The sequence below is a fragment of the Gossypium raimondii genome, chromosome 6 (genome assembly GCF_025698545.1).
Source record: "Gossypium raimondii isolate GPD5lz chromosome 6, ASM2569854v1, whole genome shotgun sequence".
Lineage (NCBI taxonomy): Eukaryota > Viridiplantae > Streptophyta > Magnoliopsida > Malvales > Malvaceae > Gossypium > Gossypium raimondii.
The window spans coordinates 54,554,901-54,625,800 of NC_068570.1; the positions used below are offsets into that span (position 1 = coordinate 54,554,901).

Here is a 70,900-nt window from a genome sequence, read left to right on the forward strand (position 1 = left end):
TTTAATTTTAATATTTGTAAAAAAACTAGGCTGTTAATAGTGGATATTTTAATTTAATTTATTTATTTTTCTTTTTTTTGGTATTTATTGGGTCGGGCAAAATGTGTTATTATAGCTGCCCCTCTCTGCTCATTGTCGTAAAATAGGAATGAAGCAAAGACTTTAAAAATTACCAATTTTACCCAGTTGTACTGGACCTTGGTACTCATTTTCTTCACGTAGCCTCATTCCATCCTACTACATCTTCAGAGTCATAGGAATTGATGCCTCGATCCACTCATTGCGACGTCAAGGAGATAGGATTATTGGCTTTAATCTGCTCCACTGCAACCTTAGGGAGATAAGATTTGCCATCTTCAGTCTACCCCACTGCCACTCAGGGAGATAAGGCTAGTGGCTTAAATCTACTTCCCTACTACCTTGGAAAGATAAGATTCGCCGTCTTCGATCTGCTCCACTACTACTTAGGGAGATAAGATCTCTAATCTTCAACCTATTCCACTACTGTCCAGGGAGATAGGACTTATAATCTTCAACCTATTCCACTGCTATCCAGGAAGATAGGACTGGTATCTTCGATCTGCTTCGCCGTCAGTACAGGAATGCAAGGTCTGTTATTTTCAACCTACTCCACTGCTGCTCAGGGAGACAAGGCTGGGGACTTCGACCTGCTCCAGTACTACTTAGGGAGATAAGATCTGTAATTTTCAACCTACTCCACTGCAGCTCAGGGAGACAAGGTTGGGGTCTTCGATCTACTTCGCTGCCAATACAGGAAGACAAGATCTGCTATTTTCAACCTACTCCACTGCTGCTCAAGGAGACAAAGCTGGGGACTTCAATCTGCTCCACTACTGCTTTGGGAGATAAGATATGTAATTTTCAACCTACTCCACTGCTGCTCAGGGAGATAGGATTCATAATCTTCAGTCTATTCCACTGCTGTCCAGGGAGATAGGACTCACAATTTTCAACCTATTCCACTGCTGTCCATGGAGATAGGATTCACAATCTTAGACCTATTCCATTGCTGTCCAAGGAGATAGGATTCACAATCTTTAACCTATTCCACTGCTGTCCAGGGAGATAGGATTCACAATCTTCAACCTATTTCACTACTGTCTAAAGAGATAGGATTTATAACTTCACCGATCTGTTCTCTAAGAAACATGACCTGTATAATTCATTTTATGAACCTAATTATGCCTAGTGATTAGGATGTCATGATCAAAATAAATCAAATTCTCCTAACTAGACGTGTATGAATGGTGTTTGCATGAATGTAGAATGCTATTTTTTTTAGGATGATCCTTCTTTATCACTTAGGTTATCATTGCTCGAAATTTATTAAGGCTTTATCACTAACGTGCTACAACGCCTTCTTGCTCGGCTGGGGTTTTCAAAGAAACACTTAGTCAGATTGCCCCCACTGTAAACCTCAAAGTTCAATCCACTGAGACGCAAAATTTGTACCATCATTCTCCCACTGTAACCCAAGGGTAGAAATATATGGCTTTTCCTCAATCATCTCCTATCACAATTCAAGGATACAGGATCTAAATCTCTCTGGTCCCTTACACCATTCCCAGGGTGTCGTACCAAAGGCTCATGCACAAATGGAAGCTTTCTTCTTCGAGGAAACCTCTTCCTATTGCCTGGTGATCATTGCTTGCTTGTTTATTTAAGTTTTTTCATCAACACGACATCTTGTCATTTTGTTCAATCAATATTTTTGACAGCAAAATCTAAAGAGAAAGTCCTAATTTAGACTCTTCCTTTTCAGATTTTCAACCTTTAAACTTGGTGCGTTCTAAACAATAGTCCTGTTTCAGACTCCTGTATTATTTAGAAACTTCTAGAGTAATATGCAAAACTTCCATTGTGAAAGTTTTATTAGTCCATTAATCATTATTCCAATGCAACATGCTTGCAAAAAAGGTCATAACAATAGATAAGAATAAAGTTGGTTCTGAGCATAACTCGAAAGGAATAAATTATCAAAAATAGCAAAAAAATTGATTGGGAATGTGTATATTGGAAAAGAATGAAGTATTCCAAGAACAACAAAATCAAAATAAATAGTATGAAAATTGAGTGCCCTAAATATCGCAGCTTGAACTTCTCTATACAAACTTTCTTAAGACCATTCTGAGTTTGACATGTGTTTAGGAGATCTATAGTGCTTTGTCGATGCCCCAAGATGTCGCTTACCCTTTCATGTTGATTGAAAATCAAATTTTCAATTTTCGACAATAAAACAGAAAACAATCAATTTTGCGGCTTGACTTTCTAAATTCCCCAGCGGAGTCGCCAAGCTGTCGAAACCATCTTTTATTTTGAAAAAAATCTGAAAGGATCGACTTTGAAAATAAAAATGGGAGTCGTCACCGATCTTTTATTGGGGTGTGATTGGATCACCTTGAAAACGATTTTAGGTCTACGAATTTTGAGAAAATAGGTTCGAGAGTCGGTTACGCACGAGGAAGGGTTAGCACCTTCGCAACGCCAAAAAATTGGTACCGAATTGATTGCTTAATGTTTTAGTATTGAAAATTTGAAAAGATTTTAAAATACAATCCTTTGAAGAGAAAACTTGAATAATCGAATTGGATGATAAGACATACCCATTTCAAAGAAATAAATTGTCACACTCAGTGAGTTAGGGTGCAACAGTCCAATCTCCGAAATTAAGTTTGTCTTTTTAAAATTTAAAATTCATGTATTTTTAGAAGGATATTTGATTATTTGGGTCAAATGAGAAATCAGAATCCAGTAAGTTAGGGTTTAATTTCTCGAAATTCCTAAACACCAAATATTGTCTTTATTTTAAAATCCTTAACTCGAGATAACAAAATGTCATATCCAGTGAGTTAGGATTCAACATTTTGAAATCCCGAAAAAATTCATTTAGAATTTGTATGGTTTTATTGCAAAAGAAATACTTGGCTATCTAAATTCATCAAAAAAAATTAAAGCCCAGTAAGTTAGGGCACAATCCTCTTGAGAATTGCAAATACCGAGTATTTTGACAATTTACGAAATAAGATGATTTTAATGAAACACGATTTCTTTTAAAAATGTAGTGTGATTAAGCGGCAACGAACCATGCAAAATTCGAATATAACATGCACACCAATGAGTAATGAACAATAAATAAACATAACCTAGTATAACAATAATTTCAATCATACATTATGCAAATATCAACATCAACATTTAAAAATTATTAATCTAAAGAAAAATAAAATGTAACTCATAAAAACAAAAATGAGAGAAAAGAAATTTGGAATTAAAAAAATATGTACACAAAATTTTAAATTTACAAAAAATAAAAAAATTAGTAATTAATGTGAAGATTTGAAATAATTTAATAATAGAACTAAAAATGAATAAAATGTTTAGATAAATTTTAAAGAAAGAATTATGAGAAGAAAATAAAATGAATAAATCTTGAAATTAATATATATATATTTTAATCTAGATAAGTCAAACCTAATGTAAATAATAATGTACATATAATAATAATAAATATAATAATAATAATAATAATAATAATAATAATAATAATAATAATAAACCAATTAATTTAATAGTAAAAAAAACTATAGATTAATTTAGAACTAAAACAAAATCTCAGGGACGAATTTGAAACAAATGTGTAAACGACCAAATTAAGAATTGTTTAACATCAGAGGGACTATTGCAGCAATTAAACGCACAAATCCTCTCTGGCGTACAAATCAATCCTTCCTAAGCGGCGTCGTTCTATTATGTATTCAATTGGAACCAAAACCAAATATAATGTATAAATTAAAATAATGATAAAAATTGAATTAAAACTATATAAAATACAGAAGGTCCTTTTGCGCAAATGGACCATTGAGACAAAACGCGCAGATCCTTCCCTCGGATTGGGTCATTACGCGGGTCTGAGCTCATTACGACATTGTTTTGAGGTCACCTCAATTAGCCTCAAACAACACTGTTTCTCAATGTATATAAATGCCACATTAAACCCTAATTAGTAACTTTTATCATTTTTAAAACAAAAATTAAAAAAAAAGGAACCCTAGGCCCTTTTCCTTCTGCCGCAAAACTATTTCACCCCCTCTCAGACTTCGATTTCGACGAAGCGAGTGAGGTCCGGCGTCCAGGTAAGCTTTCTAACCCCTTCTCTATTACTGCGTTTGAATAAAAAAGAGACGAAATAAAAAAATAAAGAAAAGCAAAGAGTTTATTCACCTTTCGAATTTTTTCGTTTTCTCTGATTTTTTTTTGTTTTTTTTGTATTCAATATCCGTGTGTAATCCTTTTACAGTTTCTTAGACGGCCTTTTATAGCCGAAAACTAAAAATAAAAAATCAAGAAAATTTACAGAATCCTCTTTTTTTTTCTATCATTTTCTGTTATTTTCTTTGTTATTGCTTGTTGCTTGTTTATTGCGCAGGTGCGACCAGCCTGGAGGGAACGCGCATGGATCTGGTGTGCGAGGAGTTGAAGGCGCGTGCATGTGCTTGGATGCTAGAGCTGCTGACTGCTGCGGCGCCAGAAGGATCTAGAAACCCTAGGGGTTTTTGGAAAAATTTGGGCCATTTGGGCCATTATAGCTGGGTCAAATTGGGTTAATTTTGGGTAGTTTAGGTTAGAATGACTTGGGTTATGTATTTGGTATTTGTAATTCGGGTTTTGGCTGATTGGGCTGTGAGTCTGTAAATGGACATTTATTTAATTGAATTTTTGGTTTAATTTTAATATTTGTAAAAAACTAAGCTGTTAATAGTGGATATTTTAATTTAATTTATTTGTTTTTCTTTTTTTTTTGGTATTTATTGAGCCGGGCAAAATGGGTTATTACAATATTAATCATCTAAAATAAATGTGAGTTAAGTTGAAGTTTTAAGCTCAATTCACGAGGAATAAGCAACCAATTAATATGAGTAAACAAGAAAAAAAAATACTTTCAAGAGTTAATTAGATTTTTTTTAAAATTTTAGGAATATTTTAGAATTGAAAGAGGATGTGTATTGAAATTAATCCAAAAAAAACGAGAATAACTTGGAGCAAACCCCAATCTAGCAATCTAGTGTGTGGTAATAGATGGAGCAAACTATTGAGTGGCGAAGAAGCATCCATAAATAGTAACCTCAAAGATAAATCAAGACTCAGGAATTGCAATCAATCGACATCTGCCACGTGTATACATGATCCAACTTCATTGTGTGGCCTTCAACGAATGAGAAAATTTTAAGACCAAAAATGAAAATTCCTTGATTTTGGTACACAAAAAAATCATAAGCTTATCCCCTATAAATGTTGCTCCCCCACCCACAGTGACTTAAGCTCCTCAAAGCCCACACTCTCAAATTCAGTTAACAATTTCACAGTTGTTTTCTTCAGTCTCTCTCTCAGCCATGGCTGCAGCCATCTCCACCGTCGCTGCCGCTGCCGCCGCCAACCGAGCTCTGGGAGTGTCAGTCCCAACCTCAGCTTTCATGGGGAAGAAAGTGAGCTCAAGATTCAACAGCACCAGGCAGGTTCCTTCGGGAAGTTTTAAGGTGATGGCGGCGGAGAAAGAGATAGACGAAGAGACACAGACCGAAAAGGACCGATGGAAAGGGTTGGCTTACGATATTTCGGACGACCAACAAGACATTACTCGAGGGAAAGGGATGGTGGATTCCTTGTTCCAAGCTCCCATGAATGATGGAACTCACTATGCCGTCATGAGTTCCTATGAATACCTCAGCCAAGGTCTTAAAACGTAAGTACTCTCCCACTCTCCTATACCGGAGCGTTATCGATTACCATCTACCTCTTATATGATGATTATATATAATTTTAGGTACAATTTGGACAACAACATGGATGGTTTCTACATTGCTCCTGCATTCATGGACAAGCTTGTTGTTCACATCACCAAGAACTTCATGTCCCTCCCTAACATTAAGGTTCCTCTAATCTTGGGTATTTGGGGAGGCAAAGGTCAAGGAAAATCTTTCCAATGTGAGCTTGTGTTTGCCAAGATGGGTATCAAGTGAGTTCCTGATTTTCTTATGTTACTCTTTTTTTTTTTTGAAGTATTCTTATTTTCTCGGTATTTAAATTTAGATACGAGTAATGTTTCTTCAAATACATGAAAAGAATTACCTATATTAAATTAAATTTATTGAATTATTTTGATAATTATGTTGAGTTTGGATAAAAATTTTGTTGATTTAATAAGGAAGTCATAAATATTGTTCCTTTAAGAAAAACAAATATTTTTATTTTAATATAGTTATAAATATATTAAAGTAATTATATTTTTTAATATTGTTTACAAATGAATCTATATTATATATTAAGTTTTTAATTGAGATGTCACGAATTAATCAAATATCAACTCGAGTAATAACTAAAATATTACTACTTTACAGAATGAATTATATTATTTTGAGGATGTATGTATCATTTTATATCTTTTATATAAAAATAGAAAAATATGGATTTAAATTTAAAATATTATAGTTTTCAATAAATTTTCTTAGGTCTAATTTTGCTATTAAACCTTATGCAAGTTATGGATGTAGTACATGTTCTTTAATTTGGTCATTTTAGTTTTTCTACTTTTAGAATTTGAAAATTTTAGTCATAACCAAATGATAACTATTAAATTTATTAAGTTAAATTCTGTTATTTTTAAATTTTGATGTGTCAAACATATTATCACGTAATGTTATGTTTATTATTTTCACATATTACTCACAAAAAATTAGTTAATAGATTTAATGGTTGTTGTCTGCATTAAATCTAAAATTTTAAATTTAAAAAATATAGTCACTAAGAATAATCTAATTGGTGAATTGGACTAAATTTTAGGCATAATACAGGACTAATTACATAATTTAACCAAATAGATTTAACTATTGTTGTTGGGTTAAGATTAAAATTTTAAAACTTGAAAAGTATAAGGGACTAAAATTGATCAAATTAAATTACATGTATTAAATCCATAATTTATACAAAATACAAAGTCTAATAACAAAATTTGTCCATTTTTCTTATCATTTCATCTAAAAACTCGTTTATCCTTTATATCAATTTATTTTAAATAAAATTATTACATAATATTGTTTTTATTCAACAATTATGCTGTGATAACTGATAAATTATTAACAATGAATAACTTCCAGCCCCATCATGATGAGTGCCGGAGAACTGGAAAGTGGAAACGCCGGTGAACCAGCCAAGTTGATCAGGCAAAGGTACCGCGAAGCTGCCGACATAATCAAAAAGGGCAAAATGTGCGCCCTCTTCATTAACGATCTCGATGCTGGTGCCGGTCGTATGGGAGGAACCACCCAATACACCGTCAACAACCAGATGGTTAATGCTACCCTCATGAACATCGCCGATAACCCCACCAACGTCCAGCTCCCCGGTATGTACAACAAGGAAGAGAACCCCCGTGTCCCCATTATCGTCACTGGTAACGATTTCTCCACACTGTATGCTCCTCTCATCCGTGACGGTCGTATGGAGAAATTTTACTGGGCACCAACTAGGGACGACCGTGTCGGTGTTTGCAAAGGTATTTTCAGGACCGACGGCATCCCAGATGAAGACATTGTTAAGCTCGTCGACACCTTCCCCGGCCAATCCATCGGTAACTCTCATTAATTTTTTTTTCACTAGGTTTAATTATTCTTACAGTTCCTATACGCTTCACAATTTGAAATTTAGTCCTCCACTACTTACTTGAAAATATGTTATTACGTGGGTTCATTGTTTTCAGTGGCGGAACTACGTTAGAGCCAGAGGAGATCCTGGCCACCAAAATTTTGAATTTTTTTTTATTAAATCCTTCAAAAATTTTAAAAATTTTAATCAAGTTTTTCTTAAAGTTTTGAAAGTTTTAAATAAACCCCAAAACTCAATGACACGTTCTGTCACTGTTTCAAGTACGGATCATTCGATTGATATATTACGATTAACAATTGTTTTTCTTTTTGGATTGATAAATTGTAGATTTCTTCGGTGCCTTGAGGGCTCGGGTTTACGATGACGAAGTGAGGAAATGGATCAGTGATGTCGGAGTTGCAGGCGTAGGGAAGAAGTTAGTGAACTCAAGGGACGGACCTCCAACATTTGAGCAACCGAAAATGACCATTGAAAAGCTATTGGAATATGGAAACATGCTTGTTGCTGAGCAAGAGAATGTTAAGAGAGTCCAATTGGCTGACAAATACTTGAGTGAAGCTGCCCTTGGTGAAGCTAATGAAGATTCTATCAACAGAGGAACTTTCTATGGTTAGATAGATTACCCCCTTTCATCTTTTCTCTTAACTCAAATTCGGGTTTTGTAAAATCGACCCGAACTCGAATTTCTTTTTACAATTTGACCCTAGTGACAAAGAATGTTGTGTTTGTTGGCAGGCAAAGCAGCACAACAAGTTGGGGTTCCAGTTCCCGAAGGATGCACTGATCCAAATGCTGATAACTTTGATCCAACGGCTAGAAGTGATGATGGAACTTGCACTTACCAATTTTAACCTTGTATTATAGTAGTATTGGGTTGAAAAAGAAAACCCTTTTTCTATTTTATGTCATGATGTGAGATTGTTCCAAAACTATCGTTTGCCTTTTGTTGTTCCAATTATATGATTTTGCTCTTTTTTTCCCCAGTTATTTTATCTTCAAATTTCACCTTTCCGGATTTAATTAAAGTTCTATTAAATCTTTCTTTCCTAAAAAAAATGCATGATATATGTTATATTAAAATATATTTATTTTTGTTTTAACTTAAATAAAGTGGTGGTTAAAGTTCTTATCAAACACTTGTTTAGCACTAGTTCGAACGGTTTGTGTTACTCTTTTCCCGTACCCCTATTGTATCACCAAAAATACTTATTATCTTCTACTTAAAAGTAGTTTAATCTACTAAACAAGTTTTTGTTAACCACACCATTATTATTCAATGCATGTTTAATGATTTAGATAATTGGATTTTTATGATTAAACAAATGAAAAGAGAATCAAAAGTGCTTAGATATCTTATGATTTCGATAAAGCTTTTACGATTTATTAAGATCCTCTTCTTAGTTGTATCAAAGTTTGCTATTAAACTATTAGTATGATTATGTTTTAGTACTCAACTTTAAAAAGTTACAAAATAATTACTGAATCATTCGAAAATTTTTATGTAAGTCACTAGACTATTAAAATCGTTGTTGTATAGCCTTCTCAATTTACAACACCTATTCTCTTCTATAGTTCAGTTTTTTAATGAAACAACTTTGAATGTCACGAATTTGCGAATTGAAATCCAAGCAACTTTTTTCTCTGATCTTTAATACTAACTGTCAGATCTACCTCAATCTAAGGTATATTCTTCTACTTATTGATGGGTACTGATCCACCATATCGATCGTTGAATCGTTGCTTAAACTCATTAGTCAAACTTTTTTTATTAAAAAAAAAGGTAATAACCCAATAACTTAAGTTAAAAACTTTCAAATAATTCATTATTATTTTGTAACTTTTTTTTAAAATTGAGTCAACAAAACGTAAAATTCCTAATAATAATAGAATGGCATTGGATGTAATTTAACTTAAAAAAAAGTATTTTTTTTAAATGGTAAAACCGAAACCTCAGATGGAGATGAACAAGCAAAAGCCCAAAAAAGAAATCTATGGGCTCTACTGAAGAAAACCGTAAACCTAGCTCAAATCCATTATAAATACATGAAAGTTTCCATTAATAAAATTCTCAATCGAAAAACCCTAATCGCCTCCCTCAAAAAACCCCTTATCTTCCCTTCTCAAGAATCCAAAAAAACAACAAATCTCTGCAATTTCAAAAGCCTTCCTTCTGTTAAAATTCCCCTTAGATTTCGTTTACGAAAGCTAATTTTCCGAGGATCCAAACAAAGGGCGGTGATTAAAAGGAGAGAGGCTTGAGTGGGATCATTAAAAAAAGAAAAAAATATCGAAGATGCCGCCTTCCTTCCAAGGCTTTGGTGTCCCGCTTTTTTTTCTCTCTTTTTTTCTGCCCATTTCAAATCTGGGTTTTTACCCCACAATGACTTGAAAATCCTAAATTTACACTTGATATGAGCCCTAATTTGTTTTCTTTTTGTAATTTTTTTATAAGATATTTGCATTTGTTGTATTTTTAGGAAATAAAGCAATTATTTATAAGGCTTTGTTTCTTCAACAACAGTGCAGAAATTAAAGGTTTAATTTTTTTTTTATATTTCTTTTTTGAAAAGAAAAGAAAGAAGAAAAATTAAGCAGCGGCCAGACAACCGTAGGGATGGTATCCACAGATGAAGGGTTTTTAATCCTTTTTTGTCTACTGATTCCATCTCACATCTCTGTTTTTAATTGTTTGTTTCATATTTTATATTGATTATGTTTTTATACAAATTTTACAAAAGAAAATTCGTATAATCTTACATCCTCTTATTAATGTGAGATTTAAAAAAAAATAATTTTGCATTTATTTTTATTCATTTTATTCAAACGATAATGAAATAATAATAATTAATGAATCAAAATTCAGAAGAAAAATTAACATCTTTGTCTATTATGTTACATTTTCCATTAGGTTTTGTCCAAAATGTCACTTTTATAATAATTTTATTGTTCATTTTATTATCATTTACGTCAATTTCACCTTTATTTGTTCCTTCAAAAATAAAAAAATTACAGTAAAAAGAATTTATAATTAATATATATTAAATTTGATATAAACTAAAATTTTTAACTATTTAATTTATATAAAAATTTAATTGTTTGATAAATATATAATATTTAGATTAATATGTTAAAAATATTAGATTGGTTTGAATATTTATTTTGCATGGTGATTATAATTATATCAATAAGTTTGATGCTTAAATTGTTAAAAATATAGTATTTTAATTTTACATTCATATGAATAAGATCCTGAAAAAGAAAGAACTTACTCTTTAGTAAATAAATATATATTTCTTATTTCTTTTATTTGTCACTTTGATGAAAGAAAAGCTTTAAGTACATTTGGTCTACTATAATAGAATAGAATGTAATTGAATAAGGTTCTAATGGAATAGAATTGTAATTAGTAATTCAATTATTTGGTTGAATCTAATGAAATAGAGCTGTAATGGTATTATTGTATTTGGTTGAATAGAATTGTGTTGTAATAGCATAAGGAAAAAAATTAAAATAACTAGAATACTCTTAATGTAATCTTTTAAGTAAATGATTATTATTAGTGTTACTAAATTTTAATAAGATTATTATTAAAATAATTTAATAAAAATAATAAATAATTTAAGCATATTTAAACATAATTTAATAAAATAATATATAATTTAATAAAATTCTTAATATAATTATTATATGAATTTATTAAAATTATAATATATAATACTATAAAATAGTATATAATCTATATTATATATAATCTACTTTATTATTTTTAAACTACAATGGCTATTTTACCAAACTAGTCCAAAAAAATATTATATTTACAAAAATAACTCAGGTTTAAAAACAATCACCAAAATAACCTAAAAGGAACAGTAAAATTTGGTTGTGGCCTGTCAATGGCCGGAACCCACTCGTATTTTGCACCCATTATTGCCTAATAATTGTGTCAGACTTAAAAAAAGTAATTTTTTGGATTTTGGCCTGTCAATGGCTGGAACTTATGTATTTTTTTAAATTATATAATACTGATATACCAAAAAAGGAAAAAAAGAAAAACGAAAAAAAAATTATTTTTTGGGTGCTGGCCAGTCCATGGCCGGCACCTAGTACAATTTTAAATTTTTTTTTCTTTTTTTTGTGTCAGAGTCAGATATCAGTATACGAAAAAAATAAAAAAAATTGGGTGTTGGCCTGTTAATGGCCGACACCCAGTACAATTTAAAAAAAATTCTTTTTTTTTGTGTTAGAGTCAGATATCAGTATACGAAAAAAATAGAAAAAAAAATTTGGATGTTGGTCCATCAATGGCAAGACTCACCAAGACAATTTAAAAAATTTTTTTTTTTGTCTCGAGTCGATATCAAGATATCTGAAAAAATAAAATAAAAATTTTTTGGGTGTTGGCCTTTCAATGGCCGGCACCCAATACAATTTTTTTAAAAAAAATTCTTTTTTTTATGTTAGAATCAAATATCGATATCTGAAAAAATAAAAAATTTGGGTCTTTGGCAATCAATTGCGGCACCAGACAATTTAAAAAATTCTTTTTGGGGTCGAATCGATATCGATATACAAAAAAATTTGGGTGCTTAGAAGTACAAATTAAAAAAATTTCTTTTTTTTTTGTGTCAGAATCAGATATCAGTATACGAAAAAAATAAATTGTACTGGGTGCTGGCCATTGACAAGCCAGCACCCAAAATTTTTTTTTTCGTTTTTCTTTTTTTCCCTTTTTCGTATATCAGTATTATACAGTTTAAAAAAAATACATGGGTTCCGGCCATTGACAGGCCAAAACCAAAAAAATTAATTTTTTTAAGTCTGACATAATTATTAGGCAATCATGGGTGCAAAATACGAGTGGGTTCCGGCCATTGACAGGCCACAACCAAATTTTACTGTTCCTTTTAGGTTATTTTGGTGATTGTTTTTAAACATGTGTTATTTTTATAAATATAGTAATTTTAATATAGTATTTAATGTGCTAAAATATCATTAGTGAAACAAATAATTTAATTATTCTACAATAAAAAAATAAAATATTAGAAGTAATAAATAACTTGAGAATTATATTTTACATCCAAACATAATATTCATATATTAACAAAAAGTTAAATGATTTTTTTAGCTTATATGTCATAATCCATATGTTATAAAATTTTACAACACTAGATTACCTTCATGTCAAAGCATTTTAACTTTGAGATCCAACACTACCATACATTCATGGTTTTCTTCATTGCAAAAGCCAATTAAGTTCACATACAATAGCATTGACTGGATGAGGTTTCAACTGTCCACCATGTATATATGGTTCTTTTCATACATCTAGCTCATCTTTACAAAAATTGTACGGTAGGATACCTAAAGTTAATTAGAAAATGGTGGCATCACCACCACCGCCATCAAGAGTAGTTAGATTTATCGTAGTGCCCCCTAGTGCTTCTGCTAGTGACACCCTTTTGTTGACAATAAGATCATTTCCATCTCTTTTGTAAAGATTATAGGGTTTCTCATCAATTACAAATACAAGGTCTGCTAGAAGCTGATTTGGCTGCTTATTTCCTTTATCTGGGAAAGTAATTTTTGTTCCTTTCTTCCACCCTGGCTTCACATCAATGGTTAATATTTTCGATTCCTGTGCTTGCCGCCTGTAAGGATCCAAAATATTGTCCCATCAGCAAGATCAAAAATATAAAGCTACCAATAATGATGCCATTATCACAACAGTGTAATTAAGGTGAGAATATCTCAGTTGAGTTCATAGTTTTCAGCATGAAAATAATATGCAAGCATAGAAAACACAATATCAAATATGGTGTTAGTTACCTGAGAAATGTTTTTGTGGTTGAAACTGACAACTGAAAATACAAGAAGTTTAGAACTTTGCTCTCCATTTTCAGCACCTATCATGCAATTAGAATCAGGAACCTTGCAGCCATGTTACTCGGATATGGATATATTTTCGGCAGAGGTATCTCATATATATGGAGGGTAATATATATTCCCATATTCATGTTTGAATGAGATGTCAGACACAAATGCTTTAAGAAATATGAAAAAGTTCAAGCAGCATAGAATGTAACAACTATACAGCATGTAAGGAACCGTTTTTAGAATTTTAAGGAATTCCTCGTAAAATGACTCAACCTAAACCATAGACCAGAGCGACTTTTATTTTTAATTACATGAATGAATAAAAGTGTTATTGAGACTAAGAAATGTGTTGAGAGTTAGGCATAATTTACAAGGAGGCCTTATAGAGTTAGACAATCAAGCACATCTTATCCAGCGTTCAAGAAGTGGAGATGCAACCATATTGACTTACCTCAACTAACCAGTCAACCAAAATTCCCCAACAACGAATCAGCATTCGGTGGAGAGGAGAGGGAATAGAAATGCTCATTAAGCAAACAATCAATTTTAAAAAAAGAAGAACATGATCAAAAAGTACAGAAGAGAAACGTTAAAAAGAAGGAAAAATCAAATAAGGAAAAAATGCCATTACCTGAAATATGGGAACAAAAGGAGAGAAAGTTACAGATCTGTGGGAGAAGATGAAAGAGAATATCTGAAATATGGTAAGAGAGTTTGAGGGCAGAAATTATGTAAAGAGTTTGACGGCAGATGAAAGACGGCAAAAATTGGAAAATGGGAAAAAAAGAGCCGAACGGAATAGCTATCCAGGTATGTGAGCAATGAATGGGCCAACCAAACGTTGGTTTGCTGGTGGGCCCACCGAATTGGGGGGAATGCATTCCTATTCCTCCAACCAAACATGTTGTTAGATGCTTAATGCTTCTCTCTAATTTTAATTTATTTATTGAATGAATTTATATTTCGGTTGTTTAATTTTAGAAGTTTATAAATTGTGAATTATTTAAAAAAATTTATTTAAGTCAGTGAATTATTTTAAAGTTTTTATTTGAGTCATTAAGTTATTTTAAAGTTTTATTGGAGTCATTGAGTTGTTGAGTTTTTTTAAAGTTTGATTAATATGATAAATCTATCAATAAGTAGAAGGATATGTATAAAATTTAAGTCAATATACAGTAGTGATTTAAACAATTAAATGATTTAAATGGAAATTTTGAATAGTGTAATATCATTTTATAATTTGTTAAAATTGAACAACTAAAACATAAATTTATTATCAATTTAATGACCTTTAGTGTAATTTACCTTATTTATTTGACAAAGTCGGGTTTTTACCTAAATAATATTAAAATATATATACTAAAATGATATGTTCTAAAAATTATGTACCAAAATGGTATATTTAAAAGGGTGGAGGGTGGTGCATAGGCAGCACCGCCCTGATATTCTGACATAATTTAGTTAAAAAATAATAACAATATTTTAGTAGTGGTGCCTATCTGATAGGTGACACCCTTATCTGATAGGCGGTATACCTAACATTTTTCCCCATTTGGCTCAATTTTAAAGTATCAGTTTAAAAATATATATCTTTTACCTCCATAAAAAAACAAAAATTTTATATTAAAATAAAAAAAATGACAATAAAAAATATAACAAAAACATAACGTAAACGATACATAATAAATACAAATATTATTATTATTATTTTAAAATGATAATAAGTAAAATGTATTGGTTTAAAATATAATAAGGTTTTTTATACCTAAATAATATTAAAAATATATATACTGAAATGACATGTTCCAAAAATTATGTACCAAAATGGTACATTCAAAGGGGTAGAGGGTGGTGTATAGGCGGCACCGCCTTGATATTCTGACATAATTTAGTTAAAAAATAATAATATTTTAGTAGTGGTGCCTATCTGATAGGCAATACCAGTGACCCCTATCTAATAGGCGGCACTTGTGGTGCCTATCTGATAGGCTGTACACTTAGTATTTTCCCCATCCGGCTCAAGTTTAAAGTATCAGTTTAAAAAATATATATTTTACCTCCATAAAAAATAAAAAAAATATATATTAAAATAATAAAAATAACATGCCAATAAAAAAAATATAACAAAAACATAACATAAACGATACATAATAAATACGAGTATTTTTATTATTATTTTAAAATGATAATAAGTAAAATATATTGGTTTAAAATATAATATATATAATAACATGCCAACTTAATTATTGTCAAAAATATACTTTTTTTTTGCATAGAAGGATTCAAAAGAAACTTCATTTATAATATTTATAAAAACATAAAATAAAATTTAAAAACATAAACTCTTATTCTTAATTATAAAATCTAAAAAATTAGAACATATAAACTAATTCCTAATTTATCTCATAAATTCCAAATTCTATATCAATGGTCTCATCTTTTACCTACATAAAAAATAAAAAAATAAAATCAAAATAATCAAAATAACATGCCAAATAAATTACATACAAAATAAATCTAATCAACCTAAAACACACATAACAAATAAATTACATAAAAAAATAAAACATTTTTTGTACATAACATAAATAATCTTTTTTACTTCAATCAACATTAAAAATAAATTTAGTCAGATGGGGAGTGGGGGGGAAATGCTAGGTGTGCCGCCTATCAGGTAGGCACCACCAGTGCCGCGTATCAGATAAGCACCACACCCCCGTATTTTTAACTAAATTATGTCATAATATCATGGTGGTGCATACCATTTTAGTATATAATTTTTAGAACATACCATTTTAGTATATATATTTAATATTATTTAGGTAAAAAATCCAACAAAGCAGGTATGAAATTAATTTACTAAAAGAAAATACATTCATGTAAAATAAAATGCCACAAGCTTTCAATCTTTGTGTATTAAAGAATTAAAAAACCAAATTAGTAAAAAGAGCTTTTCAATCTCTTTTAAAATCGAAATTAAACATACCTTTCAAGAAAATTAAAATAATTTAATCTCGATAAATTTAAATGTAAGTAAATAAAGACAAATAATTTAATCTGAAATAAATTTAAATTTAAGTAAATAAAGACAAATAAATAACGACAGTGACATTTTCCATCCAAAAATCCTCCGTGGCAAAAGAGAAAAAACAAAAGAAGAAAAGATAAAAGCTTTATTTTCACATGTTAAATTATTATGACATAATTACATAAAATACCATTAAAGTTAGGAGTTTTTAATTTTGTGCCTTTGATTTTTTTTGGCTATTTTACCTATCCAATCCAAAAAAATTTAATATTTATAAAAATAACCCTAGTTCAAAAACATTCATCAAAATGACCTGAAATGAACAGTAGATTTGAGTTTTAAGAACCCAATGGCTGACACTACCTAGTGTAAATGGCTGAGAAATTTTTTTATTAAGAGAGCCATCAAAATGAGAGTGTTTTTTATTATATCATCAAATGAGTTATTTGTAGTGGATTGTAGATGGGAGTTTTTCGTAGTGTACAACCGAATTTCGGGGTTAAAATATATATTGTCACGTTTTAACGGAGTTGAATTATATACTGTCATAACCACCCCAAATGTTATGCCATTAAGAGTTGAATGACTTTCTGCGCCATAGATGGCTAACCGAGATGTCCAACACAGATGGACATTATCTATGGTGTAATAGTGTTTATTCCACAACTTATAAGTGGGGTACTAATGCAACGTAGACCTAATTCAAGTAGAAGACAACTAATCGTGAAGAAACTTCTATTCAAAATAATAGTATTATTTCTTTAGAATGTTTGTATTTTTTTATATCTATAAATTTAATGTAGTTGTTTAGAATCTAAGGTTTCATTTTATATTTTCGTGTATTAATTTCTTAGAATGTTTGTATTTTTTATATCTATAAATTTAATGTAGTTGTTTAGGATTTAAGGTTTCATTTTATATTTTCGTGTATTAATTTCTTTAAATGTTTGTATTTTTTGTATTTGTAAATTTAATTTAATTAAGTATTATATGTAGTTTGAATTTAAAATTTGTGTGTATTAATTTTACCATCCGTTTGTAGTGTTGGGTTTTAAATTTAATTTAGTACGTATTATTTTTGTTTGAATTTTATATTTTTGTATTAATATTGTAGGATGTTTGTATTTTATTGTGTCGTAAATTTAATTTGTCGTGTACTATTACTTATTCAATTATATATTTTTTATTAAATATTTTGAAGTCATTTATTCAAACAAATAATTATTTTAGAGAAATTAAATTAATATTAAAAACAGAATAATTACAAAATAAAACAAATATTTACATATAAAAATTAAAATTACCGTGATCTCAGTCAGCACCAAAATAAAGTAAATATCTACTGGCCAGCACCAATTTTTTTTTATTAAATGTACTTGGTGCCAGCTATTACATGGTTAGCACCTAAATATATATATAAAATACACTGGTGTCGGCCATCAATACTCCAAAAAAATGCATTGGGAGCCGAAATTGTAAATTTTTTTAAATACACTGGTGCTGGTCATTAGTGTCCCAAAGTAAAAAAAGTGTCTTGGTAAGCGAAAATTGTACCTGGTGCCGGCCATCTACTGGCCGCACCAAATTTTTTTAATGTGTTTGGTGCCAGCCATTACGTGGCTAGAACCAAATTTTTTTAAATACTAGTATTTTTGTATACCAATATAATACGATTTAAAAAAAATACCCTGGTGCCGGCCATTGGGTTCCCAAACTCAAAAAAACAATTTTTTTAAAGCCTAACACAATCATCAAGCAATCATGGGGCCAAAACACTCGGCAGTGCTAGCCATTGGATTCCCAAAACTCAAATCTACTGTTTATTTTAGGTCATTTTGGTGAATATTTTTGAACCAGAGTCATTTTTATAAATATTAAAATTTTTTGGGTTAGATGGGTAAAATGACCGATTTTTTTTCATTTACATTCTTTAACGTTATAATTTTTTAGCTATTTTACTCATCTAACCCAAAAAATTTAATATTTATAAAAATGATCCTGGTTCAAAAACATTCACCAAAATGACTTAAAATAAACAATAAATTTGGGTTTTGAGAATTTAATGGCCGGCACTACCTAGTGTTTTGGCCCCATGATTGCTAGATGATTATGTCAGGCTTTAAATTTTTTTTTTGAGTTTGGGAACCCAATAGTCGGCACTAGGGTATTTTTTTTAAAAATCGTATTATACTGGTATACAAAATACCAATATTTAAAAAAACATTTTGGTTCTGGCCACGTAATGGCCTATACCAGACACATTAAATTTTTTTCTTTTTTGGTGTTGGCCAGTAAATAGGCGGCACCAAGTACAATTTTTACTACCCAAGACACTTTTTTTTTTTTTACTTTGGGATACTGATGGTCGGCACTAGTGTATTTAAAAAAAAATATTTGGATGTTGGCCATGTAATGGCCGACACCAAGTACAATTTCGGCTCAATGCATTTTTTTTTGGAATATTGATGGCTGGCACCAGTCTATTTAAAAAAAAATTTGGTGCTGGCAGAGATCAAGACAATTTTAATTTTTATCTGTAAATATTTACTTTATTTTGTAATTATTCTATTTTTAATATTAAATTAATTTCTCTAAAATAATTATTTGCTTGAATAAATGACAATTTACAGACACAATAAAATACAAACCTTCTACAATATTAATACAAAAAATATAAAATTCAAACAAAATAGTACGCACTAAATTAAATTTAAACAACCAACAAACTACAAACAGATGAGCAAAATTAATATATGGAAATTTGAAATTCAAACTACATATAATACTGATTAAATTAAATTTACAGATACAAAAAATACAAACATTCTAAAAAATTAACACATGAAAATATAAAAATGAAACATTAAATCCTAAACAACTATATTAAATTTACAGATATAAAAAAATACAAACATTCTAAAGATATAATACAATTATTTTGAATAGTAGTTTCTTCACAATTAGTTGTCTTCTGCTTGAATCAGGTCTACGTTGCATCAATACCCCACTTATAAGTTGCGAAATAAACGCTATTGCACCATAGATAATGTCCATCTGCATTGGACATCTCGATTAGCCATCTATGGCGCAGACAGTCATCCAACTCTTAATGGCATAACCTTTCGGGTGGATATGACAGTATATAATTCAACTCCGTTAAAACGTGACAATATATAATTTAATCTCGAAATTCGGTTGTACACTACGAAAAACTCCCATCTACAATCCACTACAAATAACTCATTTGATGATATACTAAAAAACACTCTAATTTTGATGGCTCTCTCAAAAAAAGATTCTAATCCATTTACACTATTAGAACCCAAACCACCCACTATATATAGGGTTTGGTGCCGACCATCTGTGTTCCAAAATAAAAAAAAAGAAATTTTTTAATGTGATAAAGTTGGTGTCGGTCATCGCTATCCCAAAACCAAAGAAAAAAAATTTTTTGGGACCCAAAAAAAGTGGTGCCGGTCATCAGTGTCCTAAAATAAAATAAAAATTTGTATTGGGAGGCAAAAAATGTACTTGCCCAATTTTTTTTAAATACACTGGAGCCGACCATTATTTTTATAAAAGAAATTCATTGGGAGCCGAAAATTGTACTATAATGGCCAACACTAAAATTTTTCTTTTTCTTTTTAAATACACTGGTGCCGGCCATCAGTGTTCCAAAAAAATACACTGGGAGTCGAAATTGTACTTAGTGCCGGTAATTACATGGCCAACACCCAAATTTTTTTTTTAAAATACACTGGTGCCAGCCATCAATATCCAAAGTAAAAAAAAGTGTATTGGGAAGCGAAAATTAGACCTATTGCCAGCCATCTTCTGGCCAACACGAATTTTATGTGTCTGGTGTCGGCCATTACGTGGTCAGAACCAATTTTTTTTAAAGTCTGACACAATCATCAGACAATCATGGGGCCAAAGCACTAGGTAGTGCTAATTATTGGGTTTCTAAAACCTAAATCTACTGTTCATTTCAGGTCATTTTAGTGAATATTTTTGAACTAGGTAAAATAGCAGAAACTCTGCTCGTACAAGCAAATTTTTTAATATCAGGATTTGATCCAGGCTCTTGTCCCCCGAATTGATTGCTAGGGAAAGCTAGAATCTCAAATCTTGTGATAGAGTTTTTTCAACAAATCTTACAAAAACATGATGACATTATTAAGGAACAAAATATCAAGGTAAGAATGCTTAATGTAATATTCCCCAAGCTTTTACCTTTACTGTGTAGTCGTATAGTGTTTTATCTCCGTAGCTGCTCTTGCATGAATGCCTGAAGATGAGTTAAAGGCAAACCCAAAAGCAGTAAGCGATGGCAAGGAGAACCCATGTTGGAAAAAGGCTGATTTTGAAGACCCAAGCGAGGGTTTGATGGAAGGAATTGAAAAAGACATGGAAGGCTATGATGAAGAAAAAATTGGGTTCTTTTTTGCTTGGGAAAAATCAAGAAGAGGAGACAGAATAGTTGCAGAGAAAGGCATGGAAGCCATAGTTTCGTTTTTTGTCTCCTTTGTGTCTGTCTAATTGTCTAAAATGATGGAGGTGGAGGTGATGGCATTGCTAGGTCGAAACCCGGTTGGAAGAGAGGTGGGGTGGTTGTGGAAGTGGCAGAAGCAGCAATGGTGGAGAAACAGATTTTTTTTTTTTTTTTTTGTGTTATAGCAGTAACGGGAAGAGAAGGAGGGGGATGAAGAAAGAATATGAAACAAAATGAAAAGAAAAAATTGAAGTCATAGATGTAACATAGGCTTACATCATTGATCGGTGTTTAATTAGCGGTTAACTCACGTTAAAATTGGGTTGATTTCTAAAAAAAATCAATAGCACAAAACCAAAAATCTATAAAGCAATAGGTTTATCTCTCTGAATATTATCAGTCTGTAAAGAAGAAATATCAGTATCAAAAATACGCAAAAGAAACGTGGGAGAGACCTCGAGATAAGGTCACTCTTACGAGCTCGTGAGCCGTCTTAACCATTCGTTTAGTCCACCAAAAGGAGTCAAACAGTCTTGAAGAACAAGCCTAAATTCAGATAAGTCATGCCGTGAAGAGTTATACGCGTCTATAACATCCCCACAATCCGATTCGAAAATTACCTTTCCAAAATTTAGTGTTTTCAACCAAGAGAGAGTCATTCGTATGGCCATCAATTCAGCCATTTGTACCTCCCAAACAGTAAGGGCCGTTCCTAAACAACCTCGGATAAAAGACCCAGTATGATCTCGAACAATAGCTGCAAAAGAACCGCTCGATGTAGAAGAAACGACGGTGTCAACGTTGCACTTTACCCAACCATCAGCCGGCTTCTCCCAAGTGACTCGACTATTGCTCCCTCCCGACGGAACGCACTGCACCCTGGAGAAAACAGTCGGAGCATCTTGCCACTCCTTCAAAAACCTGTCAGCCTGGTCGACAATCACAGATACTGGCGCATCTGTTTGCTTCCAAACGAACAGGTTTCTATGAAACCATAGACACCAGGCTAGCGTCAGAATTCTGCACTAAATTAGTAGAACCTGAAAAGTAGACAGCTGAATTTTGAAATCTGAAAAAGTAGAGAGATTAATTTCCTAGAAATAAAAGTATAGGGGTTAAATTATAAATTTACAAAAGTAGAGTGACTTATGGAAAAATTTATCCTTTATCCGATTTATAATCGACAGCCACGTGGTAATTCCTCCTTTCTAGTTTTCTGACAGCGGGAAACTATGGGTTTAATTACCTCCAACTGCCGGTGAACCAATCTCTAATCCACCGGCTCAACCGGTTTATTGGTCAATAACTATGGGTTTAAGCCTTTTATTTTGTAATGGCGGTTTTTTTTTATTTCTTTTAAGCTTTGCAGGGTTTTTGTAAAAAAACTCCTTCGTTTCAAATTACAACAACTTAACCAAAAGAAAAATCTGATATTTGTTTAAGCTGAATTTTCATTAAAAATATTGCATTTTCAATTGTTTTCTTTGTGTATATGCGTGTGTGTATATATATTGGGATTTAAGAACTGAAGATCCTTTCAATTCAAAAGGTGAGTTCTTGAACCTTTTTACTTGAATTATAAGGTATCTTCCTTTTTATGGTTTACTATTTGGAGTTTTTTAAATTTCCCGTTGAATTACGCCAAATTGTGAGTAAATTTGGGCTTTACGTGATTAAATTTCGAATCGAATTATAATTTGGATCGAGATCTGAGCTTCTTTTTTCGCTTCGAAAATGTTAATCGTGCCAAAGTTGGAATTTCGGTTGAACTTTTAGTTTTATGGGATTTTTTTAGTTTCCACTAATTATTTTAAAAAAAACAAAGAGAATAAGAATTTAACCATTTTTTTGCTTTGTTTAATTGTATAATTTCTTGTTTAAGTTCAAGATTTTCAATCAATTCTAATTTAAATTTCACAGTGGAAATTTTAATTTTAACAGAAATTTGAATTTGATCAAAGCTAAGCAACTGTATTCTTCTCTTAATATACCGTTTTGGGATCCGTAAATTTGATATGTTCATTTTAAAAAAATTCTGGCCGTTGAATTTCCTTGTTTTTTTCAGTGATCAAGCAAAATTAATTTGGGTTATATACACAGATATAATATATATATATTAAGGTTTGTTGTGGTTATCTTTGTTATTATTCTGATATATGAGCTACTCTATTTTTGGATTGGTTTATGTGCAGAGAATTTGAGTCTGGAATATTTTCTTTTTGTTGATGGATTGAATTACCTTAACATGCCTGTGATATGGTGTTTAAGAAGAGGTTAGATTATGGATTCAATGCCTTCAATGTCCACGATGTACCCCGAGCCGCTCGATCGATGCGGGTATGTTTCATTTTTTGTAATTGTCCTTTAAGGTTCTGTTTGATCCTGTTGATGTGCTAACTCGATCTATAAAATACAATCCATTTGGGTATGTTTTGTTCTATTGTTCCTCGTCTTTTAAGGTTGCATGTTGAACTTGTGCTAGTTTTGATCTCCAACTTGATGATAAAACTATGGTCCTCGATTGATTTGAGTATGTTTCGATTTTTTTACATTGTCTTTTAAGGTTGGCTGTTGATCTTGTACTAGTTTTTGATCATGTTGATGTTCTAATTTGATGTATAAAACTATGGTCATTGTTGATTACAGAGGAGGAGTCAAAGTAAGTGGACAGTTCAGGAAAGTCAGTTTTGCGCATTTGAAATGTTAGCTTCTCTAGCTGGGAAGCTACTGCAGGAGAGTGAAAGTTCTGCTTCGAGCAATGCTTCAGAAGGACATGAATGTGATTCTATAGGTAAAAATTGTTTTAAACAGGAAATCCAGTACGATGATAAGCCTTTGAAACCCAAATGTTTTGAGCAAGGAAGGTGTGAAGCAAGCGTTGCTGCCTCAGAGTTGACTACTGAAAATGGTGATGATTCGAAGGACTTTAGATGTGCTGAAAATAATGCCATCTTGGAATGCACTTTGACAAAGACGGATCCTGCTTGCTCAGAGGAAATCAATGGCGATTTAAACTATGGGAGTTTTCCGGGTAATGTAGATGACCATTCCCCTTATTTTGGGGAGTCTTATAATGGTAAAACTGAGAATGCATTTAAACAAGAGCGAGATCCTACGGGTTTGGAGACTCAGGCTCTAAATATTGCTAATAATGGCCCCTCAAAGGATCCCGTTAAGTTTGATAGAGTTGTCAAATTGCTATCATGTCGGGACCCTGTTCCTAGTGTTCCATTTACAAGACGTAGGAATGATATTAAGTTAGGCAGTAGAGATGATGAAGAAAACTTTTCTAGGTTTAAGAGACTTAGCAAGAGGTTTAAGGCTTCTAGACCTCCAACATGTACCGGAGACCGAAGAATAAGGAAGTTGCTGACATCCAAATACTGGAAAGTTGCTACAAAGTTGAAGGATTTTGAACATTCTAGATTTGGTGAGTGGTTCCAATAGTTTTAGCATTCATAGCATGTCACCCTTTATGTGTCTGCTTCTAACCAAAGTCCTTGTGCATCTTATTTTGAAGTACCAAGTTATTTCTTGCTGATTTTTGTTTTTCATATATTTCAAGGAGGAAAAAGGCCTCTGTATCGCAAGTGGAAGACATACTACAACTACCACAGATATCAATATGACACGCTTTATAAACAGAGGAAGATCTTTGACCGTAAAAGCATTACTAGTTCTCCTGAGAAGGATATGAATGGTGATAAGTGTAGCACAGCTGCAATGTCAGATAGAGGTGCTTCGCCATTGCAATTGTCTGTAATGCACTTAATAGTTTACAGATTTCTGGATTGGGATGTAACTAGTCTTTCAAAACTATTTTATTCTGCTTTGTAGCCTGTGGGATATCATCCGTGTTTACAGGTCATCACTCATCAAGCATCCTACCAGCTCAAGGATTCTTGTGGTGCAGATGGTTTTTGATAGACTGTTGCATGTTACTTGCATATATTTTTTGCTCTGATTTTGGGGAATGTCTTATTTGGATTTGTTCTCTGGTACAGTGAAATTTAGCATCAAGTCCTTTAGGATTCCAGAACTTTACATCGAGGTGCCCGAAACTGCAACTGTTGGTTCACTGAAGGTATATAAATGCTGTGTTTTTATTGTGCATCGGTTAATATAATTATTTAATTAGTCCATATATTCTAACTTTTACCATTGATGTTATGTAAATGTGAATAGAGGACCGTAATGGAGGCAGTGACAGCCTTAATTGGGGGTGGAATACGTGTCGGGCTACTCCTTCAAGGGAAAAAGGTGAGAGATGACAGCAGAACTCTATCACAGGCTGGTATTTCCTGTGATGATAATCTGGATGCTCTCGGTTTCACTTTGGAGCCTGGTCCTGCAAAAGCTCCTCCAACCATGTGCTCTGAAGAACCACCTCTTTTATTATCATATGACGCCGCCCCACAAAATTTAACAAGGTGATTTTTTTATGGTTTATGATAGGTTGTTTTATTACTGGTTGTTGATTCATATCACTTTATTTCATGTATCTATATTGTGAGTTAGTTGTACTGTTGATTAATTACTGCTTGGTTTCCAGCTCTCTGGCCACTCCAGCTGTAAATACTGGCATTCCGAATTGCACATCCAACCTACATTTACTGACCAATTCAGAAAATCCTGCGACTGACCATGAACCCATTTCCTCCAAAACTGACATGCCAACTGATCAAAGTCTGTTGGAGCCAAGGGCTCTGGTTCCGGTTCCAGTTCCAGTTCCAGCAACAAATGTTGAGGCACTAACTGCTGTCGCAGTCAACCAGAGTTTCCAAAAATCTGAGCTTGCACAGCGTCGAATCTGGAGGCCATTTTCCATATCAGAAGTCGAAGCATTGGTACAGGCAGTTGAGGAGATTGGTACTGGAAGGTATAATATATTATGCTGCCACTGTTTCTGTTCACATTTCTAGTGAGCACTACTATTTCTTTTCATGGGTTTGTGGAGGAGGGTAAAAGTAGTTGTAGGATTGGCTCTTTGAAGAGGATGCAGTTATAAATATTCAAGATTAATATCGTTTTCTCTCTTATGTAGGTGGCGTGATGTTAAATTGCGAGCTTTTGAGAGTGCTGACCATCGGACTTATGTGAATTTGAAGGTAACATTACTCATCTTTTTCTTCTCGTTCTTGTTCAATGAAGAGATATGGGCAATGAATGGGACTTCCCATGTACGATAACCATTAGAGCAGATTTCTGAGGCCTGGGTGTACCATTGAGAAAGAAACCTATCAACTCCAGGACAATTACTGAATTTTTATTTATCCATCGTGCTTAGATGCCTATGCAAAAGCTAGTAAAATTTTGTTGTGAATTAGCTGAAGCCACACTGGTCTCCCAAGACCGATAAGCCTCGTTAACCAATGCTTTCATTATTTATTTTCATTGCAAGCTCTATTTTGGTAACTGATCTTTGAGCTTATATATGCATTTGGGGTACGGATTAAGCAACATGTTTTGTACAACCAGGAGTATCTTATCGGTAATACCTGTATCAACTGTTTCTAATTACGGATCACTACCATCTTCAGGATAAATGGAAAACACTGGTTCACACAGCGAAGATTTCCCCACAACAACGGCGAGGAGATCCAGTACCTCAGGAACTCCTGGACAGAGTTTTGGTTGCCCATGCTTACTGGGCTCAGCATCAAGCTAAAAAGCAGCAAAGTAAGCATCACCATCATCGTCATGGAACTCCGAGCATCACAGACACCACTGAAGCTGACAGAAAGGGTGTTGCACGTGTCCCAATCGGTACAATGTAAGGAAAACAAAAGGCACACATACCCACACTGACATGAAACATTGTACAAATTATTCACATTTTATGTAATGTTGCACTCTCACTTGATTTATTGGCCTGGTCTTTTCTTGGTGGGGGAGCCATTGGCACTTTCTGCAAATAAAATGATGAGATGAAATAAGATGGGTCAACTAACCACATTTTTCAGTACTTTTTGGTTATTCATTCTTTTGATTTAAATTTGTAATTCATATCCAATGAAGTTAGGGGAATCAAAGACAAGATATTTATGATTAATTAATGTAAAGGATTAGGTTAGTGTGTTAATTAGGAATTTTCTTTTTTGATTTGCACTAGTGCTAAATGATGAGGATGGCAAGAAGGCTAATACACAGATATTATTGATTTAATTTCAAAGTGGGGTATAAAATTATAGAATGTTAATCTGTGTTCAGTGTGATATTTAAAATAAATATAGTATGTTTTATATTTTTTAAAGAGTTAATTCACTATTTGGTCCTTAAACTACATTTCTCTTTTCACTTTGATTTTTTTTTGGTTCCACTTTGGTTGAATCCCATTATTTTAGTTCCACTTTTGCCACAAAATAAAAAAATTTGCCAACAAAATGTGATATGTCACATCGTTATTGGATGCCGGTAAATTTTCAAAATAAAATGGATAAAAATAATAGTTATGGTATTAAAATCAAATCATAAAATGAAAATCCGGTGATAGTCATATATATATATATATATATATATATATATATATATATATATATATATTACTGTAAAATAATTAAATAGAACAAGTTATAAAACATTCAAGAAAACAGAAAAATAAGTCATAAATTTGATTAACCAAATTTTTATTACAATAATACTTATTTAAAATAATACTTATTAGCAGTAGAACAATAGTCAAATAATAAAAATAATAAAAATAAGAATATACAGATTTTACTTGAAAAATTCTATTTTAAGCAAAGTCGATTAGAAGAATAATAGTTTTATACCGATTCAATTTGTAATGGCCTCTCACTCTATAGATCTTATTTTGCCGAGTATTTATTTCTTAAACAAGTGAAAAGATTCAAATCACATAATTTCTAACAATGAACGACATAATAAAATAAGATAGTAAAGGTATAATGTGTCTCGTGGTCTATGATTTTCATTTTAATAATAATATTATTATATATTTTGTCCATTTAAAAATAATTATTTGTAATATTAATATAAATTTTTTACATCTAAACTTTATAATACTTGCTAAAATGAATAATGCTTTTTTTGGATTAACAGGAGAATTTTAGAAATATCTAAAATAAGCTTACATGTCTGACATATTTTAGACCCAAAAGAATGTCAGAAAAAACTCTTTTCCTTTTTAGAGATGACTTAATTAAAAGAAAAAAAAAATACCAATCTTATGAATCAAATACTATATTTAGGAATGAATGGACGGCTAAGATTCAACCAACATCATCACCCTATTTAAAAATTAATTTTCTTATTGTCCAGTGAGTCTGTTCTTTTTCTTTATAACTCCAACAAAGGTTTACCTTTGTCTCCCCTTTTCTCTCTTTTTCTCTGTAAGATTCTCAGCTCAGGTACTTTACTTCTATTGATCTTTTCTCTGTTCTTTTAAAAGTAAAACTAGCTTGATGGTTTTTTTTTTTTTTAAGGTTGTCTTGTAAAAGATTTTGATGTGTTTTTAAGGTTGTCTGACTTTTAAACCCTTAAAGAATCTTTTGTTTTTGGGTATATGTGTGTGTGTGTGCTCCCAGTTTGATTCTTATATTTGTTCTTGAAATGATCACTTTCTATCTAGGTTTTGGCTTATATTCATTGTTGTTTAAGTTCCCTTATTCATTACTGTTCAAATATCTCATTCTTTTTTATAAAAAAATGTTTTATATTGTAAAAACATGTTATTTGCTGTTCTCGTTGATAATATAATGCCCAGAATTTTCATTTTTTATTTAGAATCCAGTTCTTTCTATGTTTGATGTTGTGTTATTTTGATTTTTATAGGTATTTTTGAGAAGGAACATAGTAGTTTATTGTTGGAACTTGTGTTGGTTTTTTGGACAAGGAACAGTTCCTAGAGGGGAGGCGTTGGATTTGAGGTTGGAATTTTCTAGGTTTTATTTTGGGTTGTCAGTTTTTGAACTTGAAAGTGAAGAGCTTTGATAGTTCTGAAATTCGGGTTTCGGTTTTTTATTGCTTTGTGAAGCGTATCATCATGGATCCGTCGTTGCAGGGGCTTTACAGTTCTGTTGATAGATTCAGAGTAAATGATGATACTTTGTTAGCGATATCGAGCCAGAACTTTAATAACGGGTTTAAGAATGAAACTTTTGCTGGTATTCCTCCTTTGCAACCTGCTACGATTCCGATAAATTTGCGGCCTTCTGCAAGTGTGAACGAGCCCGAGGATTATGACTTTAGTGACTTAGTTCTTAAGTACATAAGTGAGATGTTAATGGAAGAAGATATGGAAGATAAGACCTGCATGTTTAAAGAGTCTTCAGCAGCCCTTCAAGCTGCCGAGAAATCATTTTATGAGGTTCTCGGAGAACAGTATCCACCTTCTCTGGAACCCGAATTGAAATATCAAAACCATGAAAGCTCGAATGAACTTCATGGTCATAGTTGTTGCAGTTGTAGTAGTGCTGACGGTAACTTACTCAATCTTCCGTCCAACTATGATTTAGGCATGCAAATGTCTTTAAACTACAGTTCTCAGGCCAATTCATCCCATAGTTCCGGGAACAGTGCTGGTAGTCTCGTAGATGGCTTTACAGATTCTCCGGTGAGTACTCCCCGGCTTCCTGAAATATTTGGTGATAGTGAGTCAGTCATTCAATTCAGAAAAGGGTTTGAGGAAGCAAGTAGGTTCCTTCCGAATCGTGGAAACTTGTTTGTCGATGTAGAGAGTGACGGACTGTTTCTCAAAGAGGTGAAGGAAGAGGCTAAAAGTGTGGTAGAGAAGGTGGAAAATGAGTTATTGCAGGACGGATCGAGGGGAAAGAAGAAGCCTTATCCCGAGGATGTGAATTTATACAACGGCAGGAGTAACAAGCAGTCGTTGGTTTATACTGAATCCACTGTAAGCCCGGAAATGTTTGATACAGTGTTACTGAATTGTCAAAGCGTAGCCGACCTTCAAAAAGTTTTGCAACACGAAACAAACAAGAATGTGCAACAGAACGGACAGTCAAAAGGACCTACAGGTGGGAAGGCACGTGCGAAGAAAGGTAAACGGAATGTGGTGGATTTGAGGACTCTGTTGACTCTTTGTGCACAAGCTGTTGCGACCGATGATCGGAGGAGTGCAAATGAGCTGCTGAAGCAAATCAGGCAGCATTCTTCGCCTATGGGTGATGGGATGCAACGGTTGGCCCACTATTTTGTCGATGGTCTAGAGGCACGCTTAGCTGGCTCCGGGACCCAGAGTTACAATCCTGTTGTCACGAGACCGACATCAGCTGCTAACATTTTGAAAGCTTACCATCTGTTTCTTGCTGCATGCCCTTTTAGGAAGCTCTCGAATTTCTTCTCAGATACGACGATAATGAATCTTGCGGAAAATGCAGCTAGGCTTCATATTATTGACTTCGGTATTCTATATGGCTTCCAATGGCCTTGTCTTATACGGCGTCTCTCATCTAGACCGGGGGGACCGCCTAAACTAAAGATCACAGGGATCGATCTTCCGCAACCTGGTTTCCGGCCAGCAGAAAGGGTTGAGGAGACAGGGCGTCGTCTTGCGAACTATGCTGAGACTTTCAAAGTTCCGTTCGAGTTCGATGCAATTGCACAAAAATGGGACACCATTCAGATCGAGGACATAAAGATTGAAAGTGGTGAAGTGCTTATTGTAAACTGCATTTACAGGCTTCGGAATCTGCTCGATGAGACTGTGGTTGTGGAGAGTCCGAGGAATAAAGTTCTGAACTTGATGAGGAAATTGCATCCCGATGTTTTCATACTAGGGATCGTGAACGGCGCCTACAGTGCTCCATTCTTTATTACGAGATTCAGGGAGGCTCTCTTCCACTATTCCACTTTATTCGATATGCTCGAGACTAATGTGCCCCGTGAAATTCCGGAACGGATGCTAATCGAGAGAGAGATATTTGGGTGGGAGGCAATGAATGTCATTGCATGCGAAGGTGCTGAAAGAATCGAGAGGCCCGAGACATACAAGCAATGGCAGGTTCGGAATACAAGGGCCGGGTTCAGACAGTTGCCACTGGATAAGGAGATGATGAAGACGGCAAAGGAGAGAGTCAATACAAACTACCACAAGGACTTTGTAATCGACGAGGATAACCATTGGTTGCTTCAAGGGTGGAAGGGACGGATTGTTTATGCACACTCGTGTTGGGTGCCTGTCTCATAACCGCATACTTTTGAACTACTCAAGGAAAGGCAAAGTCTTGCAAAATCAGCTGCAGCCTTTTTGATGGTTACGATCCAGTGATGGATTTCACATAGACGGAGATAAGGTGATCTATCCGCTTCACTCCATCCCTTACACACACGCATACACAAAAACTCAAATTCCTGAAAACGAAACTTGATATTGACGACCGTTTGTCGTATTTTCCAACCAGGTTAGGTTACGTAAGATCATTGCTGGTGCTTATTCTCATGCTGTTAGAGACTGAAATGCAACATGTACCATATCATTTCGGCGGTTACCTTATGGCTGGAGGTCATTGCATTGATGCGCATAACACGTAAAATGTATCCGGGAATAACGGCAGCAACGGTAACGCAAATTCTTAACGAAACAGATACGTAATTATATTAAAACCTAGCTGTTTAAGGGAATGGTAATGATATTTAAGTATGTTGTATGCACAAAAATAGTGATTATTCTGTTTGCTTCAAAGTTGTAAATTTTATTGTCAAGTTACTCGGACTTTGATGGTAAGTTTCTGGTATATGTCTTTGATATGAGTAATTTTTTTAAAAAAGAATTATGTATTTGGAAGATTTTTAAAAATTATTATAATTTTGTATCATATATGTTGAATATAGGGATGACAAAACTCGAACCGTCTAATAGATTTTGAATTGGTTCACTTTGAATGGAGTGGCTGATTTTGTTTGAAAAGTAGAGGCGAGGAGGGGTGGGATGATTTTTTTTTTTTTTTTTGGATAGTGAGTACGAAATTGTTTTTATATATATAAAAACAGAATTTTTATTATAAATATGATAAATCTTCTTAACAAGTAAACTTATATAACTAGATATTTCAAAAAAAACGAAAACTTGTTATTTTTAAATATCATAAATATTATAGATAAAAAAATGATAAAAACAATAATACAAAAAATAACCAAATTATATTAATTAGGTCAAAAGTTTCTTTGAATTGCATTAGACTTACAGGTTGGATCAATAACCGGTCAAAATATTAATCTGAAAAGGAGTATTAGATTGGTTGACTCGAAAATCGATATGAAGTTGAATCGAATTTAAAAAAATATTTTATAATTTTAATAATTTATTTAAATAAGTAGGACGAATATCCGATTTTTAAAAACATTAGATGTATATGGTGGTATATGTTTTTTCCATTATATAGCTAGTGGTATTGATGCTGTGATATTATCTCAATCATTTGTCAGATTTAGTCATAGTCAAATGCAACAAAGTATTACTTCGTTAATGATTTTATATTATAAAATTTTCTATCTTTTAGACTTAAGATGCATTCAAATCTAAATACCAACACCCAAGCTTTCATTGAGAAAATTATGACATTCTAGAAACCTTTAAATATTTGGAAAAGAAATCTCTAAAATTTTTGTATCAGACATATGCGTTCAAATCTGAGTGCATTTGACTGGTTGAAGTTCACACACATGGTTTTACGTAGAATTTAGTAATTAAGTCAATTGGAGTGGTTGCTTTCTACTAAGCAATTATTTAAGTTGAATGAATTTATGTATAATATTTATATAAAAGATAAAAATAATGACAAAAACATCCTTCAAATAATACAATTTACTTTTATAAAAATGGTGTATTTTTGTCTTTCCTTGACCGAGTTGGTACTCGGATGAGTTCCAATCTCATCTTGTGCGTTTTCCATATAAAAGATACAAAAGTACTTTATAAAATGGAGGTATTTTTATTTTTTCTTAGTTGAATTGGTATTCATTTAACTCGTGCCAATCATTTTAATAAGTTTTATAATAAATATATAGATATAAATCTAATTGAATTGTTTAATTAAATTTGTGAATTTAATGTTAAATTAAGTAAACAAAAACATGAAATTGGGTACAGTGTTTATGACTAAATGTATTGTAATTGATGAATGAGTAAATGGTAAACTGATGTGACGTCAAATGTATGATGTAAATGTCATGTATCAAATTGTTTGAAACAGTCTTAAGGCTCTTTGGGTCACACTGTTCAGTGTGTTTCACACTTTTCTATGCTCAACTGCACCTGATTTGCTATTTGGATTAATTTTTTAAGTTTGGATTTGATTTAAAATATAAAACTTTAAGATTTATATTTAGTATAATAACATATTTATTAGATTTATTTGTTAAAATAATATTTAGTATTTTTTATGGTTAACTATAAAAATAATTAAACAAATAATTTAAAGTGGTTACAAAACAAAAAAATATTTATAAAAATATTGTGATAGATATTATTTTATTAAATAAAATTAAAATTTCACATGTTTTCAATAATTTTATAAAAGTAAAAAATTTTAAACTTTCTATTATATTTATTTTTATAGTAATTTTTCATTTTCACCTTACCGTTATAGTTGCAATTGAATCTAAGCACATGTCTTACTGTTGATTTTGATCTCACTACTACAGTATTCAATCTCACCGTTATAATAATTACTCACTGTCACTATTGTTTTTCACATCACCAGAATCAAACTCACCGTCTATCTAAAGGATTAGAAAAATTAATAATGGTTAGAATTATGGTATAATTAATTCAAATTTTTCAAAAAAACTCTAAAAATTCAAGGCTTCAAGTTGGTTTAAGAAAAACATGAATTATTTTCAAGTAACATGTGAAATATATTCGAAAGCTAACTGAATTATTAAAAAAAAGTATTTAAGGGTGAGTTTGGATGGGCAGTTTGTTTACCTGCGGTTAGTTTAAAAACAACGGTCGTGGTGATATTAGATACTGTAGCGTGAGATAAAAAGTAGGCTAAACGCACCGCATCGCACCTAATCGCCCATCCAAACCCACCCTAAGTCACTGGCTTTTTTTTTTTTTTAAATCTGCCTAGTGAGCTCTAATTGGCAATTTGACTATCAGTATGGTAGATTAGTACTCATCGACAAGTAGAAGATCATTTCTTAGATTTAAGTTGATCTGGCAATCAGTGCCGAAGATCGAAGAAGAAAATTGTGTGAAATTTAGTTCGTAAATCCGTGACATTCAAAATTGTTTCATTAAAAAAAACTGAACTGTAGAAGAAAAGGTGAATGAGAGCTTTCGATTGGTGTAGGCGATACGAACAAAAAATGCCATAAAACAACGGTTTTAATAGCCCAATGACTTAAATGAAAATTTTCGAATATTTCAATTACCTTTTTGTAATAATTTAAAGTTGGATGATCAAAATGTAATTTTTTATCTATAAATAGAGCTAAGCTCTCAACAAAATTTTCAGACTTTTGGAAGGTCCAGGGGCCTTTAATTTTTAGGAAATCATAAATTAATTAATGGTAAAATTATACTTTGCCTCCTAAATTTTATTTATTTATTTTTGGCTTCCTAAAACAATTTTCTGGCTTTACCTCTGATGAGTTTCTTCTTAAGTAATATAATTTAAAATCGTTATTAAAATCTTAATTTAACTATTAAATGATACGTCTCATTGTAATAGGCCCAATTTGCCCGGTCCGCTATTAAAATAAATAATAAAAAAACAAATAAAATAATAGTCCAAATTACAAAAAAAATTCACCAAACCCAATTTGCCTAGACCCTAGCCCAAACCCAAACCTGATTCTAAGCCCAGCAAACCAACTCAGCCCAAATGGCCCAACACCAGAATGCACAGCAGCAAACTCTAGCAGCATTCAGCCTCCAGCGCCGCAGCCACGCCTCTAAGTCACTCCACGCCAGCCTATGCCTTCATACGCGTCGAGCCACGTCACGCGTACCCGTCCCTGCAGCAAATAACAAGACAACAGCAAAAGAAGAAGAAAAAAAGCAAAAAAAACGATAACAACAAAAAAAAAGGAAAAAGAGGGTTTATTTTTTATTTTTCGGGCTATAAGAGCCTTATTTTCTCATGTACTCAATGGGGAGATGGTATCAAAAAAAAAGAAATCAATACAAAAAAGGTTTTCTTTTTTCCTATTTTCGGTTCTGTTCCTTTTCGATTGCTTTTTCTCTTTTTCTGTTTGCTAGTAATCACATATATAAGCATATATATAAAATAAAAAGGGAGGAGAGTTCAAAACTTTACCTGGATCGGTGAGTCGCCGAATCCCTCCTCCGTTCAAGCCAAGATTGAATAGGTGAGGGGGGTTTTCGACACTGAAGCGGCGCCAGGAGTTTAGTTTTCTTTTAGGTTTTTTTTTTCTTAAAAAATGACTGAGAGCTTTAAGTTTATTTTAGCTTATATAGTGTGAAAGAAACAACGCCGTTTAGTGTCCTTGGACCCACGCGGTGACTCGACCCGGGTAGGATCCGCGCATTCTGGTCATTGGACTATTTGTGCAATCAGTCCTCTTTTGTCTTGTATTGTTCTAATTCGATTTTCTGCAGTTTTTCGATTTATACCGTATGATTTAATCTGGTTTCAATTCGGTTCATAGTTAAACGGTGACGTTTCCATTATCTGAATTTGAATGTTTGAACCATTGCGTTTAATTGTGGTTTTAGTCCTCATGTTTTCGATTGATTGCAAATTTAGTCTTCCAAGTGCTGTAATTTCGATTCAATTATTGTTTTTTGTTTAAATTTTATCTTTATTTCTCATTAATCATAATGTTTTGTTAAATTTCATAAATATTATTGGCTCTTATAGAGAATATATTAAAGAAAATTTCATTCAAATTTAGTTTTTTTTATATATATAACATAATGTAAAATTAGCTTAGTATTTTTAATATGTTTATTTTAATAAGTTTTAAATATTAGGATTAACATTGTTTTCAAAATTTTTATCATAATTTTAAGGTACAACATATTGTTATTTAAAATTATTATTAACATATTTTGAGTTTATTAACATTGTTTTAAAATTTATCCTTTTATTTTAAAACTCTATATCATTATATGTTTCATCATCTATATATGTAAAAATGTTTTATAGCAATTTGACAGACTTTGAACATATTTTAGTAATTCATTTTGTGTTATAACTTAATTTTCTTTTAATATAATGTTTTTAAATGCTACTATATGTGCTATTAAATTATTTCAATATATATATATATATTATTGTTTTGATGTTTAATATCATCATGATTATAAATTTTCTAAGTACTTTTATATGTATATATGTATTTTAAGTCGATTTCATTTATATAATCTATTTCTTTCAAAACCTATTTGGGTAATTACTTATTTCTTTTAAATCATACATGCATTGAGACCCTTTCATAGTTAATTTATGTGTATTATTTAAGGTGGATTAATAAATATATTTTAAGTTCATTTCAAATGCTATTATCTGAAGTCATTATTATTTTATTTCAAATCTATTTTTAATTCGTGAATAAATCCTTTTAGAACTTGTGTGCATAGATTTTGTTAGGTGAAATTCTCTCTTATTATCTTGGATATACTTTAGAATTTGATGTTCGATTGTCAATGTTAGCATTAGTATGATATTATTAAAACTATTCTTGCTATTCTTTATTTGTATTTATTTATCGCTTATTTGCTACTTCTAGGTCTAAGTTTGAATTATCATTTATCTTTTGCATCACATATTTCTTTTAAAATTTCTCTTTTCATTCTATTTCATATTAAAAAGGCCTAGTGTTTATAATTCTCAAGAGAATTGTGCCCTAACTTACTGGGTTCCAATTTTTCTCGAGGAATTTAAATAGCCATGTGATTATTTTATCTAAACCATATCATTTTAACTAAGCATTTAGAATTTCAAAATGTCGGATCCTAACTTACCGAATGTGACATTCTGTTATCCTGATTTTAAAATAAAGGCAATGCTTGACGTTTAAGAACTTCGAGAAATCGAAACCTAACTTACTGGATTTTGATTTCTCGTTTGACTTAAATGACCGAACAACCTTCTCAAAATGCATGAATTTTAAATTTAAAAACTAAAAAGATATACTTAATTTTGACGATTGAATTGTTGCACCCTAACTCACTGAGTGTGACAATTTATTTCTTCAAAATAAGTACATCTCATTATTCAACTTGGTTTATTCAAAACTTCAAAGGATCTTATTTCAAAATCTTTTTAATTTTTCAACCTTAAGACATTAAACAATCAATTTGGTACCAATTTTGGGAGTTACGAGGGTGCTAACCCTTCCTCGTACGTAACCGACTCCCGAACTTATTTTCTCAAATTTCGCAGACCAAAAATCATTTTTAATGGTGAACCGGTCACACCCCAATAAAAGATCGGTGGCGACTCCCATTTTATTTTCAAAGTCGATCCCCGTTTTTCAAAATTATTAAAAATGGTTTCGACACTCATCTTACGTGAAATAATTTAAAATGAAAAATTTAAAAATAGATGTTGTAAAAGTCTTGGTTTTAAAGTTTTCGAAGCTTAAAAAAAAAACGGGTTTTTTACCCAAATATATTAAAAAAATTAAATACCTAAATAGGTTCTCAGCTAGATTAATTACCGAAATAGTACGTTTACTTTAATCGCGCCTATCTGACAGGTGCGAATCAATTTTTTATATTAAAAAATATTTTTTGTTTAAATAAAATATTAATTTTTTATTTTTATTAAAAATATTTAAATATATATACAGGTAAAAATACGGTCAACGGGTTAAAATACGGGTAAAAAACGAGTCGCGCCTGTCAGATAGGCGCAACTAATCGAGCCTGACAGGTAGGCGCGAATGGTCTGTTGCATGCCCCCTCCCCCGCTGCTAGCAGCTGTTGCTGCACCATGCTGTTGTTGTCCTTTCAATGCTGTTGTTGTCCCTTCAATGTTGCTGCTGTCCCTTCAATGGGAAAAAGTTGCAAATGGGGGACCTTATAAGCATGGTCCCCCAAACCCCATCCACTGGAAGAGAGAAAGAAAAGAGAGAAAGGAGAAGAAGAGAAGAAGAAGAAGAAAAAGAAGAAAGAAAGAAAAAAGGTAATGTATTATTTTAGTAAATAATTTTGTTTATAATTTAAAGAGTTTAATTAAAAAATGATTGTAGAAATATTGAAGAATATAAATCAATTGTTAACATACCAATACTTAACAACTTAAAAAATTAAAAATTGATAATAATACATTAATAGTATCAATTAAAAGCGTTTCCTAAAACTCATAATTAAGATTCTTATTTTGAGCAATGAGAGTAGAGTTTTGGCTGTGTGAAAAAATATGGGATATGGATATTTTATATAATGTAATTTTATTTGATTTTATTTATTTATTTAAAATTTTTATTGATTTATTAAAATGTTGATTAAATTTGTTGTTATATAATTTTATTGGTTGTTTGAAATAAACTACTGGGTATGTATCTATTTCTATTTTTATTTTTTAATTAGTATGTTTTATGTTTAGATAGTTTATATTAATTTTAATTATATTATTATTGTAATCTAACATAAATTTTTTATTGTAGGTAAATTATGGGAAATTATTAGACATTTATCATGTTTTGTTTCGAAATTTGAAATAATTTTTGTATTTTTAAAACAAATTAAATGAATTCATTTTTTAATTCTGATTTGCAACAAATAGGTTCTTTGATTAATAATAATAATCACATATCAAGTACTATTAAAAAGATGATAATAAAATTTTTATTTGATACTCATGTTATTTGCTGAATTAAATTATATTGTATTAACTATTTTGTTAATTTAATAATGTCAGGGTCCGTACCGCGTATTGAGGGGCCATGTTAATAGTGTAGGGTTTCTGCTAGATGAACACCTAATACCATACTTAGAGTTAGCCGGGTTCAGACCAGCGGCATTGATCCGGACTTTTGATCTACGATACGACTTGATTTTTGCTTTAGTCGAGCGATGGCGTCCGGAGACCCACACATTTCATTTGTCGTGCGGGGAGTGTACCGTCACTCTAGAGGATGTTGCACTTTAGCTCGAGCTTCCCATCGACAGGAATGCGGTCACAGGCGTAAGCTCAACCTCTAGGTCGGCGTAAGCTCAATCTCTAGGTCGGCTACCTTTTGCTATGAATTACTTGGACGCTCGCCAAGTGAGGGGAAATTTACCAGTTTGAGATTTTCATGGCTAAAGGCCAATTTTGAGCATTTGCCGAGTACTGCCAATGAATGGGAGGTGATGCAGGCCGTTCGAGCTTACATTATGCACCTTATAGGGGGTGTACTCATGCTGGATTCAAACGGCAGTACAACCCACTTGATGTACTTACCCCTATTATCCAATTTGCATAACACCGTTCATACAGTTGGGGGTCCGCAATTTTAGCCATGCTGTATCGCGAACTTTATCGGACGACAGATCCTTCTACGATGGACATAGGCGGATGCCTCATACTGCTGCAGTCGTGGGCACTTTACTGGATGCCATTCTTGGCATCCATTAGTCACCAATCATATATATTTTCACTCATTAATAGGTGATGAATTTTTACTCGTTATAAGAACTAGTTGACTTTTTTTCAGATTATATTGTTCTAACAATTTGTTTTCGTAGATGGAGTACTAATCCGAGTACCGGGAGGTCATACACGGTTCCAGTATACCGTCTGATGATTGTGAATCATGCAGGAGAGGGGGTAAGTTTTTCCAATATAAACTTAATTTTATTATTTTATCTCACTCAACTCATGTTAATATAACAATGTTATTAACTGTGCAGTTCATTTGGATGCCGTATTCTGTTCCAGAAATTATGGCGGTTATTCCCTCATCTGCCCACGTCCATTCAAACCTATGGTGCATTAATGCACCCGTTATCAATTTTCAGGTAGAGGAGTGGTATCATGGCGATCGAGTACTCCGGTAGTTCGGTTGCATACAGTATATCTCGACACTGCCAGTACGATTGGGGAGATCCATGAGATGAGTAGGAGGGGGAGGTATGGAAATGATTGAGGAGAAGTGCATGAAGAATATATTACTGTGTGGAACAATCGATTGGGGAGGGTACCTCAGATGGATCGTGCTTTGGATCTGTAGCCCTCGTTAGAGTACATACAGTGGTACTGTGAGATAGGGAAACCATTTTTGTTTGGTGGGCGGTCCATGGTAGTCCCTCCACATACGACACGAATTAGGCAACCCCTTCCAGATCCGCATCATGCACTAGAGCCAGAGCTGGAGCCGGAGGCAGAGACGGAACTACATTCTAGGGATAGTTTTTATCATCCAGATTTGGGGGGCGATGATTATTTCCCGGGCTCGTCAGGCCACGGATATCATTCAGAGCTTGATATCTTCAGCCCACTACCACCTCAGTACTCCAGTCATCCTAGCTCGTATCCACCTCAGTACTCCACTCCTTCTGGCTCGTATCCACCTCAGTACTCCACTCCTTCCGGCCGTATCCACCGCCGTACTCCGTTCCTCCCGGCTTCATCGATGACATTTGAGACATATGATTTTTCATCTATGTTTTGCACACCCCTACATACGGATGACGAGAACGTTAATCACTGTAATCGCCCGTAACGTGAACGTCGAGCTCCACAAAAATATACCCCTAGAACCACACCGTTAAACCATCAATTTTAGGGGAAAAATTGATTGACTATCAATATAAATAACTTCATATTTATGTAATGAATATAGTTGATTGACTATCAACATACAATATCGGATGGGGAAAAAATTAAGCAGCAGTGGACCCCACCATTCGCGCCTCTGAGTTAGGCACAACTACTCGTGCCTGTCAGATAGGCTCAACTAGTCGCGCCTCTGAGATAGGCTCAACTAGTCAACTTGTATTTCGTATTTATATCCGGGTTATATATTGATTTGGGAAAAAAATTAATAATATTTTATTTAAACAAAAAAATATTTTTTAATATAAAAAATTAATTCGCGCCTGTCAAATAAGCTCGATTAAAGTAAACGTACCATTTTAGTAATTAATCTAGCTAACAACCTATTTAGGTATTTAATTTTTTAAAAATATATTTGGGTAAAAAACCAAAAAAAAAAAAAACTATTGCTCACTCTCTCTTTTTTATTTTATTTTATTTTAAGTTTTAATTTTTAAAATTATGCTGCAACATTCTACTCTTCTCTAAAATTTTCATTTTAAATTATGTTACATAAGATTTTACATGCCATTTAATGATTACATTAATGGCTTCAATAATGAAAGGACCTGATTGATACTAAATTAAAAGTTTAGAGATATATTTAGAATATTTTAAAATTTAGGACCAAATTAAAATGAGGTCATAGTTGTAAGATGTGTGGAGCAATTAACTCGAATAAATTCCCAATCAATCAATTTGTCCCTACGTTCCCACTAACAAACAGAATCACTCATATACCCACGCTTTACAATCGCGCGTTATTCCACGCAAAATGCACCCAACATTTCTAACAATTTGCACGTAGTGCTTTGTTTTTTCATTGGTTTTTAGTTCCGGCCTATGTATATGTTATGAATTAGTTTTGTTTGGGCATATTTTATAAAATTTTAAGTTATTAATAGTAAAATTATATTTTATTTCCTTTAAAAATGATAAAAATTTAATTTAATTATTTAAAATTATAAAGATATATGCTATTAAAATAATAAAATTGAATTTTACTATTGTAAAAATATACGATTTAATTTTGACTCCAAAAATTTTGTTGACGCCCATGAGTGTAGTGTATTTATAACAGTGAAACTTGGAAAAATTATAATTCAACTTGATTTGGCTAGAATAACAATATAATAATTAAAAATTATTTAAATTTAATTATAAAATATAAATATTATTATAAATTAATATTTTATTTTAAATTCACAAGTTAAGCTGAAAAATAGTTCTAAAAGAAATTTTGGATTCACGACTCGGTGGCTTGTCTCATGTTGAATGTATTTTAGCTTATATTATAGGAATAATATTTGGTGAATTGTCAATAGAATTTTAAACTATACAAACAAGATTAGGAGATGGACAAACACCGTATAAAAATATAATAAAATATTAAAAATGAATATAAGGAGAAACACATTAATTTTTTCAAATTAGTTGACGTAAGAAATACTAACCCTATATTATAAATGTTTTAAAAGATTCTTATACTTGTGTTTGATGCTTTTTTTAAATATACACGTGTTAATGTAATTTTTGTATAATAATTATTTTTCTAATTTTAATGTTTGATCATGTCTAATTTAGTAATTTCAAATTCATCGTGTATCCACGCGCTAGAACGCGAGTCCGAATCTCATTTCCCTTCTCATTTTCGAAATTCCAGCTTTAATTTTTATTTTCCTTTTATCTATTCAGCCGAACCCTAAAGAAAACCCCTCTTTGACAGCTTTATGGCCACCAGAATCGACGGCGATTCCTCCCGAAAAATCATCCCCGACCCGACCCGAATAACCAATCCCTCGATAACTCTTCGGATCCTCAATCCTTGCTCCATTCCAGGTGAGTTAAGGAACTCTTTTTATATTTTATTTTATGATCTTTTTACCTAGGGTTTTAAGCCACTGTAGTTTTAAAATTGAAATTAGAGTGGAAGGGAAGTTAATGAATTTGGCTATTTTGGGAGGTGTTTGCTTTTTAAATTACAATTTCTTGAGAGAAAAGAACCAAATTATGTAACTAGTTGACATTTCCCATTCGGGGAAATTGATGTGAAAAATGGTGGAAGAAATTAGGGCTGTGAATTCAGGGTTTTATGTATTTATCCCTAATATTGAGAGAAAGTTGCGAGGAAATTAGTGAAATTGGTATGTTTCTTTCTTCTGCCTTCTTTAAATTTTTGTTGATTTTGATGTTAAAATCAAGGTACCATGGTGGCATTATGATCCATATAATTGACTCTGCACTGCGTGAAAAGGGCAAATTTTCTTTCTTTTTGTTTATAAAGATGTAGGAATGATGAAATTCTTGTCCGTTGATTGGGCGTTTTAATGGATTTGAGTGGTGTTTACCTTGTATTCTTATTTGTAGGACAATAACATTTACTCATAGTTGAATTGTTTCTAAAGGTTCATCATCCGGTTCTCTGCTCACGGGATTGTTTTTATTGTCCATGGATCACTGAAATGATTGTTTAATCCTTTTAGTTTCAAAAAGTTTGATTTTGTTTTACTCTTGTTTCTCTTACGTGATCAGGTTTTTAAAAGTCTAAGCGTAATGGATGATGTAACTGATTTGACTGGTGATGGAGGTGTTATTAAGAAGATCGTAACAAGAGCCAAAGCGGGTGCGCTCGCCCCTTCCGAGGATCTTCCGATGGTTGATGGTATGCACTTGTTGCTCGCATGAAGTTTACAGTTGGTTTCTACGATGAGTGATATTTTATTCATCCATTCATATATAAACCTTTGCTGAATTTCACCAGGAATGATAACGTGTTTGGTCAGCTTGAAATTTCGTTTTCTTTTCTCTTTATATATTTCTGCAGTCCATACTCCAAATATATAAATTAGCATTCCCACAAGATTCTGGATTTGTAAAATTTGCTTCTTTGTTGTTTGGACAGTTCATTATGAAGGTACCCTAGCTGAAACTGGTGAAGTTTTTGATACAACACATGAAGATAACTCTGTTTTCTCCTTTGAGCTTGGAAAGGGCACGGTTATTCAGGCTTGGGACATTGCTTTAAAAACTATGAAGGTCAAAATATAATGTCTCTATGTCGTTTTTAAGTTATTTAGGCTTCTCTGACATATCTTTTTTTTTCCCTTTTCGGCAGGTTGGTGAAGTTGCGAAAATAACTTGCAAGCCAGAGTATGCCTATGGTGCTGCCGGATCTCCCCCCGATATCCCACCCAAGTACTTGATTCTTATTTTCATCTTTTATTGTTATTATAATGCAATTGGCTTGTCAATGGCTATGATGGCCGAAATATGAGATATTGAATTAGCACTATATTTTGTTTACGGATACAGTTAGGACCTATTTTGTTCAGATTCAAACTCTTCTTTTCTTGAAGTACCGGTGTCTGATATCTGCATCTAATGCATATCCGGGCATGGTATGGGATATAACCGTTTAAGGGCCCTCAAAATACATGAAAAAAACGTAGAAGAAAAACTTGAACATACCTGTTTCAGAACATATCTGCATCCTATTTCCACCTGAGTCCGAGTATAATACTCAGGATGATTGTGATTTGCTAGGGTATTTAACCCAGTAATCGGGTCATTTGTATTTCTCTAATTTCCTATGAATGAATGTGATTTCATATTTTGTATACAGTGCTACCCTTATCTTCGAGGTGGAGTTACTGTCCTGCAGGCCACGCAAAGGTTCCAGTCTCGGTAGTGCTTCGGCAGAGAGAGCTAGGCTAGAGTAAGTCACATTTCTTTTCCCGCACCTTATTCTGCTCGTATTCTTGCATAACTCTCATTGCATAGATCTTGTCTAATACATGGAACAATAAGAACTTTGTTTTAACATACGTTAAACTTAAAATCAGGGAGCTGAAGAAGCAGAGGGAAATTGCTGCTTCGGTGAAGGAGGAAGAGAAAAAGAAGAGAGAAGAAGCGAAAGCTGCCGCAGCTGCTCGTATTCAAGCCAAGTTGGAGGCCAAGAAAGGTCAAGGAAAAGGTAAAGGCAAAGGCAAATAGTTAAAGAAGGATTTTCTATTAGATATAGACTGAAAAAAAAACAAATGTTAAACTGATAAAGTTTCATGTCAGCCATTTTAATGGTGATATTGCTTACTGTTAATGTTGGAAAATGGTCACTATAACCCTCTTGTTTCTGGTGCTTAGCTACTATGTTAATTAGAGCTCTTCCAGAAATTAGTTAGTCGATTAGACGTATACTTGGTAATCTTAGACACGATATGAAAACACGACCATGAGCATGACTAGTTTGGCAAACACGTTAACACATTTTTAATACATACATTGTATTTCTATTTAGGGTTTTTACACATTCTTGATAATGTTATACGATGTGAAAACTCGAGCACTAGCATGACATCGACACAAACATAATAAATGCATTTAATAAAAGCTCTAATTTCAGAATTTTTAACAAGTTTTCATAAAATCAAAATATGGATTATAAATGTTTTAATATAATTAATATTACAATGAAAAATTAAGTACCAATATGGTCGTACGATCAACGGTCCATCTTTATTTATAAAGATGGGCCCTGCCCTGATTGGACTATGTTGGCTTCATTCTGAACTTCAAAAAATGTCTCTTCCATTTTAATCCTTTGGTGGGATCCTTTTTTTTAAAGGCCCATCTCTAGTTGTTGACCGGCAATATACACCTGATCTCTGCAAATCCAACCCTTGATTTCACCAAATCAAATTCCATCCACACATTTTGTTGATGATGATGGCCAATCACGAACGCTTCAATACCTAATAGATCAGAGTTCCCAAATGTGAAGCAATACACTGAATCACTCCCCTTATTCAGCTCGGGTACTTGATATAATAGCCTCTCGCCCGATACGCTCATCTCGGCTCCTTGAAACATCAAACTAACTCGTGGTAAATCCGAAAAAATCGTACCGGGTGACTCGTCAACTTGGTAACATAAGTCCATTGGTTCTTGGAAAACAAAGTTCGGATCCTCAAAAACTCGTAAAACCTCTCTTGTTTGTTGCAAAAACTCGTTTCTTAACGAAGTATAAACCGGACCCATTAAGAAAGTAAATTGGGTGCCCGAATCAACCATTGTTTGACCCGCACCCGTGTGATCCGGTAAAAAAGCGGATCTTGGTAGGTCCAATATTTTGTTCCCAACTTTAATACCTTCTAATTGCACCGTATATGCAACCCGATCAAAATATGGCAATGGATCGGATATTTGAATCAAAGGAGTATAATTTAACGTTTTAAGCCACGAGAATCTCGTATCGCCGAGAAGTAAAACACCAGACGAGTCAAAACCCGATATACAGTACGAGAATTTGGGAAAACCCATTTGACTCACGAATGATAAGGACCCACGGTTCATGCCCATTAACCCGGTTGCTTTCGAATCTTCATCTGAATTCGAGCTAAAACCTGAGTCCATACACCCGAATAAAAACCCGGGTCGGACGGAGGACCCGATTACAAAATTCTCATACGCGAGAGTTCCCTCAATTGAGGAAGCGTCGGCATAAGAGACAGCCACGTGGCACAGCTTATTATTCGGTTCGCAGGAAGCGGGTACGAGTAAGTCTCGGGTACGGGTTTTACAAATGGGTGAAGCGCAAGGGATGTGAATGTAAGACTTGGAAAGTTCAGGGGTAAAAACGGAATTTAAGTCGGGGGTTTTTTTGCAGTGAAGCCATGAGAGTTCACTCCCAGTGTCGAGGACCATAGTGACATTTTGTGGCGGCGAGCCGACGGATAAAGAAACTGTTAAAGTAACGTTATGGTGGAAGCCAAGCTTGTTGGTGGCGGCGGCGGAGGAAAGTTTAGAGTTACGGGCAAAGGTAAGTGGGGGTCGACCAAGGGTTGTTTTGAGAGGTAAAAAGAGTGTTGTTTGTTTGGAAGGAAAAGAAAATTTTTGATGGAAAACAAGGAGGAAAATTGTCAAATGAAGCAGAAAATGAAAAGAAGACATTGATTTAGTTTTGGGAAAAGAGTGCTTTGATCTTCGGTTTTGTTTTGTACGTAAAATGTAACTGTTGTTTGAAAGTTTTTTGAGTTTCGTTTAGCTTTGGTTCCTTAAATAGTGGTAGCAAAAATCATTATTCTTTTTTTTTTAAATTAAATAAAATAGAAAAATTGAAGGAAAAAATTGTTCTATTTATTTATATTTTTTAAAAGAAAATTCTTAAATTGGTCATACGATTTTTTTTTTGTTTTGAAACTCCAGCTATTTACACCTGTTTTTCCATTGCATCTTAAAATGTTTTAGAGCAAAAAACACTTTTGCATCATAAGCAATAAAAAGTAATGCACTTTTATGTATAGAAAAAGTAATTTTAAAGTAAAATGATACTTTTAACTTTTATTTTTTATAATATTTATATTGAATATACGGTTATTTTTTATTAAAGTATTTTTAATATTTAAAATATAATTTATATAGTTAAATTAAAATTTATTAACAATTCACATTAATTGCTTTAAAATATTTAAATTTATATTTCTTATATCAAAATATTAATAATATTGTTTTCTTATATTTTACTGAAATATTGTAATATTAATGAAATTTAATATTATTTAAATATATATTTTTACTTTATAACGTCTAAAATAGACATTTTTTCTTTTCAAAACACATTTTAACAACAATACAATCCACTTAAATTTTAAACTAAAATTTTAAAAACACTTTCTCACCGCACTTCTCAAAATGTAATGAAAAACTAACCCTTAATATACATTCACGTATAGGTAAGATAATGTGGTAATATTTATTCATGTTTGTATTTTTTCCATGTAAAGTATTTTGATAATTTTAAATAACAATTAAAATTTTTAGAATACTTTTTATGTACTTATCCATCATATTAATTTAATTTATTCAAGTTTTTTTTGGTAAAATCTTGCAATTTGGTTTTAACCGGTTGGCACTTGGGTCGTAGAGGTCTTGACCTCTCTAAAATAAAATTTTTATTTTGATTATTTAAAATTTATGAAATTTTAAATTAATACATAGTAAAATTACACTTTGACTCTCTAAAAATGATAAAATTTTAATTTATTCCTTTAAAAATATAAACTATTAAATGGTAAAATTATATTTTAGCTCTTATAAAATATACTATTTAATATTACCTCAAAAAAAAATCCTAGTTTCGCTTGGCGCTCTCAATCTCTCTTGTCATTTTGTCATTAGTCCTTCTGTCTTGTCGATTTAGCTGTGGATGACCTTTGGGAAAGGGCTTCATGCCTTCTTCCGATAGTGGTGCGTAAGTGGTTGTCACCCCTCGGGTTTCCCGTCATCCACTTTCCTTGCCTTCCATTTTCGTTTTTCTTTTCTTGGCATGATAATGCCACAAGTACTTGGACTCTTTGAAATTTTAGACTTGAGTCCATGTAATTCTATTTTCAAGAATACAATCTTTATATTTTTTTAAAATTTTAAATTATTATCATTATTATTATTTGTTAAATTCAAATTCATTATAACGTTATTTTTAATTACATGTTTGTCAAGTAAGTATTTTTATTTCAAAATATCAAATCAACAAATTATTTCTCAAAAAATTAATAGCATTAACAATTGAATCTGAAAAGTAAAAGAACCAAAATTTTAAAAATTAAAATATATGAATTAAATTTTTAAATTTAAAAATACAACAACTTATAGCATACTTTAATTATTACTATTTTTGAATCAATGCATACTTTAATCTTTTATTTGTGAAGGTTGGTGTCCTTTATCATGTTGAATATGAGGGAAATGGATTTAGGTTTTTCTTGTGTTTTTTTGAGGGTTAGATTGTTTAAGTGTATTGTATATTTTAATTAACTTTTTGGTAATATATAATTAAAATATTAATTACTCATCGAAAGTTTGAATTCAAGTAAATTTTATGGGTGAACAGACTCTTAAATTTTAATGTGTAACAAAATAAAATGTCTCGTTTAAAAATATATATAATGCTCTTCCTTCATAAAATAACAATTGTTAAAAGATAATCACATAACCCATTTTTAATTATGTTAATATTAAACTTTAAATATTTTTATTTTGAAAGGTACATTTAATTTTTTTACTAGATTATACCATTGAAAAGATTAATGTAAAAATATATTTATTAAAAATTGATGTAAAAAATAAATGAGGCTTTGGTTGAAATGTTATCTTATATTTAAATTTTATAAGATGTATTTTTTTAGATTTTACATAATATATAAAAGAAAAAAATTTGCCCCCATGATAATGTTTGTTATTTTATAGAAGGAATGGATTTTCGATAATTTTTCAACTGAGTTGGGACTCAATTGGTAGGTGACATAAACTCAGCCAACCTTTCAAATAATACTAGATTTTATCACACCCACGATGTGGGTGAGCAAAATATTTTATATCAAAAATATATTTTTTAAAATTATTTTAATAAATAATTATAGGTGGAGCGGCAAGAGATTTTTATTTGCATTGTTGGTCTTGTATTTGATTCCTAAATAATGTTTTCCAATTGTTTTAACTAAAATATTATATAAAAGTATGAAATAACATGAATACCTTTACAATAATAATAATTAACCTTTACAGTAAAGATGTTTTAGTAATTTCATAACTAAATTGATGATACTCATGATACCAACTCAAGAAACCATTTTGTATATAGTATAAATTATAGATATGTAATGAATTTAGAACGGTGTAAATATTAATTCTTAAACATATATTATTCAAATTCACTCCAAATTATTAGATAAGAAATTCGAATATTCAAATCAATTTTTTTTTTAATTTTTAACATTGTCCCTCAATTTTTTCAATCCAAATCTTTGTTTTGCCAACGATGACGACAATGTCAACCTTCGAACTAGTTGTAGCTTCTTCAATAATATTTCTTGATTTTACTTGTTTATTTATTTCAATCCACAATACTATGATTTTTGTCTACACTTTCGTGGTTTTGTTTTGTCTACTTTATTTTATCTGAAAACAATGGTAATCTTAGTTTTAGTTTTAGCAAGGTTTCCAGTTTTAGATCAGTGGGTGAAAATATGGTATAGCCATCGGTTTTTTGGTCCAACCAGTTCGACTGGTCCATATGTTTCGATTAAATAAAAAATTCATAAAAATAAAAAGAAAGTAAAAGTTTGTTGTTCGATCAATTTTTAGCCCGGTTCAATCACTTTGTACCAATTTTCAGATCAATTGATCTAATGACTTTCTCCAGATCAATACCATAATCGGTTTTTGGTTCCATTAGACAATTTGATCCAATTCAAACAACCATAATTTTTAATTTCTTGTCGTTATCAATGTAAGAGTGTTACCAAAGGTATTAGATTAATATTTATTATTTTAAAAAATAGTTTATGAAATTCAAATTGGAATATTAAAAAAGAAAATCCAAGATGGTATCCTAAAATCAATCAAAAGCCACTGATGAAGGCGCACCATTTATAGTGAATTTAATGGTGAGAACAAGACAGCATAATTAATAGATTTATACAAATTTTGTTCAAAACATATTAAATTGCCTTCTTTAAATCTACACGGTTTTATTTGCGGCTTATTTCGTCCATTTTCTACATTTATCAATTCTATAAAAAGAGGTTATAGACTCAATTTAATAAATCTATAAAATTAATATTTATATAAAGTATTAAAATGGAAGTGGGTCACAGCCTCCTCTCCTATTAATTTAATTTAACATATAAATTGCATCCAATATTATTTCAAATAATTATTCTACTCGTCTTCTTCATTATAATATAATATCATAAAATTACATTTTATATAGATGATAATCACCATTTTTTTGTATTTTTCTTTAAAGCAAATACTTTTAAATTTTAATCCATTATTTTTTGTTGACATCTAATATATATATATATATATATATATATATATATATATATATATATATAATGTTAACCACTAACAGTAACAGGTGGCATGAGTTAAAATGTTATAAATAAAAAGAAAAAAATTGTTCAAAGGTCTAAAATTTGAGAAGAATTGAAGAAAATTATTAGATTTTAAAAGTTGGATTTGGAAAAAATTAATTCTGAATTAAAATATAGATTAAGTTTGGATTTTAATATTCAAGTTCGGGATTATTTTCAAGTTCATGATTTTTTATTTTTTATAATTTATATCATATAAAATTAAATATACTATACTATAAAATAATATAAATATTAAAAAGTATGTTAAGTTGTGTGTGTTTAGATTTAATAAAATATATAAGGATAGTAATATATATAATTAGTAAATATTAAATAAAATAATATTTTAAAAATAGAAAAAAATATAAATTGGTTTAAGTAGGTTTGGACTAATTTTTTAAAGTAAACATAGACAAAGTTTAAGGACCTTATTTGAATTGAACTAGACTTAAATTATATATGATATTTACTAACATCATGCATAATTCCAACGAATTTGACTCGACCAAATCTATGAACACCTTTAATCTTAATTTTTAAAATTTAGTAACATATTAAATACAATTTCTTCTTTAGAAAGCAAACCAAAAATTTTGAACTTCCTTATTTTTAATCTAAGGTTCATATTCAAATCTTAGAATATATTCCTTTAGAAAGGAACTTAAAATACATTAATATGAATTTTTAATAAAAGTTTTTTGAAAGAAAGAAATTTTAATTTTAATTTAATAACAAACAATAAACAATTTTTGATCACCAATTAAAAACAATTACGTTTAAACAAATATTATAGGCAATTTTAAAAGTTTGAAAAAAGATATGGATTAATAATAGAATTTGTATATAAAAAAGCAATTATATATTAAAAATGCAAATATTTGGGTATTTAAAATCATAAGATAAATCCTACTATTCCAAAGCCAATCTTAGAGAACTCCAAAATTTAAAATCCTAAAATGTCACTCCATATTCTACTGGAACAGATGAAATTTATTTTAAAATATTCATATATTCGTGATATATGTAAATTTTAATTTTAAGATACTGATATAATTATTTCGCATTTTATATTAGTATCATTTGTGTAACTATATCTTGTTCTATAATGTGAATATTGTGGATAATATATCAGGTTTGAACATTAAAGAAAGGGGCAACAGCGAATCTTGAACACCTCAAACAGGGACTAGAAAATGTTCTCAAAGGTTTCATACACAACATAGCCTAACCACAAAAGATTGCATCAAGTCAACAGGTCTTACATCGGCTTCGTTTTACGATTATGATTCCGATGCAAAAATAATGAGCTTGAATCCAACATGTTAAAATGGATGCAGTAGTTTCTTCCCAGAAAGTAATATTATTACACCAGGGAGCTGACAATTATTTAACATGGGATTCAATGATATGTTGATATAAACAATACTTACAGGGCATAAAACATCACCGCAGAACGTTCTTAGATATTTCGAGGACACTGCTCCCCTTATAAGCAGTCAGAAAATTAGTTCCTGCAATAAAACAACGAAAGATGTGATCAGCGATTCATGTTTACGACAGAACATTGAAGAACTTTTACTCTTTTCAACAACTACCTGAAAAATAAGTTAGTATCGTTTCAGGTCATTCCTCGTTTGCCTTTGGTGGCGTTCCACAGGTTCAGTAAAAATTCAACACCCTCTTGCAGGCTTGCCCTTCTTCCTTCTCCATAGTTCCACAATTCAGAAGTTGCGTACCGTCCACTTGGATTGTATTCGTTTATTTCATTTATAACGGAAGTGACCGACTTATACACTTCATTGCCCATCTCATCCTTCAAATCTTTCAGCTTTTCATCTTCATTATCAATCACTTCCTGAACCAGCATTATCAAACTTTGAGCACACCATTTCGTACAGACAGAAAAGAAACTGAACAAGGAACAAGCAAGATGGGTTTCACAAGAAAACACCTAACAATACAGTCCGGAAAGGTTTTATGATTATGAAAGTTTTTATGTTAGGCAGGCTTCTGCCGCAATCTAATTCATTTTTCTACAACAGAGGAAGAGTTATATTTGCTCCGACTCTTAGTATTTCTTAAAGCACCCTATCTAACACCTATGTCTGAAGCATATCGAGACACGGGTACAGAGAAATAACCCTAAAAGAATCCTCCAACTACATAGGAAAACATAGAAAATTTTGAAAATACCGATGTCAGACACATATCCATAGACACTCTTGAGTCCGAGTAGCATAAGAAGAGAACAACAGAACTTCAGAGCTACCATGAAGTAATAGGACTCTGGCAATTGTATCCCTAGTCATGTTCAGTTCTATAAAGGATCCATACCTAGGATCAAAGCAGTAGGACATATATACATGACATCTACGTTGTACCAGTGGTAAAGTTGAGAAAGGGAAAGGGGTGAATTTGCAACACAAATTTAATGGGAGCCAAGACCTAAAGACCTGATATTCTTCTCCCTCGAGTTTAATTCGTTTAAAAGGATGCCAGTTTGGATCCTTCAGATATTCCTCCCACAATGAGCACAGTTCCACAGCTCTCTCCTCGGCTAGTTCCTCATTATACCTTCTCTTCATTGCTTCAAGGAACGGTTTATTGTCAAGTTCTCCCATTCTCTTGACACCGATATTTGCACAACTTGATATTTCTTTCAATCCCTACAAAGTGAATGGATTAGTACTTCCTGACTAGCAAGAGTGACGAGCCATAAAAGGGTGAAGCAGAATTTTAAGAAATATATGATAAGCACTACAAAACAGTAGTAAAGTAACCATATATGAAAATCTTCTTAAGCCTTAGAAGCTTGTAATGAGGTCAAATAGCTGTACATGAAACTCAAGGAATAATCTTAATCGGCCCTGACTGACGTTTCATTTCATAAAAGGCAGGGAATCAGAACTTTCATATTCCAGGAAAAAACCATTTATACGATTAAAAACCTGTGCTTCATCCTCTTTCTGTTGTATCCTTTAGTTTTTAGGAAAAGCATTCAAATAGAATGAAAAAGAGAAACACCAAGAGAAAATAGTAAACCTCTGCATTACTATCCATTGGACATCAATTTCTTAGGCTTAATTCTGTTTTTCACAATACCATCAAATAATTCATGATTAAGCAAGCTTATCATATAATGCAACACAAATCATAGTTCCAATATCCTACATCTGAAAAATATATTGTTTTAAGATCTTAGAAGACTTTCAAATGTTCATGCAGTAAAGTTCAAGTGTCTCAGCGCAAGCATTTTAAAAGGAAAAAAGAAAAAGAACTCACATTAATCAATTCTTTGCGAGCTTCCTGCAGCTCATTGTTGCTCTTACGTTCGCTTACAATAAGAGTTTGGTTCAATGCTTCTAAATCTTCAAGCTCTCTCTCCTTTTCTCTCAACTCCTTAAAACTTGCCTCTATGATTGTCAGAACTATGTCATCATCTTCGTCTCCCAGTTCTCTAATTACGTTCATTGAGCCTCTCAGTTGCTCAATTTCCAGTTCTAATGCTTGCTTTTGATCTAATTGTTTCTCCAGTTGAATTATCCTATTGTGAAGTTCCTCCTTCTGCCTCTGGAAAATTGATGGTCTAGTCATGTCATCAATTCTCAGCATTCTAAAACCGACAAGGAAGTAGCGAGGTATTAAAATAAAAAAAGGGCTCGAATGACAAACAAACAAACCTTCTGATCTTCAGCCAATTGCATTAAATTTTCATCAGCCCTTTTTTGCTCCAAAGCAGCCAACCGTAATGCACTATTTTGAACAACATTCTGGAAGAAGAAATATGTTAGCATCTATATTTTCCAGTCCTGAGCATGCAATTAAAGTGGTCATATGAACTAACTACGAGACGAAAGTTTCACCAAAAACAATTTCACATAAAACTTAGAAGGTGAACACACAAAAGTGCAAATGAAGAATGAAGCATGGTACCTCTTCAAGCTCCTCAGCCAACTTTTTTCTTTCTCCTTCAATCAGTGCCTCTCGCTTTTCAAGTTCAACTTCGCGCAATTCCAGATCTTTTCTATGAGATTCTAGCTGTGACTTCACTTTTTCATGGTCACTAAAAACCTTCTGGTAGTGTAGCCTAGCACTTTGTTGAGTCTTATTAATCTCTGTGAACAGAGGCAAAATAAGTTGAACCTTTGAGACAACAGTGGTACCAGGGAGCACTTCTAAATATAAAAGTTAATGCTCGACAGTATTGTACAAAAATAGTAATGACATGTACAAGACCTGATGCAAGCTACCATCTGCGAATGAAATTGAACGGTCAAAAACAGAATAAAACCAAGGATCACGGATGCATATAATGTATATATTTTTATTAATAAAAGTAGTTTCATAATAAAACTTAAACTGCAAGACAATAGCTAAAACACACCTTTGTTATATGCTTGAAGAAGGTTATCTTTTTCTTCCATTAAAACCTTGAGTGACTCGGAAGTTACGGAACACATTGCTTCCATCTCTTTTAGGTGTTTGTTTTTAGTCTCGAGGATATTTGTCAAATATGATACAAGTCTATCTTGTTTCCTAGCTTCTTCCTCCATGAGCTTGGAAATGGTCTTAATGTCACTAGTCTTGCGTAAATGTTCTCCAATAATACTGCTTGACTTGTGGTCATCAGCACGGGCGATCCAAGCATAAAGACCATACTTAACATCATTATTGGCACCCCAGTCCTTTTTCCCACGATGGTCTGCCTCATAAGCATTCTCAAATGACAAGGCATTGTGTAGCCCTGACCAGTCTTTATGGAATTCCACGACAGCAATTCCTGAATGATCACAGTTATTCCAAAGTGGGCGAACTCTTATGGGGTTGAACCCTCTCCTGATCAATTCATCCCTCAACTTGGATCCACTTTCCCCTACAGTTCGTCCATCCTCTGACTTTCGAGTAGGAATATTAACCACAATTCCGGTCCATGGCCAAACAATTTTCTCATCATGGTCACAACCACTAAGAGGATCCTCTTGAGCTGCAGGTTTCAATGAACTAACCAAAGGCACAAGACCCTTTTCCAAATACTTAGCCAAAGCCAGGTGATTGGCTTTCATTATTGGTGTTCTTCTTGCAGAACTACTATTTCCCACACCAGAAGCATGCTGGACGAGGTCTAAATATCGGTAAATTTTCTTCTCAGGACAATAGGGGCACGTATAAGTTTCATCTGAAGCTTTGACAATGTGCTTCCCATTCTCATTATGGTCACAACCACTAAGAGGATCCTCCTGAGTCACAGGTTTCAATGAACTAACCAAAGGCGCAAGATCCTTTTCCAAATACTTTGACAAAGCCAAGTGATTGGCTTTCACTATTGGTGTTCTTCTTGCAGAACTACTATTTGCCACAGCAGAAGCATGCTGGACAAGATCCATGTATCGGTAATTTGGCTTTTTCTTCTGAGGACAAAAGGGGCACGAATAAGTTTCACCTGAAACTTTGACAATGTACTTCCCATTCCTTAATTTTTCATAAGATCTATCTACATACATTCCCATTTCAGATTCAGTTATATTCGAACCATCTATCGAGCTGATATCCATTGGCAAGGAAACCTAAAAGGTAACAAGACAGAAAATCAAACTACACCCAATAGAAAACTATGCACTACTTCATTATAGGTTTGAACAACTAACAAACCAATTAAATTACAAAATTTTAAAGATATCTCGCCTTCAAACAGAAGCCATGCACATTATCTAGCAGATAATTCGAAAATATGGAGATATTTTTTAATTCAATAGCTTATAAAACTTCAATGGAGCAAGATATGATTAATTACGTTGAAGCATGGACATTTCTGGACGGCAGTGTACAAGTCTATCTTGTTTTTAGTCCCGGTGATATTTGTCAAATATGATACAAGTCTATCTTGTTTCCTGGCTTCTTCCTCCATGAGCTTGGGGATGGTCTTAAGGTCACGAGTCTGGCGTAAATGTTCTCCAATAATACTACTTGACTTGTAGTCATCAGCACGGGCAACCCAAGCATAAAGACCATACTTAACCTCAGTATTAGCACTCCAATCCTTTTTCCCATGGTGATCTGCCTTGTAAGCATTTTCAAATGACAAGGCATGATGTAGCCCCTGCCAGTCTTTTTGGAATTCCACGACAGCAGTCCCCGAATGACCATGGTAATTCCGGAGTGGGTGAACTGTTATGGGGTTGAACCCTCTCCTGATCAACTCATCCTTCAACTTCGATCCACTTTTTCCTACAGATTGCCCATTTTCTGACTTTTGAATCGGAATATTAACCACAATTCCAGTCCATGGCCAAACAATTTTCTCGTCATCGTCATGACCACTAGGGGTATCCTCTTGAGCTGAAAGTTTTGATGAACTAACCACAGGCACATGATTTTTTTTCAAGTACTTCGCCAAAGCTCGGTGAGAGGCTTTCACTATTGGTCTTCTTTTTGCGGAACTACTATCTCCCACACCAGAAGCATGCTGAAGAAGATCCTCATATCGGTAATACTGCTTTTTCTTCGGGGGACAATAAGGGCAAATATAAGTTTTGTCCGAAACTTTAACAATGCATCTTCCTTTCTTTAATGTTTCATAACATCTATCTTCATACTTTCCCATTTCAGATTCAGTTATACCCGAATCATCTCCTGAGCTGATAACCGTTCTCACGGAAACCTAGAAGATAGCGACAAAACAAACATCAAACTACACTCAACAGAAAACCATACTATTCCTTATAGGTCTGAACAATTAATAAGTCAACCAAATTACAGAATTTTAAGATAATTCTCCTTCAAACAGAAACCATGCACACTAAAGCAAAATAATTAATTCAATTATATAACCTTTTTAACAATAGGGTATTAACCAAACTAAAACAAGGTACAATTATACACAAAGTACATTTTCCAAAATAAGCAACTGTTTATATACCCGGGTTGAACACATACCCGACACTCACACTCGAGGCCAAGTAACATAGAAGCAAATCCAAATACTATGATTTTAATTTGAATAGTTAGAATTAGTGTTGGATGTTAATAATTCGCTATTTTTCTATCATTAGGCAAAGTTAAATATAAAAATACAAGCAGAATTAAAATAAAATAAAAAAACCCGCTGCATTGCAGTATCTAAACCAAATAAAGTCCTTTACTTTCTTCTTCAACTACTTCTCCCAGGAACCAAACAAAGGCAGAAAGTAAACAATTACAAGAAAACAAATGCATGCAATGGTTTAGATTTAAAACAAAAATTGCAGGAATCAAAAGATGAATAACAAGAGTAGAACAGCTACAATATCTAAATGAAAAAAAAAGGGAGAGAAAGGAATTACTGAGTCCATAAAATTTTCACACTGAAAATGCAACTTATTGGCAAAACAAAAGTAAAGATTTTCATGAATAAATTGAAGTAAAAAAGAAATGAAGAAGAAGATTAGAATCGGAGTTTTACCTTCACAAATTAGAGGTTCGAATTTGAGGCTTTTGAGGTTCTCCGAAGACCTCAAATTTTGCGAAGAAATTATTAAAGTAATTAATTATTTGTTCATTGTAACGAATGATTTTTGACTCAAAATTGAGAAAGTAGAAATCAAACCCGCTCGACCCAACCAGAAGACATTTATGAATTTTAATTTGGGTCGACTTCACTCTATTCGAATTAAATTTTAAATTTTAAATATTAAAATAATAATACTAATACCAATATATTTTGGGTAAACCATAAAAATAGTCACTTTTGTTCACCTCAGATTACATTTTAATCATTTATGTTTGAAATGTTATATTTTAGTCACTTACATTATCGTTTTATTACGAAATGATCACTCTACCATTAAGTTTCATTACCTCCCTAACAGCGGTCCTACATGGCAGTCCAAATGAGTTTTAAATGCCAACTTAGATGTCCTACGTGGCAATCCAAATTAATTTTATTTAATTAAAAATCTATTTTCATCCGAGCATCTGGATATCCAAGTTGGCATTTAAAACTCATTTGGACTGCCACGTAGGACCGATGTTAAGGAGGTAACGGAACTTAACGATAGAGTGACCACTTCGTAACAAAACGATAACATAAGTGACTAAACCGTAACATTTCAAACATAATTGATTAAAATGTAATCTAAGACAAACAAAAGTCACTATTTTTGTAGTTTATCCACATATTTTTATTATTTTTGAAACAATAAAATTAGCTCTTTGAGTCGGCCCGAAAATTCCTTTATCATGGTTTGATGTGGCTATGTACAATGCCCATTAATATCTTTATTTATATTTCATCAAATAATATTAGGGTAAACTACACTCAAGGTCACTAAGCTATTAATAAGTTTACATTTTGGTCATTCAATTTCAAAAAGTTACAAAATGGTCATTAAACTATTTGAAAGTTTTCATTTAAGTCATTGAACTGTTAAAATCATTGTTGCATAGCCTTCTTTGTTCATATTGCTTGCACAAATCAAAAGCTATCTTTCGCCTTCTCTTCTATAGTTCAGTTTTTCATGAAATAACATTGAACACCATGAATTTGCAAACCAAAATCCTAATATCTTTCTTCTCTAATCTTTGACATTGACTATCATATCAAATTGGATATAATGTATGTTCTTCTACTAGTCGATAGGTATTGAATAGGCTTAATCATGGGTCGTGCTGGGCCAATACAAAATTTTAGGCTCGAGCCTAGCTCGACCTAAAAAATAGGCCTAAAATTGTGTCCAAACTCGGTCCAGATAAAAATGCTAAACTCGAGCCTAGCCCTGCTCGCTTATATTAATTTTTTTATATAAAAACAAATTTAAAAAATATAATACATCAAATACACTAAAAATATTAAATAATTGTTTCCCAACAAATTGAAAATACATTAAAAAAAAGCCTTTATGTAATACCCCGATACTCAACTGGATCGCCGAGTCCGAGTTACAAGATGTTACATTTATTGCCAAAGTAACTATGATCAATAATAGTCAATTTATTCCATTAATGCTTAAATTCGACCAAAATATACATTTAATACAATACATAATCATTATCGGGTCCTACACGAACTTATGAAAACCCTAAAACTAACCCGAGGTAGAAATATGACCTAATTGTAAAGAATTCAAAATATAGGTTTGATGTCTTGACACCAGTGCTTCATCGTCATGATGTCACCAAACAGTTTGTCACATCACGACGTCAGACCACTCAACATTGCAATGTCACTTATTGTGTTGGCCTCGTCGGGACAACAAATTCCATGTCGCACCGTGACCTTATAGGTCATTTCTTGCCACAATGACGTTCAAACAACGTCGCAACGTCACATGTTGTTTCTACAAATTATGCACAATGACAATCTGCAATTTCCATTTCACCAAAATGCATACATATTCCAATATCCATATGACCAGAATAAACCTTAAACAACTAATTTATACATTCCAATTCTATACATAACAATACACTAAGATAAACTAAACATTTATGATATACCAAACATACCATTCCATCCACCACATTCACATTGCCGCCATTTACAACCTTTTAAAACATATAAGCAAAGATTTCATAAACACCTTCAACCATTTGACCAAATATTCATCGTAAGGTACCAATTCCAAAAGAAACATGGACTTAGAAAGCAAACTAAAACTTGACTCAACTAGGTACATGCCATTTAACTAACAAAAAGGATTCACCAACTTTGTTGAGTCTGGGATTCTAAATGGATGCTGAAGTCGATGCTTGGGACCTGGAATTGTATTGAACCTATGCACGGAAAACAAAATCGTACGCTGAGTAACAAAGCTCAGTTGCATTTCTATAATTCAATCGATAAAATACAAGTTAATAGAAAACATGTAACCAATATACAATTCAAAATGAGTACTAAATATCATGTTATAATGTGTCACTATACTATACAATTCATTTTTATATTTGATCAATTGACTAACATAAGATACATCATATTAACATGTAATTTTCTGAATTGAATTGATTAATTCATCCCATTTTCACGTCAATTCTCCAGACTTATAATTCCAATTCACATACTTTTTCACAATAGTAATTCAAATTATATTTCATTATCAACTTTTCATTTTAATTCACTATTAACTTGACTCGAACTCAAACAGATGCATGGGGCATGGATCTAACCAACACACCAATTTGGCACCTAGTGCCTCATCAGACAATCCGAAGTAAATAAAAATAATCTGACGCATTTTTTATTATCAAAATCTATTTTTTGGGCCTAATATTTTTATTCAACCCTTCTCAAATTTTGGACAAGTAATCTGACGCATGAACAGATCTAGTTATAAATAAAAGTAAGTTTGTATAAAAAAAGGGGTATACTACACCTGAGGCCACTAAACTAGTAGTAGGTTTATATTTTCATCACTTAACTTTAAAAAGTTACAAAATTATCACTGAACTATTCAAAAGCTTTCATTTAACTCACTGAATTATTCAAAAGTTTTTATTTAAATCACTTAAGTTTTTTTTTTAATGTTCGGCTAGAGAACTCCCAAGCGACAATTTGACAATCGGTACAATGGATTAGTACCCATCGATGAGTAAAATGACATATCTTAAATCCAAGTTGATCTGACGGTTAGAGTCGAGATCGGAGAAAAAAATGTTTGGGTTTTGGTTCACATATTCGCGACGTTCAAAGTTGTTTCATTAAAAAAACTGAATTGTAGAAGAGAAGGAAAAAGAAAGCTTTTGATTAGTGTAGGTGGTGTGAACAAAGAATGCCATAATATTAGGTGCATTTACCCATAATATTATTAGGATGTTGTGATTACATAAAATAAATATTATATTAAAAAGGTTTTTTTTTAGATATAATGCCTATTTCTACTTATAATCTCCAAAACATTACACCAAAAGAAATTTAAGTGCATCCAAACCCACGTCCTTCCGATTGTTGCTATTGTAGCAATCAGGAGGAAGAAATTCAAGGGGGCTTAAGTGTGTTATCTTCTAATTTAAGGGTTGAAGAGAGATTAAAGGTAGATGTGTTCATGAGCTGAGTTAGACCAGGTTTAAGTTGAACTTTAGACGATATTAACATGCTTTCTGTTAGCCCAAGCTCAGTTTAACTTAAAATATGAGCTTAAAATTTGCGTAAACTCGTTTTATTTGTAAATGGCTAACCCAAGCTATTTTAGACCCCTCATATGATTACTATAGATTTAATTTTTATACATAATAAGTTACATTATATATAAAAATAATATAATATAATGTATTACAAATTTAGAAAAACAAGTTTTTTTTCTAAACGAGTCTAATTTTTTTTTATCAAAATCCATTTTTTGAGCCTAATATTTTTATTCAACCCTTCTCAAATTTTGGACAAGTAATCTGATGCATGAACAAATCTAGTTATAAATAAAAGTAAGTTTGTATAAAAAAAAAGGGGTATAATACACCTGAGGTCACTAAACTAGTAGTAGGTTTATATTTTCATCACTTAACTTTAAAAAGTTACAAAATTATCACTGAACTATTCAAAAGTTTTTATTTAAATCACTAGGCTATTAAGTTTTTTTTTTTTTTAAAGTTCGGCTAGAAAACTCCCAAGCGACAATTTGACGATCGGTACGGTGGATTAGTACCTATCGATGAGTAAAAAGACATACCTTAGATCCAAGTTGATCTGACGGTTAGAGTCGAGATTGGAGAAAAAATTGTTTGGATTTTGATTCACATATTCGCGACATTCAAAGTTGTTTCATTAAAAAAACTGAATTGTAGAAGAGAAGGAAAAAGAAAGCTTTTGATTAGTGCAGGTGGTGTGAACAAAGAAAGCCATATATCAATCATTTTAACAGTTCAATGAGTTTAATGAACACTTTCAAATAATTCAATTACCATTTAGTAACTTTTTAAAGTCAAATAACCAAAATATAAATTTATTCAGCATTAGAAATAATTTAGATTTACCCCCTCCGAAAAAACCCCAAAGTGTTTATAGATTGGTTGGATAGTGGACAACCTTAATAAGTGGAAATGTGGACAAAAAATTTTGTTAGGGGGTTGAAATTAAATTTTAATTTTTACAATAGTAAAAATGCAATTTTACCATTTGAATAGCCTATATCTCTATATTTTTTAAAGGATTAAATCAAAATTTTATCATTTTTAAGAGGGACTAAAATGTAATTTTACTTTTACTAATTTAAAATTTTAAAAAGAATTAAAGGACATAAATGAAAAATTTTCCATTTTAAGGACGACTAGGATCCCTGCCAGTCCCCCTGGCTACGCCCCTAGAACTGGAATATTGTTATAATATATTATACGTAAAAACAACATGCAAGACATCTTCCTTTCTATTAACAAAACATAACTCTTATTGAATTATGTTCAATTTTGTTGTTTCTCTCATTTTCTCGAAGTTTTAGGGTTTAGCCAAATCCATCCAACTTATTCTGGTTGAATTAAATAAATTATTAAAAGTTAAAAAAATTAATTTAATCGGTTCAACCACTCAATTCAATCAACCTTTTGCTTGGTTCAATTAATTTGTACAGAGTCCTAAATTAATTGATCTAATAACCTTCTTCAAGCCAATACCTCATTTAGTTCCTAATCAAACTGGTCCGATTCAAACAATATTACATTTTCTACATAAATACTACATTATTTTCAGTTACATGCCACACTTCCATATTTGACTTGAACTATTTAAATTTTATTAGGAATGACAATGGATTGAATATTTATTATTTTGAATTATTCAAATTTTAATCGGTAAGTTTGCACGAAAATTTATATCTAGTTTATTATCTTAAATTATCCGAATATCACTACTTAAATCTAAATTAAATATTAAATATTTGAATTCACAAAATAAAAATCCAAAATGTTAAAAGTAAAATTTTAAAAATAATATAAATTTGTAATGATAAATTTAGCTCTCAATTTTACATCTTTTGTCAATTTGACCCTTATTTTTTAGCTAAATTTGATCATTAACCTTTCAAAAATAGTCAAATCGTTTTTTAACAAAAATGTGAAGTAAAACATTAATTATTTAAGGCATAATGACTTATTTGACCCTCCAATTTTATAAAAAAGTCATTTTAGCCCTCCATTTGAATTTTCGTCTCTTTTAATATTTGAACTTGCAGTGTTTGTCAAATCATCCCAAGATGGATGGAAAAATTAACATTTGTTAACTTTGCGGACACAACATTCACGTGGATGCCACATTAACAATTAATTATTCTTTTATAATCTAAAAAATCATTTTTTTAATTTTAAAAAAATTAATTGTTGATGTGATATACAGGGTTTTTTACTAAATTATTATAAAAAATAAAAAATAACAAAAATATTATAATTTTTTTATTTACCAAAATATACAAAAAAAAAACAAAACAAAAAATGCTATAGATTTACCTAGTGGAGGTAGCGATTGGCGGCACCAAAGGTGCCTAACTGATTGGCGGCACCGATGGTGCCATACTGATTGGCGGCATCGAATCGTGTTATAAACACGAGCTCTGTTCGTATTTGTTCGTATTTTTTTCTCCGTATTTTATTTCTTTAAAAAATATCTTAATTTCTAATTTTATAATTTTACATTATTTCAGTGCATTATGTTTAAAATTTATTAATTTAGTGTGTTTTTAAATTAAATTGGTGTAAAAAACCCTTATCCACGCTTTTTATTATTTTCCGATTTTATTACTTTCAATAAAATATATTATTTTAAATATTTTATTATTTTATATTATTTCAATAAAATAATAAATGTACTGAAATAATATAAAATAATAAAATACGAAAATAATATATTTTTATTGAAAGTAATAAAATCGGAAAATAATACGAGTAAAGGGCAGAGATAAGAGTTTTTTTTTACACCAAATTAATTTAAAAAACACACTAAATTAATAAATTTCAAACATAATGCACTGAAATAATGTAAAATTATAAAATTAGAAATTAAGATATTTTTTGAAGGAATAAAATGCGGAGAAAAAAATATGAACAAATACGAACGGAGCTCGTGTTTATAACACGATTTGGTGCCGCCAATCAGTATGGCACCATCGGTGCCGCCAATCAGTTAGGCACCTTTGGTGCCGCCAATCAGTTACCCTCCACTAGGGTCCTGTCAAATTGGCTGCAACTTTTTTTTTCCTGTTTTTTGTTTTTTTTTGTATATTTTGGTAAATAAAAAAATTTATAATATTTTGGTTATTTATTTTTATAATAATTTAGTAAAAAACCCTGATATACACGTTGATTGTTACACAGATGCCACATCAGCAAAATTCCATATATTTTGGGGTGATTGGACAAATAACGCAAGTTCAAAGGCTAAAAGAGACGAAAATTAAATGAATGGCAAAAATAAATTTTTTATAAAGTTGGAGGGCCAAATAAGTTATTATGCTATTATTTAAAAATATTGACATGACATTATTTATCTTATATGACATCAAAAAATAATTTAAAAATTATAAAAATTTCTAGTAATAATAAAAATTCAAAAAATAAATAAAAAGTTTTAAAAATTAACATTAATATATATGAATGGTCAATCAGTCTGTTATATTTAAAATTTTAAAATTTTAATTTATATTACCGTTAAAAATAAAATATGATTAAGTTCATGAGAAGGGAAGAATGATAGCAATATACGTAAAATATCCGAGTATTACCAACCAAATCCGAAACCTGAGTTGAACACTATTATCTATTAAATATTGGAATTCATAAAAAAAAACTAGTTTTAAAAATTTTGATATTTTTCAAATATTCAAATTCACAAAAATCTAAATTCGATTTCGCTAATATTAGAATAAAAAATGCAAATTTGAATAATGAATAGCTGAAATATCTATCTACATCCGCTCCGAATCCCCAAAAAACAGATCAAATGCTCCGCAGTTCAAGAAAAAAATTTGAAGTTTTGTAACCCACTTTTCAAAATATCAAAATAAGCAGATAACCCAAACACTTTCTAAAGCCTTAACTCAGTTTTTCTAGTTTCGTGTTCAGAACAACGAAAAGAGTTCTTCATATTTGCTTTTGTGGATTTTTTTTAATCTGTATTTTATATATATTCGAAGTATATAAGTAATTTTAAAATAATTAAATAAATATATTTATATTCGATATTTATTCAAATATAAATAATAGAATCATTCCCTATTAATAGAAAAAGAAAAGTAATAAAGAAAGGAAAATAGGTGTAAGAGGTTGAAGGTGTGCAGGTTCCATGGACTCAGAAAAGTTCTCAAAGGTCTTTTATACCATATTCATGAGCTTGAATTCAACATGTTAAAATCAATGCAGTTTCTTCCCACTAAGGTATATTCTACCATGGGCTGGGAGCTGAAAATTTATTTAACATGGAATTCATGCAATACTTACGAATCCGATATTCCGAACATGCATTCAGTCTTTAGGTAGTCGGGAAATTATTTCCTGCGATGAAAACAAAGATACTATGATCAGCAATTCAAGATAAACATCTCCAAGGGTTCAGAATCAATTTTCAACAACACCTACCTGAATAATGAGTTAGCATCCTTTCAGGTCATTCCTCGTCTGCGTTTAACGGTTTCCCACAGTTCCAGTAAGAATTCGACACCTTCTTTCAGGCTTGCCTTTCTTCCTTCTCTGTAGTTCCACAACTCGGAAATTACGTACCTTCCACTTGGATTGTATTCGTTTATTTCTTTTATGGCCAAAGTGACAGACTTGTATGCTTCATTGCCCATCTCAGCTTTCAAATCTCTTAACTTTTCGTCTTCATCATCAATCACTTCCTGAAGCAATTATCGAACTTTGAGCAAACCGTTTTTTTACCGACAAAAAAGCAGTGGAACAAAGAGCACGCTAGATGTGTTTCACAAGAAAAAAACATAATGATAACTTTTAAATTTATTTTCTAGCTGATTCAACATCGAGAACTGCATCCAGATATCCAATGAACAGAATGCATAATTGCATATGTAGAAAAACAGCCCTCTATGATGCCTATAACAAACAAAGATAACAATTATAGCCGGCTAACCTAAAAGGTAAGTGCGGGTAAGACTGGTGAATCTTGAAGTACATCATTGGACTGTTACAAGAGATTGCACCCAACTAAAGATTTACTCCTCTATCAGGAAATATATTTATACACACATATATAAATACATAATACATACATAGCCGTAGCTATGATTAGTGGAACAATTAGAGGTAAAGGGTTTATCCAGTTCTATCTTTTACAAGTTTCCAAGGACAAACAAAAACCAATGAGTAATGCTGTCCTGAAATTGACATTTGTGATTATAAAATGTTTTGCACGAGGTAGGCTCCATGGAAATCTAATAGTGTACATGTTTTTTACAATGGAGGAGGAAGAGAGCAATGCAACTTTAGAACTACCATGAACTAATCACACACACATATATATGACATCTTCATAGTAACAGTGCTGAAGTTGAGAAAGGGGGGAAAAGGGGGACTGCAGCATAAATTTAAGGGGAGTCATGAAATACAGACCTGATACTCTTCTCCTCCCTCAAGTTTAATGCGTTTGAAAGGATGCCAGTCCGGATCCTTCAGATATTCCTCCCACAATGAGCACATTTCCGAAGCTCTCTCCTCAGCTAGTTCCTCATTATATCTTCTCTTCATTGCTTCAAGGAACGGTTTACCATCAAGTTCCCCCATTCTCTTAACGCCGATATTTGCACGCCTTGATATTTCTTTTAATCCCTACAAAGTGATTGAATTAGCACTTCCTGAATAGAAAGTGTCATGAGCCATAAAGGCTGAAGCAGAGTTTTAAGAACTTATATGAAAAGCATGTTCGCAAATCAATTCGACTGATAAACCTAACAATTCAGTAAAAAAAACAGTTGCAAAGCCTTAACCCATGTTTCATTTGACAGAACTGCAATATCTCGGGGGAAAGAAAAAAAAAATGTACACAATCAACCAACTTGCTTTTGATCACCTGTGCTTCAGCTAATCTTTTTATCATATCCATTAGTTTTTAGTGAGGAAAAGGTGTTGAAATACAACCAATTAGCTAAAAACCATGCATTACTATCCAATGAGCCTGATTTCTTTGGCTTATTTCAGTTTTCCCAATACCATCATATAATTCATGATTAAGCGAGCTTACCTTGTAAGGCAACAAATCATAATCTCAATATCACCATTGGAAAAATATATGTTCAAAGATACTAAAAGACTTTCAAGTCGACATCTGCTAACTAAAGTCTGCAGTAATGCACAAGGTTGAAAAGAAAACTCACATTAATCAATTCTTTGCGAGCATCCTGCAGCTCATCATTGCTCTTACGTTCGCTTACAATAAGAGTTTGGTTCAGTGCTTCTAAATCTTCAAGCTCTCCCTCCTTTTCTCTCAAATCCTTAAGACTCGCCTCTATCTTTTGCAATACTTCTTTATCATCTTCATCTCCCATGTGCCTAATTACATTCAACGAACCTCTCAGTTGCTCGATTTCCAGTTCTAATGCCTGTTTTTGGTCTAATTGTTTCTCCAGTTGAATTATCCTATTGTGAAGTTCCTCCTTTTGCCTCTGGATAATTGGTGGTCCAATCATATAATAAGTTCTCAGCATTGTAAAACCGGAAAGGTAGTATTCTGGTAAAGAAAAAAAAAGGGCACGAATGATAAACAAAACCTTCTGATCTTCAGCCAATTTCATTACATTTTCATCAGCCCTTTTTTGCTCCAAAGCAGCCATTTGTAATGAACTATTTTGAACAGCATTCTTGAAGAAGAAAAATGTTAGTTTTAGATTCTCCAGGAACTCTTTGATCAACATTCCTGAGTATACAACTAAAATGAAACACATCAAGATGCTGCAAGAGCAACCAAAGTTGATTTTATTCTTTTTATCGTTTTGCCTTCATGATAAAAGAAACTAATGGTAGGAAATCACCAATTCTAGATTTTAGCTTGCAATGTAGGCACCTATGTTTACCCTTCAGAATATATGATTACATATTATTCAGGAGATTCATGATTTTGAGAATCAACGATTATCTCCACAATTTGTGATAGACGAATTTCTATCAAGACTGTCAATAAGGAACAAAAATGTTGATTTCGGGACAACATTGTTGCAAAAGGAAAAACTCTACACCAGGATTATGAGTTCCAATGGCATCAATTCCGAAGTGGTCATATGAACAGAATATTAAACAGTAGTTTCACCGAGAACACCTCAATATAAAACTTGAGGAGAACAAGCAAAAGTGAAAATGAAGAATGAAGCATAGCACCTGTTCAAGCTCCTCAGCTAACTTTTTTCTTTCAGTTTCATTGAGTGCCTCTCGCTTTTCAAGTTCAACTCCACGCAATTCCAGTTCCTTTTTATGAGTTTCTAGCTGTGACTTAAGCTTTTCGTGGTCACTAGAAATCTTCTGGAAGTGTTCCCTTGCACTTAGTTGAATCTTTTTAATCTCTGTGAACAGTAGCAACATGAGTTTGATACCTTTGAGACTACAGTAGTACCCGAAAACAGTTTCAAACATTAAAGTTAATGGAACACCACAGTATTGTATAAAAACAGTAATGACGTGTAACAGACTCGATGTAGGCTACCATCGGCAAACAGAACTGAACACTCAAAAACAGAATAAAACCAACAGATGAATGGAATGTGTGTATTATTACAACTTGATAAGAATTAAAAACACACCTTCATTATATGCTTGAAGAAGGTTTTCCTTTTCCTCCATTAAAACCTCAAGGGACTTGGAAGTTTCAGAACATATTGCTTCCAGTTCTTTTATGTGTTTGGTTTTAGTCTCGATGATATTTGTCAAATTTGATACAAGCCTATCTTGTTTCCTGGCTTCTTCCTCCATGAGCTCGGAAATGGTCTTAAGGTCACCAATCTTGCGTAAATGGTCTCCAATAATACCACTCGCATTGTAGTCATCAGCACGGGCAACCCAAGCATAAAGACCATGCTTAACATCATCATTAGCACCCCAGTCCTTTTTCCCATGGTGATCTGCCTCGTAAGCCTTCTCAAACGACAAGGCATTATGTAGCCCTGGCCAGCCTTTACGGAATTCCACAACAGCAGTCCCAGAATGACCACGGAAATTCCAAAGGGGGTGAACTCTTACGGGGTTGAACCCTCTCCTGATCAACTCATCCCTCAACTTGGATCCACTTTCTCCTACAGATCGCCCATCCGCGGACCTTCGAGTAGGAATATTAACCACAATTCCAGTACACGGCCAAACAATTTTCTCATCATGGTCACATCCACTAGGAGGATCCTCTTCAACAACAGGTTTTGGTGAACTAACCACAGGCACAAGATCTGTTTCCAAATACCTCGCCAAAGCTAGGTGATTGGCTTTCACTCGTGGTTTTCTTTTTGCAGAACTACTATTTCCCACACCAGAAGCATGCTGAAGGAGATCCTTGTATCGGTACTTTTGCTTATTACTCTTGGGACAATACGGGCAAGTATAAGTTTCATCCGAAACCATGACCGTGTACTTCCCATTCTTTAGTTTTTCATATGATTTATCTTCATACTCTTCCATTTCAGATTCACTTATATCCGAATCATCTCCTGAGCTGATATCCATTCTCAAGGGAACCTAAAAGGTACAATAAAACAAAACATCAAACTACATCCAATAGCAAACCATAAACTTCCTTATAGGTCTGAATAATTTATAGGCCAATTAAATTACAAAAATGTAAACATAATTTCTCCTTCAAACAGAAGCCTCGAATATTATCTAGCTGATAATACGTAAATAATTAAAATGCTCAAGTACAATTTTGTCACTGCATTTCTTTTCCTGCCAGATACAGAAGTCATATGTTGCTCCGACTTTTTATTTTATTTTCTTGAAGTAGATATGATACTCTAAAAACTCTCCAAACATACAGAAAAAACTTAGGAAAAATAGAAGACGATCGAGCACATACCCATAATCCGCACTCACATTCGAGTCCAAGTAACATAGAAACAAATCGAAATACTACGATTTTAATTAGTGTTGCATGTTAATTATTTGCTAATTTTCAATCCATTGTTTCTCATTTTTCTATAGAAAACAAAATTACAAGAAAAAAGACGTCGCATTGCAGTATCTAACCAAACAAAATATTGTCCTTTCTTCTTCACCTACTTTTCCCAGGAACCAAACAACGCCAGAATGTTAAAATTTTATAAACAGAAAATGCATGCAAGGA

The 70,900-nt window shown here is 32.2% G+C and overlaps 8 protein-coding genes, 1 non-coding gene and 1 pseudogene across 11 annotated transcripts in view; 5 read left to right on the forward strand and 5 right to left on the reverse strand.

The window, feature by feature from the left end:
* The first annotated feature begins 5,326 nt into the window (after positions 1-5,326).
* Positions 5,327-8,663, forward strand: LOC105773476 (ribulose bisphosphate carboxylase/oxygenase activase 2, chloroplastic). Its single transcript, XM_012595429.2, has 5 exons — positions 5,327-5,761; positions 5,843-6,034; positions 7,173-7,645; positions 8,008-8,289; positions 8,416-8,663. The coding sequence occupies exons 1-5, from the start codon at positions 5,412-5,414 to the stop codon at positions 8,529-8,531; spliced, it is 1,413 nt and encodes a 470-aa protein (XP_012450883.1). The 5' UTR covers positions 5,327-5,411; the 3' UTR covers positions 8,532-8,663.
* Positions 8,664-10,189: 1,526 nt separating this feature from the next.
* Positions 10,190-10,355, forward strand: LOC128042211 (small nucleolar RNA snoR143). Its single transcript, XR_008197416.1, has one exon. It is a non-coding gene; the product is annotated as a small nucleolar RNA snoR143 (small nucleolar RNA).
* A 2,696-nt stretch (positions 10,356-13,051) lies between these two features.
* On the reverse strand, positions 13,052-13,574 carry LOC105771628 (uncharacterized). Its single transcript, XM_012593053.2, has 2 exons — positions 13,507-13,574; positions 13,052-13,328 (listed from the first exon to the last, which is right to left on the reverse strand). Exons 1-2 carry the CDS (start codon positions 13,572-13,574, stop codon positions 13,052-13,054), a joined length of 345 nt encoding a protein of 114 aa, XP_012448507.1.
* Positions 13,575-19,328: 5,754 nt separating this feature from the next.
* Positions 19,329-21,293, reverse strand: LOC128041871 (phospholipid hydroperoxide glutathione peroxidase, chloroplastic-like; annotated as a pseudogene).
* A 613-nt stretch (positions 21,294-21,906) lies between these two features.
* On the forward strand, positions 21,907-27,039 carry LOC105773338 (telomere repeat-binding protein 4). Of its 3 annotated transcripts, none has more exons than XM_012595115.2 (9): positions 21,907-22,054; positions 23,267-23,411; positions 23,721-24,504; positions 24,640-24,810; positions 25,079-25,158; positions 25,260-25,504; positions 25,627-25,953; positions 26,119-26,182; positions 26,615-27,039. In XM_012595115.2, the coding sequence occupies exons 2-9, from the start codon at positions 23,331-23,333 to the stop codon at positions 26,849-26,851; spliced, it is 1,989 nt and encodes a 662-aa protein (XP_012450569.1). In that variant the 5' UTR covers positions 21,907-22,054; positions 23,267-23,330; the 3' UTR covers positions 26,852-27,039. The 3 variants fall into 3 exon arrangements, with proteins under 3 accessions (XP_012450569.1, XP_012450568.1, XP_052488441.1); XM_012595114.2 differs by lacking the exon at positions 21,907-22,054 and adding an exon at positions 22,086-22,623; XM_052632481.1 differs by lacking the exon at positions 21,907-22,054 and having other exon boundaries at positions 22,086-23,411.
* Positions 27,040-28,322: 1,283 nt separating this feature from the next.
* Positions 28,323-31,881, forward strand: LOC105773596 (scarecrow-like protein 30). Its single transcript, XM_012595605.2, has 3 exons — positions 28,323-28,444; positions 28,869-31,348; positions 31,457-31,881. Exon 2 carries the CDS (start codon positions 29,080-29,082, stop codon positions 31,240-31,242), a length of 2,163 nt encoding a protein of 720 aa, XP_012451059.1. The 5' UTR covers positions 28,323-28,444; positions 28,869-29,079; the 3' UTR covers positions 31,243-31,348; positions 31,457-31,881.
* A 10,565-nt stretch (positions 31,882-42,446) lies between these two features.
* On the forward strand, positions 42,447-44,962 carry LOC105774131 (peptidyl-prolyl cis-trans isomerase FKBP20-1). The gene is made up of 6 exons (XM_012596499.2): positions 42,447-42,610; positions 43,304-43,433; positions 43,674-43,807; positions 43,887-43,966; positions 44,394-44,486; positions 44,614-44,962. Exons 2-6 carry the CDS (start codon positions 43,325-43,327, stop codon positions 44,762-44,764), a joined length of 567 nt encoding a protein of 188 aa, XP_012451953.1. The 5' UTR covers positions 42,447-42,610; positions 43,304-43,324; the 3' UTR covers positions 44,765-44,962.
* Positions 44,963-45,183: 221 nt separating this feature from the next.
* On the reverse strand, positions 45,184-46,780 carry LOC105772270 (aspartic proteinase PCS1). Its single transcript, XM_012593574.2, is given in 2 exon segments — positions 45,184-45,421; positions 45,424-46,780. Coding segments are annotated over 2 exon segments (1,329 nt in total). The 5' UTR covers positions 46,718-46,780; the 3' UTR covers positions 45,184-45,386.
* Positions 46,781-51,851: 5,071 nt separating this feature from the next.
* Positions 51,852-58,311, reverse strand: LOC105773052 (protein INVOLVED IN DE NOVO 2). The gene is made up of 9 exons (XM_012594660.2): positions 58,124-58,311; positions 56,477-57,343; positions 55,070-56,249; positions 54,619-54,800; positions 54,366-54,455; positions 53,968-54,255; positions 53,139-53,351; positions 52,281-52,540; positions 51,852-52,196 (listed from the first exon to the last, which is right to left on the reverse strand). Exons 2-8 carry the CDS (start codon positions 57,284-57,286, stop codon positions 52,304-52,306), a joined length of 3,000 nt encoding a protein of 999 aa, XP_012450114.1. The 5' UTR covers positions 57,287-57,343; positions 58,124-58,311; the 3' UTR covers positions 51,852-52,196; positions 52,281-52,303.
* A 7,609-nt stretch (positions 58,312-65,920) lies between these two features.
* Positions 65,921-70,900, reverse strand: part of LOC105773053 (protein INVOLVED IN DE NOVO 2) — a 5,335-nt gene continuing 355 nt past the window's right edge. The window contains exons 2-8 of the mRNA XM_012594661.2: positions 69,375-70,296; positions 68,956-69,137; positions 68,352-68,441; positions 67,959-68,246; positions 67,198-67,413; positions 66,211-66,470; positions 65,921-66,126 (exon numbers count right to left, since the gene is read on the reverse strand). Of these exons, the coding sequence (XP_012450115.1) occupies positions 66,234-66,470; positions 67,198-67,413; positions 67,959-68,246; positions 68,352-68,441; positions 68,956-69,137; positions 69,375-70,284 (1,923 nt within the window). The 5' untranslated portion in view covers positions 70,285-70,296 and the 3' untranslated portion in view covers positions 65,921-66,126; positions 66,211-66,233. The remainder of the gene's footprint in view (positions 66,127-66,210; positions 66,471-67,197; positions 67,414-67,958; positions 68,247-68,351; positions 68,442-68,955; positions 69,138-69,374; positions 70,297-70,900) is intronic.

Coding starts and splice junctions, on each gene's coding strand:
- LOC105773476 (XM_012595429.2), top strand. CDS start 5,412: ATGGCTGCAGCCATCTCCACCGTCGCTGCCGCTGCCGCCGCCAACCGA. Junction 6,035..7,172: donor TTTGCCAAGATGGGTATCAA/GTGAGTTCCTGA, acceptor AATAACTTCCAG/CCCCATCATGATGAGTGCCG. Junction 7,646..8,007: donor CTTCCCCGGCCAATCCATCG/GTAACTCTCATT, acceptor GATAAATTGTAG/ATTTCTTCGGTGCCTTGAGG.
- LOC105771628 (XM_012593053.2), bottom strand. CDS start 13,574: ATGGAGAGCAAAGTTCTAAACTTCTTGTATTTTCAGTTGTCAGTTTCA. Junction 13,329..13,506: donor ACCACAAAAACATTTCTCAG/GTAACTAACACC, acceptor GGATCCTTACAG/GCGGCAAGCACAGGAATCGA.
- LOC105773338 (XM_012595115.2), top strand. CDS start 23,331: ATGGTGTTTAAGAAGAGGTTAGATTATGGATTCAATGCCTTCAATGTC. Junction 23,412..23,720: donor GAGCCGCTCGATCGATGCGG/GTATGTTTCATT, acceptor TGTTGATTACAG/AGGAGGAGTCAAAGTAAGTG. Junction 26,183..26,614: donor GGACTTATGTGAATTTGAAG/GTAACATTACTC, acceptor TACCATCTTCAG/GATAAATGGAAAACACTGGT.
- LOC105773596 (XM_012595605.2), top strand. CDS start 29,080: ATGGATCCGTCGTTGCAGGGGCTTTACAGTTCTGTTGATAGATTCAGA.
- LOC105774131 (XM_012596499.2), top strand. CDS start 43,325: ATGGATGATGTAACTGATTTGACTGGTGATGGAGGTGTTATTAAGAAG. Junction 43,434..43,673: donor GGATCTTCCGATGGTTGATG/GTATGCACTTGT, acceptor TTGTTTGGACAG/TTCATTATGAAGGTACCCTA. Junction 43,967..44,393: donor CCCCCCGATATCCCACCCAA/GTACTTGATTCT, acceptor TTTTGTATACAG/TGCTACCCTTATCTTCGAGG.
- LOC105773052 (XM_012594660.2), bottom strand. CDS start 57,286: ATGGGAAAGTATGAAGATAGATGTTATGAAACATTAAAGAAAGGAAGA. Junction 54,256..54,365: donor AATTGGCTGAAGATCAGAAG/GTTTGTTTGTTT, acceptor TCAATTTTCCAG/AGGCAGAAGGAGGAACTTCA. Junction 52,541..53,138: donor TCGAGGGAGAAGAATATCAG/GTCTTTAGGTCT, acceptor ATGCTGGTTCAG/GAAGTGATTGATAATGAAGA.